This window comes from Equus caballus, chromosome 21 (assembly GCF_041296265.1).
Source record: "Equus caballus isolate H_3958 breed thoroughbred chromosome 21, TB-T2T, whole genome shotgun sequence".
NCBI classification, from domain to species: Eukaryota; Metazoa; Chordata; class Mammalia; order Perissodactyla; family Equidae; genus Equus; species Equus caballus.
The window spans coordinates 66,081,665-66,153,753 of record NC_091704.1 but is presented as its reverse complement, the minus strand read 5'-3'; the positions used below and the strand labels follow the sequence as shown (position 1 = coordinate 66,153,753).

The 72,089-nt window shown below is 40.1% G+C and overlaps 1 long non-coding RNA gene across 1 annotated transcript; it reads left to right on the top strand.

Annotated features, from left to right (window-relative positions):
• The first annotated feature begins 16,808 nt into the window (after positions 1–16,808).
• On the top strand, positions 16,809–58,241 carry LOC106782374 (uncharacterized). Its single transcript, XR_001379393.3, has 3 exons — positions 16,809–16,941; positions 49,313–49,380; positions 52,035–58,241. It is a non-coding gene; the product is annotated as an uncharacterized lncRNA (long non-coding RNA).
• Positions 58,242–72,089: the final 13,848 nt, after the last annotated feature.

Here is a 72,089-nt window from a genome sequence, read left to right as displayed (position 1 = left end):
TTGAATCAGATTTTGCAATTTAGCCACTAACTCAGTCATTTATCATTCATTGGTTCATTTATTTATTGCTTGTATTAAATAAGTTCCTTCTATTTAGTCACTCAAGGCACTGGGCCCAGAGGAGAGAGACAAAATTAGACACATCCCACTTCCACACACACGCTCTTGGGGTTTTAACAGCCCAGGGGGAAGGATGGTTGAAGAAGCATCTGGTACAAGCAGAGTCTGATCAGGGTGAGGCAGGGAGGAGCTTGGGAGGCCAGAAGATAGCAAAGGCACAGTGCTGCACCTCCACCAGGACTCTCGTGGGTGGGCAGAGGGACTTCCCTGGACAAAGCAACTTGTCTATCCGTGTAGCTCTGGCTGTCAGCCTTGCATTCTCCTCTGGAAACTTGTGGCATGAGCTTCAACGGAAGGTTGGGGAGAGTGAGTCATGCTATACATGAACAATCATTACTAGATGCTACGCATTTTTCATCTGCTACATTATTTCTTGGCCCCATAACTATATATTCCAGCCACCAGACAGAATGACAAATCTCTAAGTTCAGAGAGGTCTAAACAGTCTAACACAAATCCCAATTTCCAGTTGATTTGAGGAAATCCCATGAGATGACCATGGGCTTACTCCTATGATCCCAGCTCTGAGTGGTTCTGTCCAAGGCATCATTTAAGTAAAGGACTCTGCAACTCTAATTGCTGTGCATATGGCTATGCATTTCTGACAAAGACACTATTCATTGATATGTGACAAAGCAAACAAGAAATTCAGGTTTTAGACAAATGTGCCAATTATGAACTCTCTCATGTTGATATTGTCTTAATCTCTGTGATTGATGTAACAGAAGTAATGCATGGTTCCAAACAAATCTTTTACTCAGTTTTGCTATTTATCTACCATCCAATATGTTTACAAATAAAAACCTGAAATGTATGCAGGACATCAAAAGATAATACTGCATGCTTCAACTGTCTCTCAGCGCTTCTTTCTCCAGGCTCTTTTCTACTTCTCTTCATCAGTTTTTGCTCTACCTGAAAGAATTGAGAGTGAAAAACATATGTCTTTTCTTTTCCTTCGAATGAAGTCAGCCCGGTGGTGTAGTGGTTAAGTTCGTGCACTCTGCTTCAGTAGCCTTGGGTTTGTGTGTTCAGGTTCTGGGCATGGACCTACACACTGCTTATCAAGCCATGCTGTGGCAGCATCCCATATACAAAGTAGAGGAAGATTGACATGGATGTCAGCTCAGTGACCATCTTCCTCAAGCAAAAAAAAAAAAAAAAAAAAATGAGGAAGATTGGCAACAGATATTAGCTCAGGGCCAAACTTCCTCACAAAAAAAAGAGAAAAATAAGCAAGAATTCTAATTAGCAATTGCCCACAATGATAGACTAACAATTTTTCTTTCTCATTAAAATAAAAAGAATTCAATTCATTTGATATAGACAGACGTCTATGCACACATTCTTTTTTACTGTTTTATTTTTCATTATTTAACGCTATTAAACATCCTAGTTTATTTTTGTGCATAACTAAAAATACTGTCAGAAAGGTTTAATGAAACTTCCTGAATATCACTGTCTATGTTTGAGGACTACAACGAGTTATTTCCCCAAACTGGCAAGATGGAAAACAAAATTGTCTGCAGGTTAAATTATGAAAGGATAAAAAGAAAGGTTTGCAAAATGGATGAAAGCAAGGCTTTGTAGAATCATCCTGCAGAGGTAGAATAGTCAACCAGCCTTTGCTGTAGCTGACTGAAGGAAAGGAGGTAGCTAAATATAATATGCAACCATTAGAAAGGGGTTTTCTAAGAGGATGCATGGCCACTTGAAGCCCTCTTGGTAGGTGTCCTTCTGGGCTGCCCATGGTGTTGATGAAAACATGAGAGAGTCAAGGATTGCCAGAATCTGATGCTGGTCTAGTGCCTGATCCTGCCCGGTCAGGCATTCCCACTGTCTGCTCTCCACCTGCACTGCAGTGAAGTCTACACGTAAGGGACAATGGAGAATGACAATATCATTTAATTGATATCAGGGCAGTGAATAATCCAATGCAGAACAGTGGCTTAAGCTTGCTGATGAGCTAGGGCATTCTGAATCTCCTTCCCCCACATCTAACTTTGGGAATGTACCACTCTCTGGTTGGCCATTGGGTAGAATTGAGGGGGTGGCTAGTCAATGTTCGTAGGGGTCTCTGGGCCCACTTATCCCTCAGAGAGAGCAAAGTGCATGGGACCTGAATGCATACTTTTAACGCTCAGTGATACTCCCATTGGGAATTGTGCCTTATTAAAATTTTGGAATCAAACTAATCAGATTATAGACAATATATCAAAATAAAAATCAGGTTGAAGACTATATGTCATCTGTTTTTGTAAAAATAATACTATCTATGTGGATGTATAACATAGACACAACCATAAGCTATCATATATAACTGCTCTGTACACAGAAAAAATTCTGATGTAAAAGCGTAAAATCTAAACTGTCACGATTTGTTTCCGAACAGAAGACAGTCTTGATGAGAGAATTCCTTTCTTCCTTATACCTCGCTGCATTGTTTGATTACTTTAAGATTTATATCTATTAAATTAAGACAAGATAAATAACAAATTGCAACAAAGATCTATAATTTCAAAAAACTCATTACCTGCATTAAAGTGTTTAGAGTACTCTTTCAATTGGATACGTCTAAGGCCTTGGTGGTGATAGCTTCCTGGGTGTGTACTTATTCCCAAACTCATCGAGCGTATACAGTGAACATGTACAGCTTTTTACATGTCAATTATAACTCAATAAAGTGGTTTTAAAAATGCTCTCCTCATATCCTCTGATGATGGTAGATGTTTATTATATATATTCATTCACTTATTCATTAGAGAACTTTGTCCTCCAAGGTTTTTGGTAGCATAGAATCATAGATTGTTATGTCTGTGGGTTATGAACTGTCTCTTCAAGCCACAGTGAATTGTTCTACACCGGAAAATAAGCCATAAAGTTGAATACAGATTAATTTAACATTTTCAACTTATCTCTTGTTCTAAAGACAATATGGCAGTGAAAATTCAATAATACAAAACTCTGAAAAGTAAAAATTCCAGGACTTTGCATGACTGATTTCCAGGGTGAATGTATAGGAATTAAGTTAAAGTGCTCATAGGCATTTACCACTTTTTCAGGAATGTATTAATATCACAAATTTCCACTCTATCACTGTGGTCATTATTTATAAATTCTGCCTTATTCTCTGAGCTGTGTGGCTCTATGAAGTGTGGTAAACATCAGACAAGGAGACATCGTCTGTCTACTATATGGCATGTTACTAGAACATTCATTTTATAGCACTAAGAACAGTTGGGACCTTCTCAACAATTTGAAGATATGTCAAACCAAAAATAAACGTAAAAAGTGGTGGCATGGTGTATGGTAACACAGTCTGGACTTGGTATTTTTTTCAAGCAACGTTTACTTATTCTGTGACTTTGGTGAATTACCAAAGTTCTTTGAATTTTACTACTGCTCTAAAATTGTATGAGCCAGACAAACCTGTGGTAACGGCGTTTAGGCACATTTCAAATCCTCAAGTGTGGGTCAAAAATCTATTGTTTTATTACTATTTACTTTTAAAATTTGTTATGAGTGTCTCTTCTGCTTTTCTTTTCTGAAAATTAATATTTTAACAACATATAATTATAGAAATATACCTAAAATGTAATATAAGAAGAATTGTTTTATATTTTGCTGCTCCAATGAGGCCATCTTAATCAGAAACAAAAGTCCGGCCTCCCCTCCCTCCCTTCCTTCCTGTATATTTCTGAAATATTTCGTTCTTCCTACCATGTTTCTGAAACCCTGCATTTCCATGAGTCTCTAGCAGTGACACTAATGAATATTTTTCCTACTTTTCACGGGGGTTTCGTGATAATTGGTGAATGTGATATTTTTTCTTTAAATTGTGCACAGGTCGTTGAGCTGTTCTGTGATAGATAAACAGCTTTAGGTGCAGCAATTAAATGGCTGCAATTTGCCATTGCTGACTCTCCAACCCCAACTGGGCATGTAATGTCTTCTGCCATTGGGGTTAGTATTCTTTCAATTTGTCAACTATTTAGCATTTTTCAGTTTACCTGTGCAGTAATGGCCCTAATATAGCTGGTTTTAACAGCAGCACATTTAAATTTTATGAAATATACTAAAAGGGATAACAAGAGACATAGAGTAAAACTATCATATAAAGTCAAACACAACCAAAGAAACATTACTGGGAAATTTGAATGAAATTTTAAATTTCTTTCAATTCCTTTGAAAAGATAAGTGATCTTTACATATGAAATTAATTTACATGAGTGGAAAAGCTTATATTTTAAGATCAACTACATGTTAATTTAAGAATCTCATATCCTTTCCAGAGACACTCTATCAAATGTAGAGCTATTCTATTAAATACTATATTATATCGTAGAGCTATTGTGTTGAATACTATACTGAATTAAATACTCAGAACTCCCTTCAAAACGAAAACAAACGAAATCAAGGGAATTAAAAATAGAGAGAATGTAATCCTGTTATCAATCAGGAGGCAAGATGAAAGAAGAGCCTTAAGCTAGAAAAGAGAAGTTTTAAGAATTTTACCAAGAAATATAAAAAGTTGATGGGAATTACTCTTCCCATTGAAACATCTTTATGTTAGAGCTGAATGACAACTGATTATTTAAATGGAGTAGTATTAAAGTTTCTCTAATGAGTATTTAAATATTAATTGTGATTTTAAAGAAATATTGACTAACTTAATGAACATTAATGATATTTGCAGTGATGGGAAATAAGACCCATAAATCAAAGGATGTGGGCAGCAGACTGATTTTCTCAGCGTATTTTGAGTCTTCATTTCTCACTCTTGCGCTCCCGTGATGGCACTCTCTCATTGTGCTGATAGACCACCTGGACCACTCAAATGAATAACAGGTTTTTCTTGTTTATTTCCAAACAGCTTTAGATTCGGCCATGTTTATGCTATTAACTTGATGAACCACTAATGCCATTTATCCAATAAATCCTTTGTCCTTGTTTTCAATTTTATATATCATTTTCCAATGGTATTATCAGGGGAAGTAATCTTAGTAACACCAGAGTAGTGTTTCAGCTGTTAGATAAAGATCGCTGAATTCATGTTTCCCATCATAGACTAGATGTTATGTTAATTTTAAGTCCTCGTTTAAGAGGAAAAAATTTTAGTACAGTTTTAATTATAAGCATAATTTGAAAAGTTTTTGTCAATTTTCACTAAATATAAGTTTTGGGAACTGACAAGAAATGAGAAGTAGCTGAGTCAGTGAATGTCTTCTCTGAACTGGAAGTCATTTCAGGATTCTCCGTGCTGCTGTTTCTCTTGGCTCTGCCTCCACATAGAAAATTAATATTGAAATATAGTACTCAGCAGATTTATTTTAATTGCATAGGTCATGATTTTTCAGTGAAAATAACTAAAATATATTGCATTGAGCCAAGGAAAAGCTCAGAAAATGAGCTACTCCTCAGTATAACAAAGTAGTAATAGTCAATTTAAATTATAATACCTGTAAGGGATTCATACAGAATTCTAATTCGATGAAAATTCTGACCCAAATAGAATAGGAAAACTGCATCAACTCTTACCCTACCTTCCCACAAGACTATACGCATCAGTTATTTTTTAAACCACAACTTCCAAAAGACGAGAGTATGATAATTTTCTAAGCTTTTCAACTAAATTCTAACGTGTCTACCAGTAATGATGAAAATAAAGAATTCTAATCAATTTTGGAAAACTTCTTCTATGTAAACAAATGTTTTTCAAAAATAACATAGATTTCCTTTAATATCTAATTCAAAGAAATTCTTCAAAACCTCACATGCACATTAAGTGAAATGAGTGCTGTTGGTTCACTGGATGATTCTGAGACTTACAGAAACAGACAGGATCATCACATTCGAAGATTTCTCTCTAGCCCTCTGACACTGGTCTTATAATCATCCTTAGAGGAGTCTCTAAGTTTCTTGGATGCTTCTGAAAGGTTGTATGAATGAAAGATTGCGAACACGAATGGTTGCAGTTTGCCCAAGCAATTAAAGTCAGCTAAAGAAATCAGGCCAAAGGATTCGACTTAAAGCATGCATTCAAGCGTTCAAAACAGTGGTCAAAGTACAAGCTCACACAAAGAATTCTTGTGAGGTTGCCGGACAACAGTAGTTTGTCGATGTTGATGATGACCGTTATAATAATTTGGCATTTACTGGGAGGCTGTTCTACTCCAAGGGCTATGACTTGTGATTTATAAACATTATCTCGTTGAATCCTTACTTTAACTCTTTGCGAACAAAATTGATTTCCACACTGAAGAGCACATATCACTTGCTGGAAAACTGCCAAGTCAGTTGCCAACTTCAGATTCTGTGACTTTGCAGTCCACAGTTCCCACCCTGGGAGATAACTTGCATTGCAGCTCTCCTTCAAGCAGGTCACCTGGGCTGAAGGTTTTCACAAATGACTAATCTGAAAGTCAAAGTTCGTAGAAGCACAGATTTGGCACTGGTTCAATCCACAACTATTTTACTCATTATTTTTGATGGAAAAAAATTATTTTCTTTCATTACTCCCTGTATCACTAGATCAGACTAAGAGAACATACATTTTCTTTCCAAAAGTAAATACTCTCTGAGTTTAACTCTAGTGATTTCTATTAAAAGCATACAAAAATAATGGCAAAATATTTGAAACTACTCAAACTTCCAGTAATAGGGAACTGGCTGAATAAGATACAGTTCAGCCACAAAATAAAGTACTATGTTGCAATAAAAACATATAAAGAATAGCATTTATGTAATACCGTGGAATGATTTCCAGGTTGTATAGTAAAAATATATACAATCTGCTGCTATTTCCCTTTTTCTTAATGTATATTTATCTCATATATATTAATATATATAAACACATACACATATACTTATATACATACATATATAATATATACATATCCACATGCACAAATACATACATGTATACACAGATATCCTTATGTCTTTTTTTTCCCCCTTTCTTTTCTTTTTCTTTAAGGTATGCTTTTTTTGGTAAGGAAGATTGGCCCTGAGCTAACATCTGTTGCCAATCTTCCTTTTTTTTGTCTTCTTCCCAAAGCCCCAATACATAGTTGTATATCCTAGTTGTAAATCATACTAGTTCTTCCATGTGGGACACTGCCACAGCATGGCTTCATGAGTGGTGTGTTGGTCCGCACCCAGGATCTAAACTGGTGAACCCCAGGTTGCCGAAGTGGAGTGCACAAACTTAACCACTTGGCCACAGGGCCAGCCCCCAGACACCCTTATTTCTTTATGTTAGAAAAAACAAAGGAAGTATATGCTGCAAAATTTAAAAAAGAATGGTCACCAATAGAAGGGTGGAGGGAACTACATATTAAATTACATATTAAATTACTTAGATTATACATAAATGTATAATTATATAATAACATCTATTGAGTGCCTAGGAGGGTGTCTGGCTCACAGCAGTCCCTCTATAAATAGAAGTCCCAATTCCCTTATTTATTCCTCCAATGAAGAAGCCAAGCAGCAATGGCCGCACATCTATCCAGTATGCACTTCAGCATGTGAGAAGAACTGGGATGTGCAAACACAAATCACCTTGGACGCATTAGGTCCTGAGGAAGGTCATGGTCTTCTGGGAGAGTACCAGGTCAGTTAAAGTTAATTATGAGATCCCACTTAACGACTCCTAAAATTTCCATTCCAGGAAAAGATCACCTCTCCACGTCAACTTATGTGCTTTAGATTTTATTTATACTACTACCTTACAATGATTGATTATTGTATCTCATTTAATCCTGCCCCAAATTATAAAAGGAATTACTTTATCCATTATGGAGTTGGAAAAATAACCTTTATCTGGTAAGGGATTCGATCAAAATTCATTCCTGTGATCCTGGTCCCATTCCTGGGTCCATGTTTCCCCCGTTGAGTCTGACTCATCCAGGAACGTGGAGTTGGTTCGGCTGAGCGGACATTAAGGCTTGTCTCTCATCCCCAGTGGTCCAGGGGCTGTGTCTCTACTGCCCATGGCTGGACTTTAATTGGTTGTGAGATTACATGATCTAACATATTTCTCAGGCCACTACCCCCTAAATTCAGCGTTCAGCTACATAGTCAATGTATTAGGTATCTTCAAGCGTTCGTCTCCTATTCCTTCTGTTCTTAATTGATTCTTACTGTTTTAAACCCTTTTTGCTCTTTTCTGATATGTTTAATTTCACAGAAATCTCAAATAAATTTTTTTAAGAATTGTGAGTATAAGTCTAAAAAAATCCCCTAGATATTTCTTTTCATATCCTGTATGTGTCCCTTTGAAGTGAGGAGAAATTATGGGATAAAAATGCCTATATTTGAAGAAAAAATAGCAATATAAAATCTTCATATTTATACTATATATATGCATATGTATGTATATATTTTAGTGATATCCTTTTCCATCTTTTCTACTGGCAAGAGTTTATACTCCCAAGTTCTTTAGTGAGAATTTAAATTTAAACTCATTTCAACTACTGAAATAGGGAATATTGGTTAACACCATGGCACTAATAAAATACGCATTTACCATGGATTCATGCTATTTAATTATAACACATCCTTGTTTTATAATTCCCTAGGTGTAATACAGTGAATGCATTAGTGTCTAGTGCCTAGGCTGGGCTGTAACTCTGGGTACACCAGGAGCCCACAGGATGGAGCATCTGAGAGGTTGTCCAGGCAGGCACAGGCAGAGCGCTGCTGCTGAACTCAGCCCTGGCACAATGCTGGGTGGGCGCCAGCCCTGCCAGGGCCAAGGACAGACTCTCCTCTCAGGTGAACCAGATGGCTGAGGGCTCGGGGACTTCAGAGTGCTAATGTCAATCCAGATCTGAGCTAAACAAATTTTAGATGTGACTGAATATTTATTCCCAGATAAGAGTGTTTTTACATCTGAATGCCTGGAAAAGTTAGTGGATCAGTCTTGTTTTATTACTCAATAAACTTTTGTTTCCCCATTGTGGGGTGGAAATAGAACCCTGTCAGAGAAAAGTATGTGAAGTTCTAACAGTAAAGTGAACCTCGTGATTGATCGTATATGACTGGAGTCTGATAAATTATATCTGGGACATGTGTAACATGAGAAGAAGGCAGACATTAAACATACCTCTTGTTCTTTTTTTTCTTTTTAATCTTTTATCCAGAGGTTACGTGTCTTTCCATAGGGGGGCACTCCTTTCTTTGTAAAGTTTGCATTCCCACTTTCCCACAGTCCTATCTCCTCATATTACGCTGACTGTCACAGACGACTCTGTGGATCAATGCCATGTGACTGAAATTTCCTAGTAAGGGGTCTCCTCAGTTCCCCAGAAATCAAATTTAAAGCAGACAGCATAGTTTAATTCACACTTAATACCTCTTCTAATTGTTCATTTTCACTTTGATTAGCTGTCTTTCAGCATTTCAGGCTAGATGTGTTCTTTATGTTTTAGGAAATTTGAGTGGTTGCAAATAGATTTTTTCAGGTGTGTGACAGATTATCAAATCTCAGCATATAGAATGATATAGCAAAACACAGATTGTGTCATTTTTGAGACACCTCAGAGTTTCCTCAGCACAATTAATTTATATTCAAGCAATTCCACGCTTTATTATAAATACAAGAAGGGAATCTCTGCTTTCAGTAAACATAACTGTTATACTATGGCTCTTAAAAGCATAACAATAATAATATCTGACCACAGATAGAAACTATATGAAAGTTATTAATGGCCTAGCTCATCACTGGTCATCTCTGTCATAGGAGATAATTGACTTGTCACAGTCTTTATTTTGGGGTTGCTTTGTGCTGTGCTTATTTCTTGGAACTGTAAGGTCAATGTTGCTCATCGTATGTAAACACATACTGGAGCAGTGGACACCTTTTGATGCTGGTATTTTGTCATCCTTACAGGAGATAAAAGAATACCTCCAATCTCAAATTCCATTGACAAGCCCAAAGCCTTCGTAATTTCCTCAGACTCCCAGGCTCCTCCATTTCCATGGCCCCCTGGTTTGAGGTTCTGCTCTTGCACCTTTGAGGTCTGGAGGCTGCGCCACAGTGACTCAGACTTGCCTCAACACTCTCTGAGTAGGCCACCAAGAGCCCCCTCAAATAGACAGCTCTGCTAACCAGGTGGACCTCAGCCATGGCTGTGTGGGGAATCTGGAGGAGAGATTTTCCAACAAACTCCACAGAAAATGACCATCGGTCCCACCTGGACATTTCTGTACTGGATAAATCTATCATGAGTGTCCATGTGGAAGCATGTATGTTGAAATGTTATCCTGATGTACATGCATTTAAACCTTAAGATATTGTCATCTCTTCTTGGGAAAAGTGAAAAAATAGACTGGAAAATTCATTCCACCTTACATGTTAATGGTACGATTGCCTTTTCTGATGCTGACTGCACGGTTTAACCTAGAAACGTTTACGCTGATACAGAGTCAGGAGGTGTTCTATTCAGTCCTTGTCAGGCCTTTCAAATTCACTCAGGCCTTTTAATATGGCAAACAAAATGTCAGGCATTTGAAAAATCTGATACTAAAACGGACTGTCCAATTGCTACTTTTTTACTTTTTATGTTATTCTAGAGAAGTTTAAAGAAAGATATTGAAAGAAATAAAGAGCTTACATATATAGTTATCTCAATAAAATATTATTTTTCTAAATACAAGCCTCTTTGGGCATAAGAAATTCATGTAAAATGTTGACTAAAATACGTATGATTTTAAAATAATCTGCCTTAGATACTATATGTTGTATATGGTTTTTGGCTTTTATGTGTTCTTTTAGATTTATTTTCTCTCTTAGCAAATGCAATAAGATGGAAGTTTCTGTGTGATTCCAATATATGAGCAATATATTACTGTTGAAACCCAATTTTGCATTTAAAATTTTTTCTTTAGATCACGTATGTTTTTCATGTTAGAAATCCAAGGGAAAGTACAAATTTGAGCATGAATTTACAGAAAGAAAGCATGTATCCACATTTGATTCACTTCTTGTTTGTTTTCTTTAACTTGCTTGCTCATATCACTGTCTAAGAAACTATAAAATTAGCACAAAACAAAATTCCCTCCAAGAATAGGGGAACAAATGGGCATAAAACACCATATATTTCATATATTATGAAAGGTCATTTTTATGTGGGCAGTGTAGAGAGTGACAGGCTAACTTCAGTAGACGCGTGTCAGAGCCAGTGCTGGAGAAAAGATGTGCCCGGCCAGCCTGGGGAAGCCTTGGGCAGGAGGTGGTAAACATCCGGCAATCTGTGCTGTCTGTGGGATAACGTGGAATGAAGGTGGGGCCTCATTTTAGAAGTTGTTAAATTCCAAGTTTAGGAATTTGAAATTAATCTGCTGATCTGTTGGAAAATTATTAGATATTTGGAGCAGGAAAGTGATATCATTAAGGCGAACTCTTGGAAAGACTAGGCAGAGTGTATGGTGTGTTGCAGCAGGAGCGGAGGTGGAGCAGAGGGCTGGCATGGGGGGATTGCAATGCTTAGTCTAGGCAACAGTTTCCAAGTGAGGTGCATGGGCCAATCCATCAAGGTGGGGAATGTTTTCCAACTTATCTGTACATTTATTTTCAAATCATGCTTTTAAGCGTCATCCTTTGTACCTGTTCCATAATGTACGTAATACATTTCCAGTAGCATTTGTGCATAATTACAGGTAAATCAATATAGATGCATTGTGAGGGGTTCCCAACAACTGTTTACTAGTGAGGAGCATGATCTGAAGGCCCAGATTAGGTCAGTGGTAGAGACAATGCAGAAGAAAGCATAGATGCAAGGATCACTCTCCAGGTGGAGGGAGAAGCTTGCCTAATGATGATTTTGACAACTAGCTGTGGAATGAGATGAGAACAATGAAGTCTGGAATTAATAGCTTCTTAATGTGCAGGTTATTAGGACTCCTTGATCAAGAAATCAGATAGTTTTTCTATTTCCTTCTTTTAACAAATTGTTACCATGAGTCTAGTGAATGAATACAAATGGGCACACCTTTATTTGCACAAGACAATTAGGACACATTAATTAGCTTCATCTAGTGCCTAAAGCTGAATTTAAGTATTTTTCTGGTACATTCCAAAACTAAGTCAGATGCGTTAAACTCTAGGAAAATTCAGTTAGTCTGAACTTGTTCCTTACAGGACAACAAACACCAAAGGTAGTTTAAAAACAGCCAATTCTTCACTTTAAGAAAAGTTTTTACTTTGACTTCATTCACATAGTGAACTTCCCTACTACATTACAATATGATTCAACTTAAAATATTGTAATTTGCATGAAACTCTTCAGAGGCAGATTCTGACAGATCCTTCACTATAGAGTCTCAAGGTATGAATAAATTTAGGATTCTAGTTTAACTGGAATCAGAGGATACCAAAAACTATGCTCACTAGGGACACCAGTTGAAGTCACCTGTTTCTCTTCCAAGGTATGACATACATATATTGCAAAACATGGCTTATAAAAGAAAAGCTAACAGAATATTTAAACTGTCAGTTGAAAGAACTAGGTGGCCATGGTACCAGAAAATAAAGTGCATTAATTCTAGGAACAACATAGAATGTTTTTGACAACAGGAGAAAAAGCCTATGTATGTACAAAGCCTGCTTCAATGGTTTTTCACTGAATATCAGAATAAAATTTAAGAAATCTGCCTTGTTTCTTACTTCCTCCATAATCTGAGTCTGATTCCATCCAAAACATGAAATGTTACGTTAAAATTAACACATAGCCCTAAATATCTGCTTCTTAGTACCTCATACTCCTCACCCCATGCAATTATGGGTTTTCGTCACCAGTGCCTGAGAATACTGCCTTGGGCTCAAACAGTTGCATGGTTTCAGCACATGAAACAGCTTAGACTCTTGGAAGCCTGCACGTGACCTCTTTGCATGGAGACACATCAATTCCCTGCAGCTAACACTGCAAGTCCATCCATAAGATGCTTCATAGGACGCTCCTCCAGAGCTATTTTGAGGATTTTCCAATTAGGCTTTAAAGTCACTGTTGCTCAAGGTACTGGAGTCCACCTCTTCTGTCTTTCTTATCACAACGTCAAAGAAGAGTTTGTAATGTTGTCATATTTTAGAATGACTCTTCTCTCCAGGCTTTTAAAAATCAATTACAAAAGGCTCTAATGAAGTGTCATTGCAAAGGAAAAGTAAGAGATCAAGACACATTCACCCTTAATTTTGTCCAAGAATTATGCCTGTAGCAACAATATTAACATTGTTTTCTACCTGATGTCTTTGACTTTCTTTGAGAAAGCTGGGATCGAAGCTGGGGTTAGTCTACTTTTGAGGCTCAATGGAAAGGGAAGAGTACAAAACAGTGGAAAAAACCTTAATGTGATAGCAATTTGCCCTCTTGTAGTCTATTTATTGAGTTCTCATATGGCTGTGCCGCACCACATCTGAAATGAATCTGGAAAGGGAAAGAGAGGGTATTTCTTATCCCTCCAGACTTTCTTATCCTTGAAACAGGTAGGAAAAGAGGGAATTTTCTTCTGTCTTTCTTAGAGATATAATATCTTGACCACTGGTAAACAAACACAATCTGGTTAACACTCCCTTCTTTTTATTTTAGGAAACAAATAACAAAGCGTAGGAAGAAAAACTAGATGGATCCATTCCAGTACCGCTATTCCTAGAGCACTGAGTAGAAGCCAATCTCCTCTACATGAGAAAAGAGGAAGAAATTTCCCCCTCAATATATTACATGAGCAAAATTATATCAAATCATACATTGAAGAAAATAATATATCATGATTAAACTGGGATAAATTCCAGGAATGTGTGAGTGGGTCAATATGAAGAAATCTATTAATATAACTGATCATATTAATAAAGATAAAGAGAAAACCCTTGATCATCTTCATAGATGCAGAAAATGTATTTGATGATTTTCAACTTTTAACACATATTTATATCAAAACACTCAGCAAAACACATACCAACACACATATAAAGTTAAACAGAAAAAGTAATTAAAGGCATGAGATTTAGAATAAAATAGGTAAAACTATATATATTTGCAGTTAATATGAGTTTACATTTAAAACATTTACAAGAATTAATTGAACATTGCTAAAAATAATAAAATAATTTAGTAAAATAGCAAGTTACATAATCAATAATCAATAACTATACATATACATATGAAGCAAATGGAAAATATAATAGACCTATTTATAATCTCACAAATTAATATAATACATAAGAAAGTAAAACAACTAGGCATAAAATTGAACTTTAAAATCTAAGATCTCTTGAAATATGTGAATTAGACCTAAACACAAATGAAGATATTGCACGTCTATTTTCCCACTAGACTACTTTTGAGAATATGGCCCACTTCTCATACACCTCTACCCACTGGGTCTGGACACAGCCGGCTTGAGAACACCATAAGTGCTTCATAAATGTTGTTGGATAAATGAATGACTGGATGTTTACGTGTAAATACTTCAGCATTGAATTATGTGAAAAATGTCAAGTGATTAAAGTTTTATATACCATAGGAAAGCCTGACCTGTGTCATTGGGTTTTCCTCGAGACACGGAATTAGTTCTTTCCAATCTGCACAAATATATCACACTTGGGAAAAAAAATGGAGTTTTACAAATTATACATATTTTGCATAATTATATATTAATTGAGCATGTTACTCAATAAGTTCTCCCCTTATATAAAGGTTTTACTGTAAATTTCTTTCAAATAGTGAGTAGCTCTAGTAACCCACTCTAGTAACTTTTAAATAGTGAGTACCTCTAGTAAGAATAAAATATTTCTCAATTGAATAATAAAATTAAACCTGGTTTACACCCACCTTTCTGGTTCGATGATAGAAGGATGCACGCTCACTGAGACAGATGCAACTCTAAGACATCGAGACCTAATTTTTCAGGTTGCCCTGGTCAAAACTTCATAAGAGAATTGTGATCTGGCTGTGGTTCATTGTCAATGAATTTCAAGCTTCTTTAGTGGTTATTTAAGGAGGTAATTAAGGTTAAATGAGGTCACAAGGATGGGCCCTAATTAGATAGGCCTGGTGTTCTTAAAAGAAGAGACAGCAGGGATCTCTCCCTGGCATGCACAAAGAAATGTGAGGATACAGCAAGCAGGCAGCACCTGCAAGCCAAGAAGAGGACTCTCACCAGAAACAAACATTGTAGACACCTTGATCTTGGACTTCCAGCCTCCAGAACTGTGAGCTGTTTAAGCCACCCAGTCTGTGGTATTTTGTTATGGCAAGCCAAGCAGAATAATACAGATTTTGTCCCCATATTACCAGAAAACCCCTCTTACTATAAGATTAATTTTGATCTTTTTCATATTTCACAAATATTTGTGATCAAAGCTTTAGTTTCACATTCCAGAAATACAAAGCTGAATGATGTCTCTGCCTTAGAGTGTATACCTAGACCAAAGATAACAGATACAGGGATCTTAGCAGCTTCCACCTGCTCCCATGTCCTAACTGCTATTGATGACAATGATATCTCCCAATGAAACTTAAACATCAGAATCCTACTAAACACAGAATAACTACCAAAGAATCAGCTTTAAGAATGCTCCAGGAGAAACTTGTTAGGTAGCCTTGGTCCAGTGCTGTAAGCAGAGAAGCCTGGAAAGTGAAATGGCTTGCTACACTAACCACACACTCAAACTGAAAGGAAAAAAAATCACGAAAATCATAAAAGAAAATCTGTATGTGCATTTGTGTGCACAGAACAATAAAGAAGCTAGGTAGCTCTTGAGAATAGAATTCTAACTTTTTGTATATTTATAGTTACCATATAATTTCTAAAATTTCAACAGCTGTCAGATTTTACTTTGTTTTCAAACTGTGAGACAGTTTCAGAGGCTTATTTCATGAGCTTGCTGATTTCACAGTCACTCAACATTTACCTTCATTTATCCACGTTTAACTCAACAGGGCAAATTCAAATGTGGCCAGATAACATGCATTAAATTTAACTTTCACCACTCACTCACCCATCTATTCTTTTCTCAGAAAGTTGCTGAAAATCCAAGAGAACAGAAAACATTCAGCCTTATGTTTATTTAACCCAATTCAGAATATTTGTAATTCTTTCACTAATTACTCTTGCTTCTCATTTCTAAGTGGCTAAAAATGGCTTCTTTGTCATTTCTTCTGTGTTTTTCAAAAAGAAATTTCTGGCTTTTTCTCAACGAGAAAAATTTTACCTTATGAAACGTGCATGAGATCAACAAAAGACAATTAAAAATATAAAGACTATTCCCATCTTTTTTACTACTATCAATAGCAATATGTCATAGATCTACCTGAACCCAACAATGGATATAAATTATTACATTTTTCTGGCATCTTGCTTTGAACAATGAAAGCTAATATGAAAATATTATAATAAATTGCTTTATCTGGATTTAGTGTAAACCCTGACAATTTTTTTTTTCTTTTTTGTAATGCAAGTGCCTGACTTAAGCTTTGATTGCAGAGACATCCATTTCAAAGAGGCATTCACTTCAAAGAGGGCTTTCTCAAATGAACACTTCGGCAGCCAAACTGGATAGAGACCCAGGCTGCCTCCCACACTGAGGCTCCTTTGTTTTGGAGATCTTGGTTGACTTCAGTAACTGACCATTCAGGCTACTTTTTTTCCTCTTCCCTCACTTTAAATTCATGCTCTTCTGTTTTAAATTCACCAATAAAGAGTAAGCCCTCAAAATCCTAGGCCCCCACCCCCATAAAAGCAGGACCCAGGCCTGTGCACTCTCTCTCTATCCTCACGGCCTTGCTATGTGGCCCCCGGTGTGCTGTGCAACTTCCAGGTCTGGTGAGTAATAAACTTTTACATCTTCTAAGTTTCCTGATGGTTATTGCTGAAGGGCATCTTGCAATCGTAATAAGAACAGCAAGAGCTGGTCCAACCGCAATATGGGTTATTGATAGGCTGAGACTGGCACAAAACACTGGACAATTAGGAGTTATTTTTCTTTCTCATCAGACTATTATAAATAACTCCACAGGACTGGCTAGGATGCTTCTACAGCAAAAAAGGAATGAAAACAAAATCTTGAATACATTGCTTCACTTTATTTCACAGGTTCATTTTTTTAAATTTTCAATTTATGTTGGCAATTATTGATTTATGTTTACTATTTTATATTGATGAAAATAGTAGAATGACAAAATTCTACATATGCTACGTAAACAAAGGACAAAAATAAAGGATCAACAAGAAGCAAATAAAAAGTGAAAGAAAACAAATCTAGTAATGTTAATATCAGGCAGACTCTAATTCAAAATCTAAAAGAAAAAGCATAACATTTTATATTGATTAAAATAGCAATATTCCAAGAAGTTACAGTAGTCCCTCCTTATCTGGGAGGATGTGGTCCAAGGCCCCCAGTAGATGCCTGAAACCGTGCATAGCACTGAGCCCTATACATACCATGTTTTCTCCTATACATCCATAACTATGATTGTTTAATTTATAGACTATGCTCAATAAGAGATTAACAACAATAACTATTAATAAAAGAGAACAATTATACAATGTGCTGTAATAAAAGTTACCATCTATCTTAGCAACCTCAGGATATGAGTTTTTTTCTTTTCTTATTAAGTCGAGAACTTTCACCTTTTCACTTAAAGGAAGCACTTTATGGTCTCTCTTTGGCACATCCAAATTGCCAGCATCATGACTCTTGCACTTTGGAGCCATGATTAAGTAAAACAAGGATGGCTTGAACACAAGCACTGCGATACCCTGACAGTCCATCTGATAACCTAGTGCCTTACGGGTGGGTAGTGTACACAGTGTGGATCCACAGGACAAAGGGATGATTCATGTACCCAGTGGGATGGAGCAGGATGGCTCTAGATGTCATCGTGCTACTCAGAACAGTATGCACCTTAAAACATATGAATTGTTTATTTCTGTCTTTCTGGAATTTTCCATTTAGTATTTTTGGACCGAAGTTGACTGTGGGTAACTGAAACTGCAGAAAGTGAAACAGTGGTTAAGGGAGGACCACTGCATATTGGTTATAACCTTTAATCAGTTAACAATGTAAGATTAAAATATTGAAGACAAAATTTGAGAGAAATGCAAGGAGAATTTGAAAAAAGCACAACATTCTATCTTGGAAACTTAGGAATAAACTAAGCAAATATGTGTGAGAATATTGAGGATTTGAAAAATGCTTCTACATAGGTAAGTAAATATCACATATATCATTTTATATTCAGTAACTTGAGAACAAAGTCCACTCATATACACACAGATTATTGAGAAAATGATCACTTATCGTTCCTGAAACCCAAAAAAAGCAGAAAATTACACAGGCTGCCATCGCTGGGTCATATGCAATAAAGCTTGAATATAATAAAAAAGCAGGAAAATAATATTCCAAAATTTATAAACACACATTTCTAAATAGCTTTTTTTAACAAATTCAATTGAGATATTAAAAGTTATTTATAAATAAACGAAAAGTAGAACACTACATCTCCAAATCCACAGAATGTTGTCAAAGCAGCGCCTAGTGGAAGCATTATAATTACAGATGCTCTTATTACAAAACAAAAAGAATGAAAGGAACTAAGACAACATAAAAAGCTAGAACATAACATTAATAAACAAAAGAAATAATATTTTTTTGTAGAAATTGATTTTAATTTTATGTGGAAATTCCATGGGCCTGGGAAACCTAAGATGTCTTTGAACAAACAAAAATAAAATTGCAATACTTAGCAAATATCAAGACTTATTAAAAGGCAAGTCCAAATAAAACAATATGGCCTTGATTCAAACATAGACAAATAGTTAACAGAATAGAATAGAAATCAAGATATCGCATACACACACAGGATTTATGACAAAGGTGACACTTGAGTGCAATCAGTGAAGGATGATCTTTTCAATACACCGATCCTTTCCATTGCATGTCCATATGGGTAAGACAAAGAAACAAAAAAGAATCTTGGTCTCTATCCCAAATCATAAAAAAAAATCGATTCCAAGTGAATTACAGATCTGAAAGTGAAACGTAAAACAATGAGTCTTCCAGAAGATAACACAGGAGAATATCTTCGTGATTTGGGGCAGCCAAAACTTCCTTAAAGAGGTCGTGAAAACCAGTAACCATAGAATAAAAAGATGGATAACATTCAAATTAAGAAGGTCTATTATTAAAATACACCATTAAGAGTGTAAAACAGCAAGTACAGGCTAGAGAAGAGATTTGTCATGCGCATGACCGAAAAAGACATAGTACCCAAAATGTATACTGTGGATCTCACACACATCAATTAGGGAATATATTGCAATGCATCTACAACATTTGGAAAACCACTCTTCCATTTCATTTTGCATATTAAGATCACAAAAGCAAATCAAAACTCATAACCAGGAGGTGTGTCCTTGGGTCATCATTGGCTAAAAAGCCAATAGCTCTCCCAGATGCTTTTTTGTAAAAATTTCACATGAGAGCTGTAAGTCACCAGTTGACTTAAAGAAGACATTGTTTGCAAGTTTGCAGATAAAATCTAATTTATGTTCTTTAAAGCTTGCTCTGTCTAGCTGCTCTGTAGGGAGAGGATCTCGGGGGTCAAGGGAAGGAGCAGGGAGAGCAGGTGGGGCCATGCAGTGAGAGATGATGGTTCCCGGAGAGGGAGTAGTGGAGGGGGAGGTGGGGAGCAGTGGTCAGATTTGGTCAATACATTTAGGAAGAGTGGACAGGATTGATGAGATGCTGGATGTCGGGGAAAACAAGGCTATTTAACACAGCACAGGCATTAGGGACACGTTGGCTGTCTCCTCCCTGCATTTTATTTTGAAAATTTTCAAATTGTCATCAAAGTTGAATTAATTTTCCAGTGAATCCCCATAGAATCTAAACCTAGCTTCTGCCATTAACATTTTGCTATATTTGTTTATTAAATACTCATACACATATCCACCTGTATGCTTCCATCAAACCATTTTTATGCATTTCAAAGCAAATTGCAGACGTTAGTACATATCTTACTAAATACTTGTGTATGAATACCATTAACTGGATTTCAATATTTGTTTATAGTTTTATATGCAATCTACATGCAATGAAATGCATAAATTGTAAGTGCATATTTGCTGAATTTTGGCAAATACTTACATCTGGGAAAACATTAATTTTATCCAAAAGGATGTTGAGATGCTGCATTCACTATGAGGGCAACAACTCATATTAAGTCTCAAAGCTTGTATTAACTGCTCAAAGCCATGTTGTCGACACGCCGACAGGGCCAGCTGGAATCAATGTGTGAGGAAAGCGTATCTAAAATTCAGTAGTTTAAACAGCCATCTGACGGCGCTGTTTTTATTAGAACAACAGATGCAATGGCTTTTTTAAAAGTAGGATTCCATATGGAAAAGATAAGTTTGTTAATTTGTTTTACCTATTGTTTCTCAATATGCTTAGCCTGTACAAGTATTATTAAAACACAGGTTAATGAGACATGCCTTAAGACGTTAAAGAAAGTCAGTAGTTTTGGCTAAACTTAATTCCGTAAATCATAATGTTATAATATTTGCACAATAAAATCATTGCCTGCATATAGGTAACATATAACTACACTATGCCAAAAGATATAAATAAATCTCAGAATGCTAACACGGTTAAAGGATTAGTCAATTATATTATACAATATAGGTTTATTTTTTGGGTGCCCCACTTAATTTTGAAAGTATACCTAATTAAAGTAGCACTATAAAAAAAGCCCAATGCAGTTTCTCCTCAATAAGCAAGCACCTTAAAAATTATTTATGTAACTTAAATGCAATCGCTGGTAACTCTCTTTGCAGCAGGCCGCAATACACAGCTCATTGTTTTTACACATGCTAGTAAATAGATATCTAAGAACAAAAGCCTCTTTTAAAAAAATTAAAAATAATTTGGTCTCCATTTGCCATCAAATCACAGAGAAAGAGAGACTTCATGTTAATTCTTGAAAAAATAATTTTTTTGGCCTCAGCTCTAATAGAAGCAGTTTGTTATAAATGGGGTTATTGATTCCAAGTTCAGAGGCTCATCTGAGAAGTTTGTCATCAGCAAGTATTTAAAAACAAACAAACAAACAAACAAAATAAGTTTTTACTTTTCCTCCTGTTTGGTGCAGAGAACTGTTTGATTTGACCCAGCTACCCTTAAAGTTCTCCTTTCTGCATCTGTTCAGGCCTAACGGGCTGAGTCCACCCAGTTACAACTAGATAAAGGGGATCCAGGGGTAATCTGACTGTAATTCACCCGTGCATTACTACTGCTAAATCTTTAGTGTTCTGCTTCCTGTTTCTTTTTGTGGATATTTTTAATCTATTTTACTGTCTAGACTTGAGATTTATAAAAAGCATGGTTTTAAATTTTGTAGGACTGCCGTGGTGTTGTGATCCTGTAATAGAAAGTATTAACTCAATTAGCTGCCACTAGTGGTATTTTTTGGATGGCTAGGTTATTTACTTATTTTTTTAAGATTTTATTTTTTTCCTTTTTCTCCCCAAAGCCCCCCGGTACATAGTTGCATATTCTTCGTTGTGGGTCCTTCCAGTTGTAGCATGTGGGACGCCACCTCAGTGTGGCTCAATGAGCAGCACCATGTCCATGCCCAGGATTCGAACCAATGAAACACTGGGCCGCCTGCAGCGGAGCACGTGAACTCAACCACTCAGCCACCGGCCCAGCCCTGATGGCTAGGCTATTTTTGATTCTATATTTTAGATGTATAAAATGATGTTTAATATTATGGCAAGAAAATCCATATCCTTTTGTTAGGAAAAATGATGCTGGAAATTTTCAGCGGAGACAGCATTCCCTTCCCAAAGCTGAGAAGCAGAGATTGTTACAACTTTCCCACAATGTTTTACTTAAACGTATAAACACACACAACTTGAGTAAAGAACAATTCCAGGAGGCTTGTGGAAAGGAGGTCAAAGTTAAGTTTTTCGTATTTCAACAGCCCAGAACAAACAAAACACCCACATCATCATCTTCATCCTAATCGCTAAAATTCAGAGCCGTTAATTATGTTTGGGATTTGGAGAGAAGTCCTGGGGGTTTTGTCATGAGGTCATTTTAAATGTCATCCTGGAAGAATTAAGAGTCTGTCTTATCAGCATCTGCAAGCATGAGACAATCAGGAAAGGATGAGGAAAGATAAAAGCCAAGAACTGAAGACATACAGACACAGCGTGCAAGCATCTTCTGAAAGAGGAAGGGACATACACGATGTGAAGAAGTACGAACAAGATTCCCACAGACCATCCAGCAATTATATCGTCTAGTTAGATTTCAAGATTGTAATTTAGTTTCCCGCTTTTTTGTTCCCACACTTTTTCCTGCACATTCTTTTCACAGCTTAGAATAGCTATTTTTTTCAACTTTACTGAAGTATAGCTGATAAATAAAACCGTAAGATATTTAAACTGTGCATGATGGTGATACGATCTATGTATACGTTGTGAAGGTGTTCCCCCATCTAGTTCATTAACACATCCATCGCCTCACATATTTACCTTTTTTTTTTGGTGAGAACATTTAAGTAAGTTCTCTTGTCTTAATAAATTTCAATTATATAATACAGTGTTATTAATTATAGTCACCATGTTTTACATGAGATGCTCAGAACTTATTCATCTCATAGCTCAAAATTTGTACCCTTTACCAACCTCTCCTTATTTCCCCTACACCCCAACCCTTGGCAACCACTTTTCTACTCTGTGTTTCTGTGAGATTGCTCTTTTTTTTCTAAGATCCCACATATAAGTGATACCATGCAGTATTTGTCTTTCTCTGTCTGGCTTATCTCCCTCAGCATAATGCTTTCAAGTTCTATCCATGTTGTCGCAAATGGCAGGATTTCCTTCTTTCTCGTGGCTGAATAATATGCCATTGCATCTACATACGACACCTTCTCTATGATTCACCCACTGGCAGACACTCGGGTTGTTTCTCTTTCTTGACTATTGTGAGTAATGCTGCAGTGAATATGGCAGTGCGGGTATCTCTTCCATATCCTGTTTTCATTTCCTTCAGATGTTTACCCAGAAGTGGGATTGCTGGATCATATGGTAGTTCTATCTGTAATCTTTTGAGGAAGCTCCCTACTGTTTTCCATAGTGGCTGCACCAAATCACATTCCCACTGAGAGTAGTTATTTTTTGACATTTTGACTTCAAACAATGGGTCAGCGAAAAATCCCCAGAAAGTCCCCCACGTGGCTTACTTTACTTCTCCAGCTGTGGGGACTCCATTTTGGGTCTCCTCTACCTTTCCAGTCACCTTCACCTGAGTGCCCCTGTCAGTTGCCCCCTCCCTGGCCACGCCCCTCCACGCTCGGTGACCAACTTCTAGGGGAGCAGTGGGTAGACGCCCTGGAGTCCTGGTCTGTTGCCCTCATTAGCTCAGTCTTGTTCTCCTGGCTCCACCTCTTCCCAGCACCTCTTCACTCCCGACGTTACGATCATTAACCGTGCTACCCCTGAAACATTGACTTCATGTCACCCGACTCTGATATCACCTCCTTTCATTCGGGGCCACTTCCTCTTATACTCCTACTTCCAGAATTCCCTGAGCTTAATGAGACCTCTCCCCAAAGTGACCTTTATACTACCTCACTTCCTGATTTATCCGGTTCAGATCCTCAGCACTCGACACCCCTGTGAGGGTCTAATACTGGCCCAATAAATTTGGCATCTCAAGAGAAATCGGTGATCTCACACTCGTGAAAAGCAGGACTTTGCAACTTGGTCTCAGGGTGGGAGAGTGTCAGCATGTCAATGTGACGGGTGACAAAGATGCCAAAGATGCAGACAGGCTGGATGCTTCCCAGCTGAGTGGCCGTCAGGTAGATGTGCCAACACACAGACATTGATGGGAAAGGAATCACACAGAAGACTCCAAAGCCCTGGGTTGATTTAATACTGCCACTTTGTTGTGAATAACGAAGGCATTCATTTGAGAGAGAAAGAACTATTGCCAAATCTTCAAAAGGAAGAAAATGGCTTGAAAAATGAAAGCTATGTTATAGTAGGGTTTAGTTCCCTGGAATCCTGCTTCGGAACCTGTGACAGTTAATGAGTTGGATAATGAGTTTTGTATTCTAATATAAAATAAAAATTGATTGTAACATTTCAACAAAAAACAATAACTGGTTATTTAAAATAACTATTTTCAAAAATTTTGCCAACACTGTTTTCATAAAACAGTCAGTTAAGCTCCCTAAACCACATTTCCCTGGAAACCACTCTTCCCTGAAGGATTTATTGAGAAGATAAACACAATGTTTACCACCTCCATTTTTTAGAACGCTCTTAAATACTGAATTTTTCATTTCCAATGAAAAAAAAATTGTTTGACTTTTAAGTAATACTCCTATCTACTCTTTCCTGTAATATCAGAAGGGAAAAGCTTTTGCTATGATAACACTGACATTAGTAGGCACTGGTTGTGAAGTTTCAATGGAATTATCATGCTCTAGAGCCTTTATTTTTCAAGGTAAACTAGTTTTAAGTGTTGCAAATGCCGTTTACCCTCCACACAAACCCTCCCTGCCCGAACAACGGCAAACACCCATGCACACCAGTGCTTACCTTTCACTGTCCAGCAAAACCGTGTTTAACATACTCTCGGCCATCAGTAGGCATTTTCTCACATGTCCATGAAGAAACAGGTCCTAATTTGTCATTTTTAAGTGTAATTAAGCAAGGGAGAAGCTCTGTAAGACGTATTGCTTTGTCTCCAGGTTCCTGTTAGATCCACTGGGTTTAAAATCCGGGCTCAGCAAGATTAAATGCCCAGACCAAGAGGAGACGGCAGAAGCATGTTTATGCGTTCACTTAACCTTAAATTAAGATGACCTCTTACTTTAGCTGAAACTCCATTCGAATAAAACGGAGAGCGGTATTTTTTCAGGTTAAGATACAAAACTATATGTTGAATGTAATCGTGAATAGATTGTATCAATCTCAGAACCTTAATAAGGATTTTACGCAGAGTACTGACATTTAATGTGAGACACGGCAGATTATCTCAGCAGGAAGAGTCAGAAGTAGATATTAATAGTAGTTAAAGGCTTTCAAAATTTTTTTCTCACAAAATCATCCCTATACTAAAAATAAGCTTGCTTGATGGGTTCATGGAGCTAGTATAGAAACTTAAGAATCTTTTAATGAATAGTTTTTACATACAGTAATACGATGAGACTTTTTCATTCAAGACTCACGGCATTTGGGGAGAATAGTGTAAGACTAGTAAACAGCAGGTGCTCTGGACTTGCATTAATTGTTTTAGCTGTGATATACTTTTTAGGCCAAATAAGTAAAAAAGCTTTGATACCTAGAATTTATTGGAAAAATGAAGGGTACCACCTAATGGTATATTCATGCTGCCTCCTAGTGCCCCTAGAAGCCTTTAGCACATATTTTGTTTTCTGTTAGTCAAAATATCATTCAGGAATCCAAAGCTGGAAGACTCTTGAAGACCAGAGAGCAGAAAAGCTGGTCCTGGAGATTAGGAGGCACAGAGAGGGAAGAGTGATGATGGAGTCCCACCATCTAATTGGAAGGCTAATATTGAAGAGTAATTTCCACAGCAAGAATACCCGCAAGCCCCCTAAATGCGGTCTGACAGATTGCCAACATCCACTCCCGCCTTGAGCACAGAGCTGGACCACTTTTCCCTGCAACTGGGTGTTATCATGTAACTGGGGCCTCCAGATGGGATGTTGACAGTGACGATCTGGGTCTGCCTCTTTTAAGGAAACCTCCGGTGCCAGATTCTCCATCCTATTCCTCTTTCCTGCTGACTGGCACGGTGAGCCCACACCCCCTTGGAAACCCTGTGTTTAAAATGGCAGAGCAGCTGGAAGAGCCTTAGACAGTTGAGGACGCAAGGGATAAACCTCTCTTGTTCTAGCCTTTGCATTTTGGGACCCTTATTGTAACGACAGTTTAGAACACCTTCATGACCGCAGCAGATAACAAAGTTACTTCAAAAACAAACTCTAACAGGTCATATTTGGTTTTGTTTAAAAGTATTTGCTGGGGCTGGCCCCCATGGCCAAGTGGTTAAAGTTCCATGTGCTCCGCTTCAGTGGCCAGGGTTTGCAGGTTAGGATCCTGGGTGCAGACCTACACCACTCATCAGCCATGCTGTGGAGGAGTCCCACATGCAAAATAGAGGAAGATTGGCATAGATGTTAGCTCAGGGCCAATCTTCCTCACCAAAAAAAAAAAAAAAAAAGAAACCTTCTTACATAGGAAAGAAGTGATCTTTCAGCTCTTGAAAGTGCATGCCTAAATTTGGCAAAGTGAAGATGATAACTTCCTAATGGGCATCTTCCAGGCCACTCATGGCTCCACCAGATGCCCCTACAAACAGCATTGTGAGTGAGTCTTCCAAAATGGTTTCCCATTAATATTAAAATCAAGTCCAAAAGTACTTAGCCCAGCAGTGTTGTCCAGGTCTCCAGCTTCTCCTGGTGTCCCTGTTTCCCGTCACATGGATGCTGTTTGACTTGGGTGAACCTGCTAAATTTCTTCCTCTTCCAAGACCTGTTCAGATTGCTTTTTCCTCCCTTTCTCTTTGCCTAGCCACCTCTCACTGATGGTTCCTCTCCTGAATTTCAGTTTCTCTAGGACCCTTTCCTTGTCTCCCAGACTAGCTGGCATCACCCAGATCTCCTCGTTGTACCATCACAGCAGTAACTGGCTCTGTATTTGTGGAATTATTTAATATTGACCTTTTCTCCTTGGGCTTGAAGCTCTGCAAAGGCAATGATTATGTTTACCTTCTAATTCCCTGCACCCCAAATGCTAATAACAGACCCTGGAGGTGATGGGGCCCCCAAAAGTCCTCTTTAAAATGATCAGAGTCCAGGGCCCATGGCCTTGTGAAGATCAGCCTTTTGCTCTCCGGGAAGCCACTGGGATCAACACCCCTCGGGAAGGGTGGAGATCTGGGCTGTAAGCACTCTGTCCTGGTGGCCAGTTCCCCAGCCCCAGAGAGCATGTTTTGACACAACCTGTACAGAGAGCAGACATTACTACTTCCTCCCAGGGAAACTCTTCCTCCAGAGGGTCTTCATGACTCCACGGGCTCCAGGGCAAAGGGGGAACATGGATTCCAAGCTCACACGCTCCCTGCTGGTCTGAGCACTCCAAGAGCTTGCCATTGGGGTTGGACACTTTGCTTTATTCTGCTTAATTCTTTCTCAATATTCCCTTTCTTCCTTGCCCTCATGATAAACTTGCTGTCTACATGAGGCGCTTGACAACAGAAAATGAAGGCAAAAGCAATCTTTTCTGGAATTTTGATTTTCAATATCTTACACTATGGGGGAGGAGGAAAGGACTCCTGGAACAGACTCAATAATGGGAGAAAACACCAGACTAGACTGGAAAACTGTTTCCCATGCTGAGGGCAAGGAGAAGTGAGGTGGAAAATGTGATAAAGGAATGGTCAGTGGGGACCTGGGGCCAGGGTTTGAGTTAGGAAAGGACAACACAAAGAGGAATACTTTTAACAAAGGCAGGTTCCCTTGGTCCCCAACTTAACTAGAGTAAATGCCAGCTCCTGAGCACAACGATTACACTAGCTGTCCTTTCATGGTATCAGAAGAGCTCCTTCTTGTCAGAAGCCAGTGTGATGTCACTTCATGGACCATCATGAGTAAAATCTGAGCCTATGCACAAATTCACCCGGGGGTTGGGTAATGTCCCAAGACACCTGTAACCATGCTGAGAAGGAGAGTAGAACTCTACACAGCTGGCAGGGCTGTAGTGGTGCCAGAGGTGAAGTGTGAACCAGATCAGTACTAGCTTGAGTGAGGGTTCCCTATGCACTTACAAGCATTTCCAACTGGGCCATGGCAGCCAAGGGCTGAGCTTCAGCACAGGGCTCCTCGGTCAAGAATCCAGCCATGCTTCCAACTTCAGCTTCACACACTCCCATAGCTTGTTTAGGTGAAGATTGATGTTCTTTTTCTTCTACATCCATGTCACTATTTGAATTTCCTGTACTATTAGCATGCAAATTTTATAAGCCAAGAAACAGGCAAATTGAAAAGGGAAAGACAACTTCTCGAAAAGGTGATAAAATAGCTCTTGTGTCAGGGAATTTTTATGAATTTTTAAGATGGTTCCTGAAAAACTTCTTCACTGAATATCAAGTTTTATCATTTTACGTCCGCTTGGAGTTCTGAGCTAACTCAGGGGAAAAAAACATTGGAAATCTGTGGGACAGCGTACCCTCCTGCTGTATGTGGTGTGCGCCTCCTACAAGGAAGCCACAGCATATCCCCAGCGTCCAGCAGATACTTAAAAAACTGCTGCTAATTGGGTAAGTCCTATTATTCCCTCAGAATCGCAAACATATGTGGTAAAGAAACACGAAAACTTAAAACTCTGTGTCTTTTGAAATACTATGATCCCTGAGACAAGTCAGATGTTTTAAATTGTCTTCTCTCAACTTGATCCTAAAAAGAGTGAGTTTCTGAAGAGTAAATACAAATGAAAAGCCTCAGAGTTTAAAAAAGTTAAATTTAATGACCTCCAAACTCAAATCGGCACTAAAAACATGTGTTTTTGCTCATGCATAGAATTGCCTGACAGCTTTTCTGAGGAAAATAAAGTGGTTTCTTTTTTTATTCAAAATGTTTTTCTCATTGAAATCCTTAAGATTTAATTTCCATGTGGGGGAAGAGGGAGCTACTGTTAATAGGAGAGAAGACTCATCATTTACTAAGTTTGTGTATTTAGCAGAAATACTCCAAAGACCTAACATTATGGGAAGGCATATGGCCTATTATTCTATGTCTGTATTGTTTTGTTTTGTTCTGTTTTTCCGTCCCAAGGCAACAGTTTATATTTTCTTATCATTTCTTTTTCTCACTTCTCTATAAATTATGCCCAGGACCTATAAATGACCAAATGCAAAATTGCATCCTTGCTGAATACAGGTTTCAAAAGGGAAATATATTCCTTCCTTAAAATGTGATGAAACACCTCGAACGAGACTGCATTATTAGAACTCTTGGGTATTTATTTTGACATGTAATTGTTTGAACCAATTGGAACCTGTAAATTGTTGCCTGAAATAACTAAATAGCTGAAAATGTTTGGATGTTTTGTTTGGTTTCTGACATTATCTCCTAGGTTTTGATGAGGGTTTTTCAGGTTCTCAGGTTATAGGAAGCTTTTAGATCAGAATCCTCCTGGTAGTGGATTCCCCAGTGAAGACAACAGGTCTTTAGAAAGGAGGGCCAGTCCTCAGCTGTGTGCTGAGAATCCACGTAATCCTAAGAGGCGTCGCAGAGCCCATCCTCCCCTTCCGGAAATGGTGTATGAACTCCGGCAGGGAAGACACAGATGGCACAACGAGAAAGCACACAAAATCCTGAAAAAATCGCAAAAGCTATAGTATTGCATTAGGTTGAATGTGTGCACTAGAACAACACTGTACAATAGAGATATGACGCAATTTGAAACCTTCTAGAACAACTAAAAAAAACCAAGTGGAGTTAATTTTAATGATATAATTTATTTAGCCCTATGTATTCAGAATATTATCATTTCAACATGTAATAATTTAAGAAATTATAAATGAGATATTCTACTTTTTTTTCTGACAAAGTCTTTGGAATCCATTGTGTAGTTTACACTTATACCTCATCTTGGTTTGGAGCAGTCGCACTTGAAATGCCCAAGAGCTACCCCTGAATAGTGGATGTTGAATTGGAGAGAGTAGATCCAGACATTCGAAAATAGGGGCGTGGTTGGGGCTGGAACAATGAGAAAAGGCTTTTGGGAGGAGAGTCTATCTCCACTGTTGATTTAGACTAGCAAGAAGGGGCAGAACATTTTCAGGGAACTGGTTTGGGGTATAGCAGTGGCTGAGCAAAGCCCTAGAAGTGATTGCAACCTCAGCATGGAGGTGGGGAGGCAGAGTCACTAGAGGGAGTTGGAAAGGAAAAAGGGGGTCCAGGAAATAAAGCTGCAGGGGATTGTTGCCTAAGGGAGTTACTCAAAATATGTTTCATTTATGTCTACTGGATACTTGTAATGATATCTGCTTCTTAAACAACCTTTTTATTTGAGAATAGTTTATATCGATACAGAAGTTGCAAAGGTGTTAGAGTTCCCAGACACCCCTCCCCTCACAATTGCCCTTTATTAACATTTTATGTTGACTATTTGGGTCAAAAATTATGAACCAATATTGATAAAATGATAAAAACTAAAGCCTATGCTTTATTCAGATTTCCTTAGTTTTTGCTTCATGTCCTCTTCTGGTCCAGGACCCCAAAATGACGTTTAGTTGCATTGTCTCCTATTGAAGGATCTTGGTTGCTTCCAGTTTTGGGCGACTGTGAATAACACTGCTATACACATGCATGTAGAGATTTTATGTAGACATAAGTTTTCAATCAATCCAATTGCTAGATTGTATAATACGACTATGTTTAACTTTGTCAGAAACTCGCAAACTCTCCCAAAATGATTGTATCATTTTGCATTACCACAAGCTGTATCCTTGCAAACAATTGTTATTGTCATTAAAAAAAATATTTTTAGCCATTCTAATAGATGTGCTGTGGTATCTCACTGTTTCAATTTTCACTTTACTGTTAAGAAATGATTTTAAGCATCTTTTCCTCTGCTTATTTGCTGTTTGTTGTTGTTATTTGTTTGGTCGTTGATGAGGTGTCTATTCAGATCTTTTGCCCATTTTTTCATTGGGTTATTTGCTTTCCAATTTTTGAGTTTTGTTTTTTTTGTTTTTAGGAAGATTAGCCCTGAGCTAACATCTGCTGCCAATCCTCCTCTTTATTTTTCGCTGAGGAAGACTGGCCCTGAGCTAACATCATGCCCATCTTCCTCTTCTTTATACGTGGGACACCTACCACAGCCTGGCTTGACAAGTGGTGCGTAGGTCTGCACCTGGGATCGGAACCACTAAACCCCTGGCCACTGAGGCAAAACGTGCACACTTAACCACTGTGCCACTGGGCCGGCCCCCCAATTCTTGAGTTTTAAGAGTTGTTTGTATATTTTGGATATCAGTTGTTATCAGATACGTGTTTTGCAAATATTTTATCCCAGTCTGTGGCTTGTCTTTTCATTCTCTTACCAGTGTCTTTGCAGAGCAGAAGTTTTTAATTTTAATATAGTCCAGCTTACTTTTTTGTTTGTTTCATAAATTTTGCTTTGGTGTGGTATTTAAGAACTGCTAAAAAAATCTAAGATCATGTAGCCTTTCTGCTAGAAATTGTGTATTATTGCATTTTACATTTAGATCTGTGTTCCATTTTGAGTTAATTTTTGTGAAAGGTATAAGGTCTTTATCTAGATTCTTTTTTTTTCGCATATGGATAACCAATTGTTCCAGCACCATTTATTGAAAAAACCATTCTTTGCCAATAGCTTTGCCCTTGTGCATCTAAAAACAATCAGTTGACTGTACATAGGTGGATCTATATCTCATCTCTGCTGTGCTCCATCGGTGCATCCAGTGTTTCTTACACAGCATGCTGTCTTAATTACTGTAGCTTTAAAGTCAGTCTCACTGTGATTCCTCCAACTTTATAGTTGTAATAATGTTTGAAAACAGGAATTTTAGGGCAAGTTTCTTTTAATAAATTAGGAGGATGTAGAAAATGACTCTAAAATTCCTTAAGTTCCTAGTTCCATAATTGTTTTCATAGTGAATTACAGAAAGAAAATGAGAGCACTCATTTTTATAGATGAAAGCAAATTAATCAGGCTTATTTTGTTTGTTTTTTGCATGTCTGAAGTATAAATATCTCCAAAAATATTTAAACTAATTCGTGGAACATGGGTTTATTAACATTTATAGAAGGAAGCAGTGGTATTTGGTCAAAAAGGAAGTACACAGTGGCTGTAAATGCCAACACACTAATCCATAACATTCCAGAAAAAGTAATACAATAAGTAATAGAAATTGAGATGCTATTTGCATTAACAGTAGTCTATAACCTACCCAGGATTAATTAGGGATAGAACTACTTATATATGAATTGTAGAAGTCAACTAAATTACACAAGAGTGTGAATAAATGGGGGACATAACATTGTAATATGTCCATATTCCTCAAATTAATAAAAACTTTAATAAAACCATTAATAACCCAGTGATATTTTGGGGATATTGGACAAAATATTTCTAAAATATATACGAAAATAAGAAGGTCTCCAAATTTCTGAGACAATTCTTAAAAAGATAACAAGAGAGACTCAACCAACCTTGTAGAAAGAAATATTCCATAACTGTAGTAATAGGGACAGAGTGATAGTCTTTAGATTAGTGGCTTTCAACCAGATATGATTTTGTCCTTCAGGGGACATTTGGCAGTTTGAAGTCATTTCTGGTGTCACAATTGAGGGTTGTGCTACTGGCTTAGAGAGGTAGAGACTATGGATGCTGCTAAATACCCTGCAACACACAGGGCAAACCCCACAACAAAGAATTACCCAGCTCAAGTGTCAGTGGTGCTGGGGTCAAGAAATTCTGTCTTAAAAGAATAGCGAGATGGGGCCTGGCCCAGTGGTGCAGCAGTTAAGTGTGCATGTTCTGCTTCAGTGGCCCAGGGTTCACTGGTTCGGATCCCCGGTGGGGACATGGCACTGCTTGGCAAGCCATGCTGTGGCAGGCATCTCATATAGAACGTACAGGAAGATGGGCACGGATGTTAGCTCAGGGCCAGTCTTCCTCAGCAAAAAGAGGATTGACAGCAGATGTTAGCTCAGGGTTAATCTTCCTCAATAAAGAAAAAAAAAAGAATACAGAGATGGACCCAGATCACAAACAGATAATTAAATATTTGGCTCATCCTATAGAGAAAATAAAATTATATCGCCACTCAGATTAAGTTAAAAAATGCTCCTGATGGATTACAGACCTGAACATCTATGGCAGAAATATGACACTATTCTAGAAAAACATAGCAGATATTTTTCTGAAATTCATTCTCAAAATGATGTCAGAACAAGTCCCATAATAATGATTTGATAACAGAAATATTAGTATTTATATGGTGCTTCTTTGATTACAATTGATCAGAAGTATCTCAATGACTACCAGATGGAGTTTAAAACTTCAGCTTATTTTTCCCTCATGAATTATAGTCGCACTTTCTAAATAAGACCCTTTTCTTTGCCTCTCTTGGTCCCTGGGGTGGAGTCAGTTGCTCTGATCCAGGTGTATTTTATACACCCCAAGCTATCACTGCACTTATAATCCCTAATTAACTTTCTTCTAAAGTCTTCCTTTGCTGGTGGACGAAGAGCTTCTCTCGGACTGACTGACTGTGCCCTCCACATTTTACCCCTGCACTGAGCACAACGCCCAAGGCAACACAGCCGGACACTTTTTATTGTTTATTGTAAGTTTTTTTTTTTTAATGCTTTTTTGGTGAGGAAGGTTGGCCCTGAGCTAACATCTGTTGCCAATCTTCCTCGTTTTTTTTTTCTCTCCTCAAATCCCAGTACATAGTTGTATATCCTAGTTGTAGGTCATTACAACTCTTCTGTGTGGGACGCCACCTCAGCATGGCCTGATGTGTGGCGCTAGGTCCGTGCCCAGGATCTGAATCTGAGAACCTCTCATTGCCAAAGTGGAACATGAGAACTTAACCACTCAGCCACCAGACTGGCCCCCAGACTCATGTTTTGATTAACCTCTACTATGGGCAAGTAATCATTGTTCCTCACTCCCAGTCTGCCAAGGATGAACTATGACATTACACAACCATGAACTCAGATGTATTAAATAAAAGTTCATCTCTGCTTCTCTATCAGAGACTACGAAGAGCCTCACTAAAAAGAACAAGCGAAACATTCTTTAATAAATGCAATTTAATAATGCGACTTAGAAACCAATACTCCTATAACAAATGGATCTCATAAGATATATATCATTAAAAATCTTACAAAATAGTTAAAATCATGACACATCCCTACTTGGAAAGCATTTTGGTTTCTTTTGTTCTCACATGGATCGATCACATAGATTTCTTTATCTTGAGTATTGTACCTCAATCCCCACACTCATTTTTACTTTAATCAGAGATGATTTTTCAGACTCTTTCCTACTTTCAAACAAAGTAGATCTTAGTGGTCCTGTTTACACTTTAGATAATATACATAGCAAAATAAGAATGCATTCGAAGTACAAATTAGGAGGTGCAAGTCAGCTTTACATTTAGAATCTTCAGCAGTTCTTACAAACAAAGACAATTTCCAGCGCGAAGAGCCTTAAACAGCTCACCGTCGCCATGCGATAAGGCTCCTCTGATGACCTGCAGGCAATCTTCGGCTCAACATTAAGATTGCAACATTACCTGTACATTGTGCCTACACAATGATTGGTGTCACTGGATAATGAGAAAAACTCAAAGGGAGTTGGGAGTTATCCACCAAGTCTTGTTATTTTCAGAATACCCGGTTTCTTTCCTGTAGCAGCTCACTTAGAGGAGGTGGATGAGAGAAGTCCATTTGTTCAGGGAGCTTCAGAACACATTTTACTGAACTATTGTTCAGTAAAACAACAGTTTTACTGTGAAAAGCAATGTGACAAGTCATAAGAGTAGGCCTTAATGGTGCGGATGGGATGAAAATCACAACCAAGCCTCTAATTCCCTTTCCAGGCCAATTTCCTGTAAAGGTTTTCTTTCCAACTGAGATTCCCAGGAAGTTAACCTCGAGGATTGCATTAGGATTTTCTCAAGGAAGCTTGTCCCGGCCCCTTAACTGGGATGTACTGGACTACAGGGCCAGGCTGATGGGTTGGAAGGTCATTTTAGCTAGTATGAGTCATGGGGGCTTTTCTCAGCAAACTGTGGTCAATAATTCAGCTGTAGCACGTAGAGGAGCTTGTGGAAAGTTACAGCAGATGGGACAGAGAAAGTTAAGAGGACTCAGAATAGATATAAGACTCCCAAAGCTCACATGGAATTTTCCCAGAAAGAAAACCCTCAGGTACCCAGCTGACGGCCTATTGCAGGACTGAAATTACTGCCAATTTCACCAGTGAGTGAGATTAAAGGCAGTACAAATTCCATGTTGCTAGACACCAAAAGGTCAGACTTTACGCTGTGGTTTATGTCAGAAAATGTGCTACGGGATGCCACCTGGGCCAAATTTCACACCCCACTTATTCTCAATTTTAAGGCAAAGTGTTAACCACAACAATGTCTGACATATCCCACCATGCATTTATATTGGAATTAGTTTTTCCTGAGTAAAGCAGGAAACACAAGGCTCTGAGCTCTCATATGCTAAGTTGGATCAACATTACCTTTATATCAGCGGATTATTCCAAACATTAGTTCTCATGTTCCTATTAACTACAATTTATTATTTTTTTACCACAGCTTTGCGCTAAACTGTAATTAAAAATGAAGTCAATTGAATCTCTGTGAAAACAAATTATTCCTGAGATTTAAAAACTAGAAATTTTATCAGCCTTAGAAGATTGCACCTACAGAAGCAACGACAATCCTACAGATCGCACACTAAGAATTAGTTGATTGGTGGATAAATATGATGGAATTTTGATGGCAACTTTCAGTCAGTAGGGTCATTCTGATGTTGTAAGATTGGTGTGCAAGCGAGAATGCAGTTCAGCTACAAAGAACTAAGACTTTTTTAATCTGAGGGTGTGGGGGAGGTGAGTCCTTTCTAACTGCCTTCTGGGGATGGGAAGAAGGAACTAGAGAGAGCTCACCACTCTGTGGCAGTAGACCGCTTGTGCTGGTTAGCAATGAGGTCTCAACCCCTGTCCCAGCCATGAGAAGGATCTGTCACGTCCAGCATCGGAGCAGTGCACACTCAGCCCTCCCCCGGTAACGAAGCCTGTCTGCAAAGTCTGATGTGGACAACTATTCACCTTAAGGACTGCCAACCTAATTGAATATCAAACACCTTTTAGGTGACAATCTCTCTATAAAGTAACTCCCTGCTCAAAAGTTTTTTCCAAAATAAGGAAGACCGTGGACAATCTGCAGGAGGTCAGCCTCACCCCTACTAATCAAGACAGGCAGTCCACAGATGCTGCACTGGGGGCACATCCAGACCCCCATCCTTGACAAAAAGCCACTGGCCCTCTGGTCTCACGTTTGCTTTTCTCTCATTTACAACTCGTCCTGCATCTAGGACCACTTCTTTAAAATCCAAAATGTGCTGAGCTCTTTCAGGCGAGAGAGTCTACACAACACACTTGGCAAAGCTAACCTTATGGATGGTAGACCCCCTCATATCACGTCTAATCTTCATGGGTGAAAGCAAATTTGAGAAAATAACCCACAGGTGTGATTCTTCTCTCCTATGACCGCCTCAATGCAGGTGAGAGACAGACTGACATTCACCCCCTGCCTAGGAGTGAACTCAGCTCAAATTAGTGTCCATCATCCAGTTGGGACAGAAGGATCTGAGAGGGAATCCATGCAGATGGAACAGGACTACTCCTGCTTGAATGGAATTTCAGGTTTAGAGAGAAATAGAGAAGCTTGGAGAAGATAAAAATTAGATCTAAATGAACTTGTCCTCTAGCCCAGCTGCCCTCTGCAGAGGGGCTCTGTGTAGTCTCTGCTCCAGCCCTCACCTCCCAGCTCAGCTCCCCTACAAGAGATTATGTAGAAGACATCTGGGCTGTTACTATGACTCCTCCCCATTCCCAGCAATTCTCAGACTTTCATGTGCACAGGAACCAGCCGAGAACCCCATACAACTCAGAGTGTGACTCAGGCCATTGGGATTTCCATCAAGCCCCTCAGCGATGCCCATGCTGGTCCGAGGGCCACACTGTGAGTGCCACAGTACTCCACCCCTTGGGGCAGGAAGATCGTCTCTCACATCTGGCCTGTGCTGGAGCCTGCAGTGGGAGGCCTCCTGGGACAGCCCACACAGGGTGACCGACAGAGAAAATTCTTCCTCATGTTGAATTGAAAGGTGTACAGTCACTGGCTTTGCAGCCTTGCCAATACAAGTAGTGTGGAGAGACGTCCATGCTTCTCTCAGGCTGTGAGAAGGCCAGCAGCTGGGGATCTGTGTTGTGTTTGAACTTGTTAATTTGATGAGCTGACATGGCAGGTAGTGGAAACTCTTCCCTCAAAGTTGAAGAAGCCCAAGAGTTGTGTTCCCCGTGCTTAGATGGCCTGGGCATCCCTGGGAATGAGGCCTCCCCATGGAATCAAGCTTCCTTGATCTTCTGAAGATTCCATAAGATTCTGTCTGGAAGGAACAGACATGCTACCCTCATGCTTATCAACCCTGGGGAATGTGGGCTGGGGTGAAGCTTCAGGATCATCCCTTCCAATCAGCTCATTTAAAGATGGGGAATGGGAGACTTCGAGAGACTAAGGAGTTTCTCTTGATTGACATGTTGAATTCAGGGGTGCAGTGCTCAGAGATGTGACTCCGTGTCCAGTGCTCTTTTCCTCCATCACACCTGGTCTTGGACCTTAAAGTTGATGTTCCACTCTGGAGTTGGAAAGATGCCTTCAAGTCATCAGAGAGACCGTAAAAACAGAATCATTTTTATAAATTATAATGTAAAGGCAAGATTTATTCTTACAAAAAATAAGTATTGTGTCCACAGGCTTAGGAATTAAAAAACAGACAGATGTGCCAAGAAATGAAATAAGTTACCATAGTCTGACCACAGTATAACAATTGCGGCTGAAAAGGAAGCCAAGCATCATGGTGGCCAAACCCTCCCCTACTCTGAGCCCATGCTCCCCTACAGGGCAGATGGCAATCAACACCCCTCTCCCATCGCACTCCGCACTTACCTGAAGCAAATCAAGTCACCTGATCACATCCAGATGCGGTGGCTCTGAAGAGACTAGTTCTCTCCTTGTGACACTCACCCCACCTGAAGTGTGATGTGAACTCATGAGGCACCATTCCATCCCATAGTACCCACCTGTGTGGATAAGCAGCATCCGCTTACTGATGGGAAAATCCACTGAAAGTGTTCAGGACTTGCCCCCATCTCAGAAGGAATGAGCTCACACCAGTCAAGAAACTTTGAGCCGAGAAGCATCATTTTCTTTATTCCCTGGACCATCTGCTCATTTCTTAGCTGAAACATCCTGTGAGTGGTTGTCAAGAACGAAGATTTGTTAATATTGTTTATTTTTGCTTTCTCTTAACTCAAATTAGAAACATATGTTCATCACCTCCGCATGTGAATGATTCAGCGTGAACTGTTTTCTTCATTTTAGTCACAGGAGATCAGTCAAAACAGTTATCATTTCAAAGCTGACCTGCAAAAAAATGACATGCACGGCTTCTTTTATTAATTGTGTTTCTTTGCAAACTAGCAAATGAACTCAATTAACTGAAACACGGCCGTGCATCTTAGTGCCATAATGAGTGCTGTCTTCAGGTAGGAGGTGCGAGCAGCATCATTAAGCTGAGGAAGCCACACGAAGAGCCTTCAAGTCCCAGAGTTCACGTTTGAAGTAGGGACCGATAATAGGATTGAGGACTTTTCATCTCTAGAGTTCCGTCGTTAATGGGGCCAGGGCTGCAGCTGAGAATAATTACCATCTGAAGCCGGCTCCCAGCATGGGTCCCGGAGGTCTGGAGAAACTGGTGCAAAAATCCCTCATGGGTGAGCGCAGCTGCGTAGGGTCCTTTCTTGCAGGGGCTGTGGATCAGGAGCAGTGAAGGTTGTCAGAACCTCCGACATCGTTTAGGGCTATTTAGGAAGGCAGATGGCTACAACCTGGTCCCAAATTGACACTGTAGGTTGTGAGGAGTCTGTAAAGAAAGCAGGGATTCAGATGACAAGCTGGATAAACATTGGTTCTCTCTGCATTATAGTTCAGGAGCTGAGAAGAAAGGGAGGGCAAATTTATTATCTACCATGTGCAAAGTGCTCTCCCTCTCTGTCTCTCTCTTTGTGTGTGTGTGTGTGTGTATACATACACTCACATATTTTATATATGTGTATATATGATTACTTAGTTCTCAGAGAAACCTTATGAGTTAGGCATTAAATAACTTAATTTTATCCAGAAACTGAGGCTGAGTGTTGTTATAGCTTGTGCAAAATTCTGCAGACGTTAAGTGGCAGAATGAGAATGAAGTCTATCTACGTATTCATCTATCTACCTATCATTATCTATTATTCAGTTGTTATTATCTGTCTCGTTTCCACAATCTAGAACAGCACCTGACACACATTAGGCCCTCCATAAACTGTCTTTACCAAACCATACTTCGACAACCCAATGCCCGCATTCTTTCCACTACATCCATGTGCCTCACCAGGAAGGGCTGCTCTCATCGTTTCTGCCCCAGGTTTCTCATTCTAGCGAGAGAGTTTCCACCTAAAGATGAAAGGTGATGAGTTTGCCATATGCCTGCCCCAAAAAAGGCAGGAATCTGCATAAATAAATTCCTATTTATGACACTGCCGATCTAGACCTTGAAGGGGTGGGACTAGTGAGAAAAATGGGCAACAGGAGAAGAATATAATAGAGAAGTGCGTGATACATTGGTGATTGAAGATATGTGGGCCACAGAAGAAGGTGTGATACAGATGTCAAGGATGGGCATAAATTAACTCCTGTGTGACTACTGCTTTATTTGACCTTGGAGAATCAGGGACGAGTGTGGAAGATGGAGTACAAAAGAATTGAATAATACAGTGACTACTTTCAAAAAACATTTTCTCATTCACTCCATACACTTATTGACTACATACCATGTGGCAGCCATCCTACTGGGTGCTGGTGACAGGAGAGTGAAAAATATCCTCTCTTCCTTTAAGAAGCTTCCATCCTAGTGGCGCCTGTATCCAGCCATTTCAGCGTAGCTGGCTCTCCCATGTGCTACACTTGGGTGACACCAGTAAAAGTCAAATATTTTTGGAACTTTCCTAAGATGTGCCCCAGCTGACTCTTGATCTGCATCTCTTCATTCTGATATTAATATCAGTGAATAATACTGTAGCAGCTTTCCACATGCTGGTGTCTTTACAGGCATTATCTCACAACAATCAGTATCTTGAATATAGTAACTGTGTTGGGTTGAATGGTGGCCCCTCAAAAGATATGTGCAAGTCCTAACCGCTGGAATTTGTGGAGGCGACTTTATTTGGAAAAGGGTCTTTACAGATGTAATTAAGTTAAGGATCTCAAGATAAGATCATCTCGGATTTAGGGTGGGCCCCAGATCTCATCATAGGTGTCCTTGTAAGAAGACAGAGCACACACACAAGGAGAAGGCCATGTGAATATGGAGGTGGAGACTGGAATGATGCAGCTACAAGCTAAGGACCACCGAGGCTTGCCCGGAGGCCTCGAACAGATTCTCCCTCAGAGCCTCCAGAAGGAACCAGCTCTGCTGACATACGGATTGCAGACTTCTGCCTCTAGAACTGTGAGAGAATAAAGTTCTGTTGTTTGAAGTCTCCAAGTTTGTGGTCATTTATTAAGGCACCCCGAAGAATCTAATATGGTAATTAACACACACACTTCTCTTTCGTCAAGTTATATAGCAGGAGAGGCCCGCTGAGGTCTCTGCTTCTGTCATCTAAATTCAAATCCTTAGTCACCTGGCTCTTCGATCCTCACTGACTCCCCAGTTTCTGGTTTTGCAGCCAGCTTTGATCCCTCCTCTTGACCCTTCTTCTTTCTGTATCTGACTGAGCTTGGCTTCCCACTTGGGGTTCCATTTTCTGTGTACCTCTGCTTTGAATTTTCCCCACAAGCTTCAGGGGAAAGACACACCTTTGCCAGACACTTCTCTCACAGAACCTCCCCACTGTGTTGGCTCCTCACAGGAGCAGGAGACTCAGCCATTCAGAGCATGAGTTTCAAGACCTGCACTTAATGCACAATTGCCGAGTAGTTGAAGTGGCTTGTAAGTAGAAGCCAGACTGAATAGAATGTAGGGTGGAGGCAGCATATACAGCATTTGCTGCAGTGATTGCACAGAGCATTAGGAGGAGGAGAACATTACGATGTGCAGGGAAGAGCAAGAACCTAATGAACTCAGGCAACACCCCACAGCCCAAGGCCAGAGGACACATTACAGTGAAGTAACAAGTCATCTAAGACAGATGAGGCTGCGAGGGATTCCCAGGCAGCGAGTCTTCACAAAATATGAGTCAAGTGGGGAGAAAGTCCAATTTCCTGTACTGGTAAAGTTTATGAAACATCTACGTCTAGCATCCTTCCTTTGATCTCCTACTTCAAGCCAACATGTTAAACATAAGGAATAATTTAAAGAAAAAAGTCCTACATATTATTTATATAGAAATCAATGTTTTTAAAGTTTAAACATTTCAGGAAAGCATTTTCCTCTGATTTATCAGCGTGTAAAACACAGAAAGCATTAAAGAGAATTAGTTCCCAAATTCCCACTCATGACAAAGAAGGCAGGCACAAATAATCCTGATGTGACAACTGATCCCTGACTTTCTGGTTTAGTTATTCAATTTACAGAGTAGTTGAGGAGGTGAGAGGAGAGCAAGGCTATGGAGAGCCCTTGCTATTTCCTCTGAGTGTGACAGATAGGGCAAGTGGGGACCCTGGCCCAGTTCACTACAAGAAATGTTATAAGAAAACCTTCTGGCAAAAAAAAAAAAAAAAAGGAAAAGAAAAATGGCATCAGGCAGATGGGTCTACCAAAGGAATGAAGAAAGTTGAAATGGTAAACACATGCATAAATACATAAAACCATTTAAAAATGTTATTTACATCTCTTTAAAAGATAATGAATTGTTAAAACAAAAAGTACCAAAAATTCAGCATGGAGTTTGTAATGTAGATAAAATTAAAGCATATAACAAAAAAGAGATAAAGCCTAGGAGGAAAGAAATAGAAGTATACTGTTGTGAGATTTTATACTATATGAAGGGGTAAAATATCACCTGAAGGGTGTCTGATCTCTACTAAATATCCATTAAAATAACAAACAAAGAGGGTAGTAAAGGAGGGGAAAAAAGAACAATAATAGATTGGACAAATTGAAAACAAAGAGCAAGATGACAGATATAAACTATATCAATAATTACATTAAATGTAAATAGTCTAAACATCCAAGCTAAATGGGAAAGATTATTGGATTGAATGAAAAAGTAAGACCCTACTATATGCTGCCTGCAGTGCATTTAAATAAAATGACCCAAAGAGAGCAAAAGGATAAGAAAAAGGGTATATCAGGCTAACATGAATCAAAGGGTGGCCGGAATGGCTATATTGATTTCAGACCAACTAGGTTTCAGAGAAAATAATATTACGAGGAATAAAGGAAGTCTATCCTCAACAATAGTGGGGTCACTTCATCAAGCAGGCATGATGATGTTAACCATTTATGATAATGTTGTGCTTCAGTGACCATCCCCCCTTGTGTATATTTGGTCAGAGGTCACAGAGTCGATTCCTCCAGTCCCCTTCCCAGGGGGTGCATTTTGTGTGACTGCAGAACTTTGAGGGCTGAATAGAAAAGGGAGACTGATGAACTCAGCATTCAGTTCGTATATTTTAAAATTATTCTCCTGCTTCTAGAAATATACCTTGCCTTCAAACGTTCCTGAAATTCCCCAGTCCACAGTCCCACTATTTTGCCTTTTAAAGAGCATGAACCTCCATTATTTTGCCACGATTAAGAAGGGCTGCCTCACAATGCATGGATTTGGAGACAGGTATCCAGGGATCTATATTCTTCCCAAACAGCTTTCAATTAGTCTTCCTGATTTGAGTCCCGTTATCACAGTCAGTGTTTAACTAGGAGAGTGGAAACACTATGAGTTATGGAATAAGGGGTTTATTATTGAAATCAGCTTTGACACAATTATGACAGAATCTGGAGAAGTGAAGCTTTAACAAAGCATAAGAGAAGGCACCGACCCGTCAATTTGAGAAGCCAAGCTCATCCAGCTGCTGAGACCAGGCTTCTAAGGGGTAATGGTGGAGCAGTTCATGTCAGGAGTCTGTGCATCATTCAGAAAGAGCAAAGCTGGCACTATTAGTCTGCACTTGGTGTTGCTACAAGCTGGTCTGGCACCCACTGCTAGGCCTTGATGTTCTCCTGTTGGACATAAACGACTTCATAGAACATCAACATGTCACAAGGCCACTGTGTGACTGTGATAGATCAAGACAAACAAACAAAAAGACCACTCTGTATGTAATCAGGTCTAAACACAGACAAAACGTGAATATCGTCTGAGCCACAAAATACCAAACATCGCCCCCTCCCAGCTAATATGAGTGCCTGTTCTTTATCAGTTACAGCTTTAGCTTCATTTTAGTCTGACCTCCCTGTAAATAAGTTTTATCGAGATATTAATCATACAATTAATCTCACTTGCTGACTGCTTCCAATACAAAGCAAAGCCTCACATCATTAAACTCTCCCCAAATCACCAACCAAGCCCAACAGCTTCTTTCTAAAACCTTCTCACTGGGACACCCTGAGATTCACTCGTGATGTGTATGCTCTCTCATTGTAACAAGTAACCAAACTCAACCTGTTCAAGTGCAGGTGAGTTCTTGGTGGCCTTTGACTGGAGGACATTGACAGCCCACAGCCAAGCATGTGATGGTAAGTCTAGGGCCACGGTGTTCACTGGGGTCAACAGTCAGTAAGAAGAACTAGATGGGAACAGAAGAAGGTGAGGTACAAGCTAGTGCCTTCTGGCAACGCTGGAAATGTCTGCCCCTCAACCACCTCAGCTTTCAGAGATCAATGGTTGCTGCTTAACTTTTGCCTCCCTAAATCTCAGGAAAGCATCCTTTTGGTCAGTCTTACTCAGAACCATATGGGGAAGTTCCAGCTCAACCAAGTCATATGAGCACTCCCACATACACCCTTTTACCGTACTTCGAGAGGAAGCTGATCCCTGCTTTGTTCGAGGAAAACTCTGTGTTCCTACTACAGGGTTAAAATTTGGTTTCCTCATGTTTTTAGACCAGTTATCATTTAACAAATCTATTCCTCAGCTTCCATATTTTTGTTGGTTTGTTTTGTCTCTCATTTTCACTGTTTTTGTATGTTTACTGTTACAGTCATCTATCTCTTAATGATGATGGTATGTTCTGAGAAATGTGTCATTAAACAATTGTGTCATTGTGAAAAGATCATAGAGTATACTTACACAAACCTAGATGGTACAGCTTACTATGCATCTAGGCTATGTGGTACTAATCTTATGGGACCACCATTGTATATGCAGTCCATCACTGACGGAAATGTCGTTACGTGGAGCGTGACTGTATTATTGTTTTTAATGTCTTAATTGGAGGTTTCAATGGAGTGCTGGGATGGGGTGAAAGCACGTATGTTTTCAATCCAGTATCTTCACTCCAAAGTCTGGCTTTTTGTTTACCAATGCAGACAGTCAAGACCTCTAGATGCCCACCTGATGTTCATGAGCTCCCATCTGTACTGAAGAGCTCCCTCTAGTGGTCCACCCAAGGACTCTATTTACTAGCCCTATCACAGTCAAATGTGGTCAAGTGACTAGTTCTTGTCAATACTATGTGGGAGGAAGGGAAGTGTGTCACTTTTGGATAGGAGTGTTTAAGAAATGACTTTGCCTTTTCTACTCTCTCTTTCCCTTTCTTTCAAAGCAAAGCCTCACATCATTAAACTCTCCCCAAATCACCAACCAAGCCAACTGGTTGTTGAGGACACAGAGACCCTATGGATGGCTATTTCAAAGATAGAAACCTGGGTCCCTGCACCACCAAATGGTCAACCAGAAACACATCCACTGGCTGCTATGTGAGAGAAGAAAATACACTTCTATTGTGTTAACCTACCAAAATTGAGGATTCATTCCAATTGAGTTATTCCAATTATGTTATTAGCATTCCTCTAACTAATAATATGAATATTCCTTTTTGAAAGAAATATTTCAATCAATGACTGACAATGTTAGGATTGTAGATTTTGCTTTGGAATTACCACAAAGGCAATAATTTAATTAGCACATGCTCTGTGGGAAAAGGGTGGGGTCAGAACAAGTGATAAAGCAGGAAATCTAATCCTCTAAGTCAGGGGTCAGGAAATTTTTACTGTAAAAGTTAAGACAGTAAGTATGTTCAGCTTTGTGGGCCACATGGATCTCTGTTGCATATTCTTTTGTTTTTTTAACAACTCTTTAAAAATGTAAAAATCTTTCCTAGCTCATAAGCTACAAGATAACAGACCTTAAACAAGATCTGGCCCATGGGCCCAAGATTAGCAATGTCTACTCTAAGTGACTGGAGGATGTAGGACTTGAATCTCATGCTGATGAGTAAGACCCCTCTAGGGGACATGAATGGATGCATTCCACTTTAAGGCTACGAATTCCTTGAAGATTGTTGGAGAAGGTCATGGAGAAGATGTGACCAATAGTTGACCCAAGAGGTGGACCTGGGCAATTGGAGGTTCCTCCTCTCCTCTTCTGTCTTTGGAATGTACATTCTTCCCACAGTTCCCACAATAGGATCCATTTTCAAGGACACAGCCTTGAGAGAGCAATGCATTATTGAGACTATCTGAGTGGCATATGTAACTGAACCCCTCTACATAAATTTTCAAGATTCTGGTGGGTGGGTGCTGAGATCTACTCATCTTGAGGCTGCCCAAGACAAGCCTCGTGTGCAAGTTCCCTTGATTATTAAAACTGCCACCTACCAATCTGGAGGGGACTGCTTCTTTCTTTGGTCTCTCCTTGCCCTCTGTGTATGCAGACCAGTTCTGGATTTCACTTGAGAAGCTCTCGAGTTCAAGAACCAACAAAGGCAAGAATCATGTTTTATGCTTTCATCTTAACCATTATTCCACTTGATATAGGGCTTTAAATTTCATTCAATTTTGACTCTTCTACTGCCATGTGCAAAGCTCTGTGTTAGGCACTCTAGATTTAAGTATAAAATTTATGCCTCTCTCCAAAATAAAATTAAGTTAAATTGAAATAAAATTTATCTAATTGAATTATACTGGCAGAATTGCAATAATAATTCCAGAACAGAATGCTAAGCATTTTGTAATATACAACTATGTCATATTCCTCTTCCTAGGAGCAATAGCCTTTGCTATTGTGGAATGTCTATGTCGCTTTCAATTGTTAATGTTTATATGTGGAAGCTTCATTGAGAAAAAAAAGTGCTGCTTTTTCCTTTGACCTGATACATAAAGAAACAGAGTAAAATATTTACAAATTTTATATAAGGCTTCTATCTGAATAGAAATAAAAATCATAGAAATTTTGTCTGAGATTTGGTGATTTCACCTAGGGGTTTGATATCATAGGATATTATCTTCTCAAGCTCATTCTAAGACTTATTTGTATATTTAATTATCCTGCACATAGAAATCCCTTCACAAACTTCAGCAGTTGGGCGATTTTGGGTTCCCAGAGAAAGTTGGGGGCTAAGAAGAAGGAGTCCTGGTTTCCTTTGTCCCTTGAGTTCTAATTAAGCTCTTTCCACCTAATATGTGAATATCCCTGCCAGAATGAACACAGTGGAATTACATTCTATGAGCAAAACCAGAGGCGTCTGGTGTGTGCCTGCTGAAATGCGTGACACAAAAAGCCATCTTGAAAATGCAATCAATGCTCATGCCAACATCCTTCAGTTAGATTAGCAACTGGGAACCCAAAATACTCACACGGATTTGTGACACCGTAATGGATTTTGAGTCTGTATTATTAATGAATGAACCCCTAGCAGATATGTTTGCTGAATTAAATGTGCATGTTATTTTTCTGTTTTAATCTATGCATCATCTGTCAGATTTTTTCAGCTCTGGCTCTGGCAATAGCTGTCTTTGAATTGCTACATCCTCCCCTAAGGAGCTTACCTCCCTGTACTAAAGCTCCATGAAACTGAATCCAGATTTTCACTTGAATAAGTGCAATTGGATAGACGCACAGTAAAGAAAAATTATGATCTTGGCAAAGAAACCCAGTGTAAGGAACCAGTGGCAGCTCTGTAACATCTCTGTTGTTCAGGACCCTTAGTGATAACAGAAGAGACCGAGAGCACACAAAGCTCTGCGAGAGTGAGGACCCGCCTCCAGAACTGGACTTCCTTTGCATCTATTGTGTCCATGATGCTCATCTTTTCCTTTGGAATTTTTCTTTCTAGCCTCTATAGCTGATTCTCATAAGACGTAATTTTCATTGAACGCATAGTGGTGGGACAGAATTTTCTTCATCCCACTGAGATACCTGAGGTTATTATCAGTATGTAGAAGAAAACATTCTGAGTTCAAAGACAGACTCTCAGCGATCCTGGCAGCTTCCGCCCAGAGACATCACTATAGACAAACAAAGCATTTCTTTAAGAGAAATCTTGTTTGTTAAGAGCTCCAATAACAGGGTGATAATCACAAGTCTAATTAGCATTAATCATTAGGATGATTCTATAAATACAACTCCACCAAAATCTTGAAGATTCCCTCTATAATGAAAATGTATGCTAAAACATCATGTTTCAAATGGCAACTGAATAGGATAAATTATTGTAGACAAATAGCTAATGTTATTGCTAATCTTTTAAACCTCATTGGTTAAGATGTAATTTAGATGTGTCTATTTTGAGTGAAAAATATGGCCCAGATAGGAGACAAACATACACAAATACATGTAAATATATTAAGTGACTAAGCTCAAATAAATAAGTCTATCCATAGACAACAGCTAAAATTTATTCTCCTCTTGATTAAACCAGATATTCCTTCTGACATTCCTTAGTATGGAGATGCCACACACTTTTCTCAGATACTCACATCCAGGTTCCAAACACTGAATCATCTTTTGGCCCATCTCCAGTCTACTTTATGCAGTTTTGGTAATTCTCTCTTTCCCTCCATTTCACCGCCACTGCTGTGGTTAGATTATTACTATCTTTCACACATACATTATTACCAGAGCCCCTTCAGCAATCTTTACTCTCCAGGCCTACCAGATGTAAATCCAAACAGCGCTCTGCCGTGGATGAAGCTCCTCCGTGCACTGGTCTGATAATGTCGATATCCTACTCCAAACCTTAACATTTATTTTTAAACATTTTTGGAAAGTTGTCTAATTACAAGGCACCATCCTTCTCAGGCACAATAGACGGGCCAGGCAATGTGCTTGCTGTTTATATCTTTCCCTCCTGCGAACCCTGGGAATGCCCAACTTGTCCCTAAACTGTTAAGGGACTCCCAACATAGAGATCTCTGCACTCATCAGTGGCCTCGCTCTCCCTCCAGCCACAGGTCAAACAAAGGTACTTTGTCTTGGAGAAAGGCTGACCATGCCAACCTGGGTGATATCACTTCTGAGGGGATGAAAACCAGTGGGAAGCAAAACCACTCCTTTTATGTATCAGGCACTAATAGATGATAGATAGATAGATAGATAGATAGATAGATAGATAGATAGATAGACAGATGTACATAGAACATGGACAAATATCTGCATATGTAAGGAGATGAGGGACGATTAGAGAAAAAAGTATCTGAAATGTCTTTTTAGGGGGATGATAATGAAAACAGTGTTGAGGAATGTGGCTGTAATGCTCCCTCATTCTGATGAGACTGACAAGCATGGGCTTCCATAACCAGTGGCAGTGAGCATTGCACCATCAGGGCCAGCCACATCCCCTCAGAAGTGAGACACTCATTCCCATTCCCAGCTGCTGACTTCTGGCCCCTGACAGGAGAAATTATATCATCCCATATCACTACATTATACATCAGGATGCCCAACAGTTTCTTTTAAAATTTTTATTGGTAAATAGCTAGAAGGATTGAAAAGCAGTGCTCTCATCAAAATGAGCAATAATTTCAAGTGTCCCGTCTGAGTTCTTCCTTCTTCATATTCCTAATATTAGGAAGTAATATTAATTAATACATAATTAATGGGGTAATTAATAAGTAAAGGAATGATTAACGAGGTAGTATTAAATATAGTTACTGTTTGAACATCAATTATGAATCTGTCATCAGGATGAAATTCTTAATTCCATTTTTCCTTTTGACGTGCAAAATAACATTAGAAGTGTCTAGTATTGTCACCATTTTGCAGTTGAAGAAACTAAAACTTGGAAAGCCCAAGTGATTTATCAACGGTCAAAGAGTTAGTGTGTGAAAGTTAAGATTCAAACCCTGGCCTCTTTGATTCAAAATCTTATAATTTCATCCACTAGAATACCCTAAAGGGAACCCATTAGGACCCACTATAAGCAGAGGACAGGAAGTGATGCTCCATATAAAGGTAAGTGCATCCCTGGACAACTGGAGTTGGGACCACAAGGTAAGGGGCACGGAGGGGTAGCTTCCAAAAGTGGGTGCTGCACATAAGGGCACATCTAGCCTGAACGTCAGAATCATGGGTAGGACACTCTGTTTTCACACAGTCTATCCTTACATTCTAATCCTATAGACAAGCAGAAATTTGTTTTCAGGGGCAAAAATGTACACAAACTACCCAACCATACACATCCGTGGTGCCAAACATTTATGTTGAATCAACAATGTTTTGTTTAACAGATAAAGATTCACGAAGCAAATGCTGTTCGTTAGCTCCTGTTAGCTCAGTGGACACTAAAAAGCCATCACACTTCTACACAGGCTAGTCCTATACAGGCTAGGCTGTGCTCAGGGTGAGTCACCCACGCAACCGCATACAAAGGTGGCCCAGAAGCGCAGGACCCAGGGCAGCTGAAGAGGAGTCACTGTGATCACCTGTCTCCCACCATTTGGTTCAGCTGCATTTATACCATCATAGCCGCCCATTACGCGATGGCACAATGGGGTGTGGGCTAGTTTACTGCACATTTTTACATCGCTTAGTCTGCATGCTGTGCCAGCATATTCTTCCTTAAGAGGTCTACACACAAGGAGGGGCTGGGATGAGTCTTCAGGGTCAGAAATCAAGGTGAAAACACATCTTGAGGAGTTTCTGGATTTCATAGGGGCTCCACCACTAAGCCATTATGATAAATTACTTTACCTCCTCACTTTGACGCTGACTTGAGTTGTGATCCATTCAGAGGGTCGTTATTTAGAAAAATCTACAAATACAACAACACATTTCTGTGTAATGTTCATATACTGTTTAAATTATTTTTTCTCCTCTTTGGAATCAGGAGAGCACACTTTATACTTGTCCTGATTGCTCAGGGATATTTGAAACATACTCAGGACTTTGAATCTAACTACTAGTCTATAGTCCTAACTGAAAATACTATTATTTTAAGGAGTCACAAAGATGGCTAATTAAAAAATATAAAAAATATACTTGGCTGAAAGTCACATGTAGGCTTCTTAGCGAAACAAGAGGGAGGAAGCTGATGTTATTGCTGCAGGAATGTTTATCCACGAGTCTTTCTCTTCCTTCTTGTTCTAATTTCATCTTTCAACATCAATGTCTAGTATTTGATTAAGTGAATGAATGAATGAATTAAATATGAGTAAATGATTACATACCTTTCTTTTTGGTTTTGAGTTTATACAGTATCTCCATTAAAATAAACTAGGCTGATGTTTTAAAGGGTTAAACAAAACTTCTGATAAAATAATCTTAGTGATTAAAATATATACACACGACTGTGAGGATGCTCTTTTATTCTTGAGTCCATTTTTTCACTTTTTTCAAATTAACTTCGGGTAAATTAATTAAGTCTGCGTCCTGCTGGGCCAAGTCTTTTCCTCATTACTCTCTTTCTGGTCCCCTCTCTTCCTATTGACACTGATAGACTTCAAGACTGAAAATAGATACTAATTATTTTCCACCTTTACCCCTCACTGTTCAAAGCAGTGCATGGTGTTTTGACTGTGACATTAACACAGAGCTCATTAAAGCCACACAGAATGAATGAACTCTCAAGAACAAAGATGTTTTTGAATTAAAGGTAAAAATAACACAAGGCACAAACCAGAAAACAAATATTATATAGGAAATGTTACCCACTCTATTTTTAATTATGGAAGAGGGGAAAAAACTTGATGCTGCTCCAAATCGTGCAGAGGGTAATACGTGACCTGGTGGTTACAGGAGTGACTATCCTTTGCTGCCTTTTTGTATAAATCAGCACCATTAGCAATTGCTCAACTCTTGGCCCTCATGCCCACTATTCTGAAAGAAACTAAACTTATTGGAGAAATTACATGAAAAATAGGTGCTAGATTCAATGCGGTCCTGTGTTGATGGAACCTCCTGAGGATTTGAGGCTCCAGAACCATCTACTATCCAAATTGCATTCAAGAACAACCTCCTTCCTCTAAACTAAGAAGTTTAGGAGTATCAATCTATAGTCATTGAGTGAAAAATTAGTTCCTATGGAAATAAATATTCTTCATCCTGTAAAAGAAAGAGAAAATAAGAGCCATCAAAGCAAGCTAATTACCAGCAATATGTAAAAACAGAAATCAGTGACTGACTTGCAGCGAGGAATGTTTCTTGGTCTAAAAACACAACAAAACTATCCTGTGTACACGGCATTAACATGCAGATTGTGAACTTGTTAGCATATGTCTTGAAGGACCAATCTGTCATTATTATTTTTTTTTTAAAGATTGGCACCTGAGCTAACAATTGTTGCCAATCTTCTTTTTTTCCTGCTTTTTCTTTCCAAATCCCTCCAGTACATAGTTGTATATTTTAGTTGTGGGTCCTTCTAGTTGTGGCATGTGGGACGCTGCCTCAGCATGGCCTGATGAGCAGTGCCATGTCCATGCCCAGGATCCGAACCAGTGAAACCCTGGGCTGCTGAAGTGGAGCTCGCGAACTTAACCACTTGACCACAGAGCTGGCCCCCTGTCATTATTTTTATAATAGAATTTTACAAAGAAATTTTGGATTTACCCCCAACTTCTATGTAACGCCCCTACAGAGTAGAAACGACAAATATTTTCTTCTTTTTATAGATGAGGAAACCAAGTCCACTGGCTGATAAATGACAGAACTGGAACCAGACCTCAAGTCTCCTAATGTTTATTTAGTGCCTCTACTGATGCTTGGTGATAAAAATGTATCAATGTATAATGTAGTTAGTATGATGCTTCATTTCATGTTTTAACTTGACTGGGCCGTGGAAAAATCAGATATTTCCTCAAACATTGTGTTGGTGTTTCTGTGAGAGCGTTTTTTGGATGAGATTAGCATTTAAATTGGTAGATTGAATACTGCAGTCTCTGTGTGTGTATATGTATGTACACACACGTGTATGTATACATATATGTATATGTAGATAGGTATATCCTACTGGTTCTGTTTCTTCTCTGGAGAACTCTGGCTAATACAGTTAGCCTCTCTGAATTAGCACAGGTGGCATTAAAGTTTCATTTGGGGTTTTACAAAGCTTAAAACCAGGTGAACAAAGTTAAAGGCACAAATGACTGACTTTAATGCACACAGAAGAATAACGTATAATTTATTGTATGGCCTCTGTCGTTTATAAAGAAATTGTATTATCTTCTAGACTAGAGTCATTCCACGTTTTTGTTGCATAGCCTCTAAACTAATTTTGAAAAACTATTGCCCACTCAAATATTTTTATATAAATATCTAAAACTGGTTAACATACTTTTAAATATTTGCAAAGGATATATATTTGTTGTATCATGTACTGTGTATGAGGATTAAATCTATTTTCATCAAACTGCTGGAGCTGCAGGTTTACCTCATTCCTTAAAGAAAAATGTCCACTGCACAGACAGATCGACATGGAGTCTTCCTTCCTATGTTTACCAAATCAAACTTACGTCCTTTCAGAAAATAGTCTGAATTCATGTTTTATTTCAAATAAACATGATGACAGATATCCACATAATAGTTTTATCACATCTGAATTCTATTTCCAAGACAGATAGATAGATAGATGGATAGATAGATGATAGATAGACAGATGATAGATAGATGGATGATAGATAGGTAGATAGATAGATGATAGATAGATAGATGATAGGTAGGTTGATAGGTAGTAGGTAGGTAGATAGATAAATAGACAGATAGACACATAGAACTTTAGTGTGACTTTTTGCCTGATCAAATAAAGTTTGACACTTCAGTATTTCTTGCTGAATTTTCTCTTTGTTGTTCTCATAGACTCTTCCTCAGAAGTGGAAATTCTAGATCACACCCAGGTTTGGTGCCTGGAGTTTTGCACACTCAAAGCCGTGTACCATAAGAAGATAGGATGAGTGAGAGGTTTGCCTTCCTTCTGTAGACTGGGGGAAGTACCATCATGAAAGGGGAGGAGAGAAAGGAGAAGCAGCTAACCACAGTTTACTCAGACACATCAAGTTTAGGAAAGAGCCCATGTGGGTGGAGGGTCTGGAAATCAACGCCCTTAAAGAGTCAGTCAGTCATAGCTCTGCATGCCCAAGAAATTGTATCAACTGCAGAGGTATGTATACACCCTGGAACAACAGCTCTTCTTACCAGTGTCAGCAACGTTTGTACTCCTGAAATCTGTGAGGTGCTCTACAAAATAAGGGTTCCAGGGCCAATATCAATGGTATGTTGCAAATAAGTAAATGAGTTTCTGTTATATCATGCAGGAAGTACAAAAAGAAGGCTTTTAAGATACTGATGCTAAACCAAAAGAGACAGTGTTAGAAATAAAACCACAGGTCAATCTCTTTTATGTAAATCAATACCCAAATCCTAAGGAAAATATTAACAAACTGAAGTTGGCAAGTTAAAAAGAAAAAGTATAAAGCCTCTTGACCAAATTAAGTTCATGGCAGGAATTCAAGTTTGGTTTAACAATCAAAATTTAAACATATAACTATTAAACAACAGATTAAAGGAGGAATATAATAAGAGTATCTCTTATGCTAGATGCTAGATGAAAAGTTAGCATCTCATACATACTCATCTTCATAAAAGTCTTTGCACATTGGGAATAAAAAGAGAAGTTTCATAGAAAAGTTCATACAATGCAGAGGATATATAATCCTTCTTTTACACACACAATATAAAGAAAAAATAGAGAGCATTACCAAACTCATTCTATGAGGTATTGCTATAATCTTAATAATAAGGATAAAATAAGAAAATATGGGCCAATTTCATGTATAAACAAAGAGGCAAAAATCCTGAATAAAATATTAGTAAATTGAATCTAGAAATGCATATAAAATTAATCATTATGATTAGTTAGGACTTGTTCCAGGAACTGTAGAATGTTTTAACATTAAAAATGCTATTTTTCACATCAACTAATTAAATGAGAAAACGTATGTAATCATCTGAAAATATGTCGAAAAATAAGATTCAGCAACCATTCAACATGGTTGAAAAAATGGTAGTGTTAACCTAGCCTGGGATAAAAGGGTGATTATGCATAGTTAGAGCTGCCCATCTTAGATGAGAATGAATTTTGATCCCTTTTATTGATGGAGATTGAAAAGAATGCACTTGTGTATCAGATATTATTTCTTGCATAACAAGCCAACCCAAAATGTAGTGACTGAAGAGAACTGTGTATTTAACTCATGATTCTGTGGATTAGTGATTTTGGCTGAGGTTCCTTGAAGGATTCTTTTGATCTTTCTGGGGCACGCTCGTGCATCTGTGGTCAGCTGCTGGGTCAGTGGGGGCCTGATGGTCTACAGTGGCCTTGTCTGGACGGCTCATCTCTGCTCCACATTGTGTCTCATCATATTGCGGGCTAGCTCGTGTAGTAGCGGAGAAACCCAGGGCAGAAGACAAGAGATGCACAGGGCAATGCAGACAAGGAGCTGCTAGACCACCAGGTGAGGCAGCAGCCAGGAGAGGGTGGAGCACGAAAGATAACCTGCCCAATGGCTAGAGAGCTGATGGCGCTCCTACAGCTTGAAATAATGCTTCATTTTGAGCTACATCAATAGTCATATTTTCTTTTTTTAAAATTTTTCAGTCTCTAACTGATTTACAGTTTTCATTTGAAAATAAAAATTGACAAAAATTAGACAAGAAACACAGAACATGTATATGCTATCCTTAATAAAAAAATGTCAGGAAGAAGCATTTAAAAATTTACAAATATAAACCCCCAATAATATAGTATGATTACAATCCAGAATGTTTGTGTTACCAGTGGAGGCGCAGTGATGTAATGCACAACTCCCACCTCTCGGGTTTAACACAATAGATTCACTTCTCCCCCGCGGAGTCCCCCACTGTGGTTATTGGGTTGGTGCTCTTCCTCCCTGTGATTCAGGGGCCCAGACCTTCCCCCAAGGCCTCCAGGTCCTCTGTTGGGTCCTCTGCAACTTGGGAGCAGAAGAGGGAGGAGAATGAGTGGAGAAGCACAAGGGAATTATCACGAGGCAAACCTGGCACTGGTTTCCATTGTTTCTGTACGTGAACCGTTGGGCAGCTCTCAGACACCAGACTGACACAAAATGTGTATAAAGTTCGAAAAGAGGCAAAGTTAGAATATGGTCTCAGCAGCCAGCCTGGTGGTTACCTAAGGGAAGAAGAAAGAAGCTACTGGCCTGAGAGGGCGCATGGGGACAATTGGTGCGCTGGTACAGCTCTATTCCTAATCTGGGGAATGGGTGTGATTGCCTCATGGTAATGCATTGAGTGGCACAATTATGAATCATGTAATTTTCTGTATATATGCAACTCTTCAATTTTAAAAGTTTAAAATAATTTAAGGTGTTTAAGAGAATGAAAAGACAGGCCACGGACCAAGAGAAAATATTTGGAAATCACGTGATTGACAAAGGAACTCTAAAGAACTCTAAAAAATCAACAATAAGAAAGCAAATCATCCAAGGAGATAGTGTGCAAAACATCTGAACTGATCCTTCACTGAAGGAAATATGAGGATGGTAAAGAAAAGATGCTCAACATCATTAGTCATTAGAACCACAACGCAATACCACTGCACACTTCTTAGAAGGACTAAAAGCAAACCAGTCAGCCAGACCTGTTCTTACTTTTTAACTTTGAGTTTGATGTTCAGACTTTGCTTTTGGATATAGAGACAGAGACGGTGACAGATTTTCTGGGCCCTTAGGTTTATCCTTGTTTAAATCCTATCATTGTGGAGCTAAGTGTTTATATGGAATTATTTTCATGCCCATAGATTGGCTTCTAAGATCTGTGTTTTTGCATACATTAAAGACCATATTAAGAAAAAGCCAGTAAAATGCATAATTTTATTTGCCATACGGAAGCTATTGGGAACTTTGTCCACTCCACTTCTAAGGGAAAACTTCTCACGGATCTGAGTCTGTGTGTCTTGGGTGGCACCTTTTTTCCTGGGAGCAGAGTGGCTGGGTTAGCCTGAAGACAGAGCCAGAGCAGTGGCAGGGGGTGTCCCCAGGAAGAGCTGTGACATGCTGCATGTCCATAGCTAACAGTCAGAATCCAATTGTATCTTGAGAAGATCCTTTTTCTTTGTGGTGGCATTGCCCCTTTAACTGGGTGCCAACTCGATTTAACCTCATTCCCATTTTGAGACGTGGGGCAGCTGTTGGATGTCAGACTGTGGCCTCTATTATCTTCACGTTTCTCATCTCTCTTCTATGATTTCTGCACAAATAAAATCAAGACAAAATAAAATAAATGCAAAAGGCATTTTCTTCTTCCCTCTTCTCTCCACTAACAGAAAAATACCCCATTCTATTTCAACAATGGGGCTGAAAACAAACAAAAGAATGAATTTGGGAAAAGGGTGGTCCTCAGTCTCACCCAGAGCATCCAGGACCATAGACAAGAGTTCTGTCTCCCTCTCTCTCTGGGTCTCACTCACCCTTGCTCTTTCCTCTTCTTTCAATCTATGTCTCTTTCACGTGTACACATATAAATACATATCCACACATACACATTTATATGAATATTAAAAAGCATATGGGTCAAACAGCTGATTCTACCAGTATAGATTCTAGAAAACATTTGGGTCAACTAATGGCTTATTTATGACATAGATTTAGATACTGCTTAAGGGGAGCTTACATTTCAAATAAAGGTGGTGTAATTACATTCCAAATCTTCCCAGAGATCTGTGCACCCACGTAATGAGGCCAGGAGAGAGACGAGGCATCAGGTATCTTAGTAACTAAACCTCTCTCTTGTCTCCATTCTAATAGCTGAAATTAATAAATGCCAGGCAGTGCTGTGGGATAATTAATGTTCTAGAGATGGAACTGTTTTTATTCAACAGAAAAAGAGCATAGAGAAATGTCCTTAGCTACAGTGAGCAACTCACAAAAAAGGCAGATTCTATGATAATCATCTTACATCTAGTGTACCTTTCTCTAAGGAATAAAGGACTTTGTCTAGTGGATAGCCAAGAAGGGGCAGAGTTTATATCAGTGAAATGAGAGGTATGAAGGACCCAGTGTATATACATATATATATATATATCTGAGTATCTATCTATGTATCTATCTATCTATATATCATCCATCCATCCATCTACCCATCCATCCATCTATCAATCCCTATCATCTCTCTCTTTCTCTCTGTCTCCATAAAGAGAGGAATAACTCTTCTCTTTGGGAATTTAATTACTGACTTTGTAAGGGCTTCATAGGCACTATGTGAACAAAATTTCTCAGGGACCCAGGGATCTAGAAAAGCTAGACCTTGTAGTTATGCACAAAGCCATCACTCAGGAGGTTGTGCCGTACCCTGAGGTGCCCAGGACTTGGGGTCTATCAAAGCTCTTCCTTCTTGTAAGTTCCCTCCATCCCTGACAGAGCAACCAGCAGACTTGCTCCAACATCTCAGCTCTCCTCTGCAGCCCACGAAAAGACAAACCATCTGCAGCAGCAAACCCTTAGTGGAGGGGCTGTGCAAGAAATAAGGGACTTGATCAAGCACTTAGGGAGACAAGAGGTGGGTCAGAGGTCATATTAGAGCTAGGAGCACTGAGAGCCGGCCCTGATGACCTAGTGGTTAAAGTTCGGTCCACTCCACTTTGGTGGCCTGGGTTCAGTTCCTGGGGGCAGAACCACACCACCCATCTGTCAGTTGCCATGCTGTGGTGGTGGCTCACATAGAAGAACTGGAAGGACTTACAACTAGAATATACAACTATGTACTGGGGCTTTGGGAAGGAAAAAAGAAAGAGAGTAAGACTGGCAACAGAAGTTAGCTGAGGGCAAATCTTTCCCCTCTCCCCCCCCCCCCCCCCACCCAAAATGCTATAAAGAGCTGGGAACATTGAGATGAGAGCTGAGGATGAGATGAGGGTGACCAAGAAAGGCAGTCGGGGTCACTTCAAATGAGGGACCCAAGTCCTGTAAAATAAATAAGCAAATAGTCGATGTTAAAATTTTCCTGCATGCTGCCCTTCCCTCTGCCACGAAGTACAGGTGTCCTGGGCCTCTGATCTGCTGTGCTCCTTCTCCTGCCTCAGCGGGCAGCTCAGGTGAGGGTCATTGATGATCATGGCTCCATCACGGTATGGATGCTGCAGACCAGGGGTCTGCAGGGCACAGGCGGCTGGGTCCCTGGACTGTGCATGGGCTGCGGACACAGGCTCTGCAGGAACAGGTCATAGATGATGATGATCCAGCCCAGGTGCGTGACCGCCCAGGGATGGTCAGTTCCAAGCAGACAGCTTCCTAGGGTCTGCACACCTGGAGGGACCATCCCCAAGGGTCTTTCCAGCTGTCCTCCTGAGAGAGACTCCTTGACTACAATCCTGGTCTTGTTGGAAGGTGCAGCACAGTCTCGATTGAGTAATAACAAAAAGCCTATCAGGGGCTTTGGATATCAGATGTCCAAAATTTGAATGTGCTGTGAAGCTAAAATGCTTGTCCTCAGCTGGGGCCAGTGCAAGTGGGAAGCAGAGGTCCCAGCCCTAAGTGTCCACCATCCTCCCACACCTTTCCAACCGCTGTATTCCAGCCCTGTGGGTCAACTCTTTCTTAACTGGTTTCTTCTCACAATTTCTTACTGTGGCTTTAGCCTTCAGTCTGAATAATATTTAAAGCTGGTTTTCATTTTGGAGCTTTTTGTGGTCCTTTTGAGGACATGCACCAGTAGCCTGATCTCACCCATCTGCCATCACCAGGTGTCTCCTCCCGGGGTCCTCTTGTTAGAGGGGGAGCATCCCCTCCTTGCTCTGTCTGCATACTTGGGAGTGATGCACTGGGCTTCTCCCTCTGGGCAACTGCCCACTTTAGACAGAGTCCAAGACCACACCTCTTCTTTCTCTTCTGAGACCCTTGGCTGCTCCTTAGGAAACTCTCAAGCATCCTTTGCTCTGGCCCTGCTTGGGAACACAGCTGATCCCAAGACACAGGGCATAGGCTCCCACTGGGGAGGGGGCATCCAGCCAGCCCATCCCCCAGAGACTTGTGCAGCTGGAGTTGTGCACCAGCTCACTGGTCCCTTCCCTGCAGGGCATGCCCCGCAAGCTCCCCACAGAGATTCACCCCAGCAGACATCTCCAGATGGGTGTCAGGGTGGAGGCATGCCACTCTTCCCAAGTGGGGAGCAACCATCCTTATCAAAATCCCTCTTTATTCTCCACCTCCCAAAGTTGCCCTATAAAAACACCCCCAGTGTGAGTTTAAGTGTCTTCTAAGCAGTTTCCAGTCCTTCACTTTGAAGATGAGCATCTGGGTTTGGTATTTACAACTGATAAATCAGTCTTTAATTCCATTCAGAACACTTTTCCACACTAGGATTCTACAACTGTAGGAAATAGCCTATGAAGAAATTAATTTTGTCTTCTTAATTTCCTCACTGTTGTATCCTTCCACTGAGGTAAATGATACCACGTTTGGGACAAGACCCCTCATTGAACTAAGTCTATTTTTAATTCTAGGCATGCCCTAAAGCAATAACAGAAATAAAATCTACAAAAGAGACAGGGGTGTTGGCAAAATGGAGGCCAATAGAATGTGCTAGAAATGGAAGAGGAAAATCCTAATAAAGCGGTTGACGTCATGCTTTCCTGTGTTCATAGCTCAGCTCTCATTGTCTGGAATGGTATTAGTTGCAAAAGAAAGATGGTCCCAAATACTGAGTAAGTGGAGCCAGTAATTATTCCAAGTAAATGATAAAGACATTTCTTGGGTACCAGGAGCAGGAGTCCAAGCCGCGAGAAGGGAGTATGGGAACCTAATGACAACCAAGGCTGGTGAATCTCCTGCCTTCAGTTTCTTGCTCCCATCAAGGACATGCAGCACAGATGTGAGGAAGGGATCAATCTCCAACAAGGGAAGTAGAAGATCAACTAAGTGTGTCTGAAAACAACACTCTCCCTGTTTGTCATCAACTCAAGCAAATTGGACGCACACGCTTGTCTCCAAACAAACTGAAACAGAAAATGAGCCTGCGGCCAGGCAGAAAGGCCGGGAGAGCCAACGCTGTAGGCACTCTGAACGAAATCTGCTCCAAAAATTGGGACAGCTCTCAGACAACTGGAATCTGTGTCTGCTGCTTCTGCTTTCCTTCCAAAGCTGGAGATTTCGTTGTTTTGTGGGAAACGGCAATGCTGAGGAAACCTCCAGGAGGGTGGGGAGGAGCCAGGGTCCTGGTGGCGGGAAATGGGAGCCTGTGTTCTTGGGTACAGATTGACGCCTCCAGCATCTCAGCAGGCTCTCTGTCCCAGTGGGAAACCTGGCCCTCATGGTGCTAAAAGATAAGAAAAAAGGAAAAATCCTGAGGGATCCTCCTCCCCAAAACCAGAGCGGCATGGGGTGCCCACTCTCAAGTCCTGTTAGGGGCTTCTGGTCATATTGGGGTCTCCGTTTCCACAGAGATCCCCCATCACATGCATGCAAACTTGGGAATTCTCAGGGGAGGATAGAGTCTTTATGTACATTTAAGAGTTTTGTAAATAAAGTCTGTGAACATTTCTGATTGATGGATGGATTGATTAAGAGGGATTTTAACAAATGCTGGTGGCAGAGAAACATCTTTAGGGCGTCCCACGCCCTCTCTTGCTGTTCCCAGCACATCTGCCGTATGTCCCACAGCTGTAAGTGCCAGGGACAGTGCAAATCCACCTCACGCCCTTTCTCTGAATGATAACGTCCAATGATTGAATGTTGCTCTACTCTAGACTCCCAGGAGGTGAAAGAGGCCCTGGCCTTGAATGAGCTGTAGATCCATTTCCTTTTTTCCCCCAGAGCTGAAAGAGGCAGGTCCTGTTTGCTATGGCTATGTCACCAGCCACCAAGTGACTGGTTTTGAATTGTGGGATGAATTTGACTGTTGTAATGCTAGCTTCCTTGTGGTCCTTTGACCCAAGATGATGCTTATACCAGGTAAAGTGTAGAGAAGGACAACTTCCTTTCCTGTATGATCATTTCTTTTTTTTTTTTTTTTTTAAAGATTTTATTTTTTCCTTTTTCTCCCCAAAGCCCCCCAGTACATAGTTGTGTATTCTTCGTTGTGGGTTCTTCTAGTTGTGGCATGTGGGATGCTGCCTCAGCGTGGTCTGATGAGCAGGGCCATGTCCGCGCCCAGGATTCGAACTAACGAAACACTGGGCCGCCTGCAGCGGAGCGCGCGAACGTAACCACTCGGCCACGGGGCCAGCCCCGATCATTTCTAATGTTCACTGTTCACCTCTGACCGATGCCAGGAGACGGGTCTGTGACCTGTGTTTGCAAAGTTGCTGTCACGTTTGGAAAACACTGAACATTCGAGCATGCAAGCTCAATGGCCTTCTTCAGTTCTCCCTGCCAGGATCACTGTCTCTGCAATCGCTTCTCCAAAGTTGGCTTTCTTTCGTCCCCAGCTGGAGAAAGCAGGAACACACCTGAGCTCCAGAGGGAAGCACACTGCCTTGGAAATGTTTTTATAAAATTTGTAGAAAGCAGAAGTTCCATTCATATGCACTGAGACACAGCTGGGATCTCACAGGGGAAAATTTACCATCACAAAGCCATTTATCTTTTACAATCATCAGAGAGTAAGAACCGGAGTAGATTTATTTTCTGTACCACAAAACATATTCTTTGTTTACAAAGGGTGAGATATCTGTTTTTGATCAAAATTAGAGTTATTTCTTTCTCTTCTGTGTAATTTGTGATCATTATTGGTGATCTTTCTGAAATAAAGTACTGTAGTGCTGTGGAATAGTTCAACATGAAAAAATCAACTTCAAAGGAGTCTGGCTAATTTTGTGTTTTGATCTAAGGTTGAAGCCTGGTCTTTTCTCAGTCCTTTCACTCACTGCATCCTTGCAAAGAATGTGTGTGTGTGGTGTGTGTGTGTGTGTGTGTGTATGTGTGTGTCTGTGTGTGTGGCATGTTTGTGTGTGTTGCAGGGGCACTAGCCTACATGCCCTATCTTTGCCATGTGTTCTTCTGGCGCCCTTCTGGGTGGGATGCCAACCATCGGCATTGGAACTGTTTCTTACAAAGAACATCACGTTCTGAGGGAGCGCAGAGCCCTTCCACCTGAGCTTCTGATCTTTGGAATGCTGGCCATGCAGGGACAGTCCCTCTTGGCAAGCATGGAGCCTTTCCATCCCCTGCCTGTATACGCAACCCCCTCCCAGTTCATGGTGGCAAGTGCAGGTGCGCAACTCCATCTAGCCGGCTGCTCCTGAACATTCCCTGTGAGTACGACCCAGAAGCCTTTGTGTCTCCTACACCATCTGCACGTTTTCTTCGGTCTCTCTGCAACCTATGACGCACTGCTTGCACAACTGGGCATGTGGCCAGACAGTGTGTGGTAGGTTTGTGTGTGTGGTGTGTGTATGTGTGGCATGTATGTTTGTAGTGTGGGTATGTGTCATGTGTGGTGTTGGTGGCATGTGTGTGTGTGTGTGTGCAGATGCTCTGCCTTCTAGTCTAGATCAGCGGGCATCAGGAAAATTTTCCCCCGAATCTAAAGGAGAGGCTGCAAAGTCTTCTAGGCCCCAGGGCAGCTCACGCACATTCCTAGGAACTTACAGCAGGCTGTCCCTGCCAGGAGAGTTCAGAAGACCTGTCTCTGAGGCGTGGAAACACGCGAAAACGGGAAACACACAGTGTTTGTTGGTCCAACCGTGTGCCATGCAGTGCAGGCTGGATCGTCGGGCACTGTCTCACTCACATGCTTGTCTGGGGCGCAGAAGGACCAGCTGTAAAGCCCTGGCCGCAGGTGGGCAGCCTTCCCAGCAGAGGGCAGGTGGCTAATTTTGCAGCTCTGTATGCTGCAATGAGAATGAGGTATGTCATTGCTGTTTTCGTTTGTTTGCTTGTTAGTTTTTAAACCTCTTTTGAGAGAAAAGATGCACTGCTGGGGCAGACAAACTGCTGGGGCGGAGACACCCAGAGGAAAGTGAGGACCAGCGGCGTGAGGGGAGGAAATGCTTTTGCCACCAGGAGAAAATTTCCGAAAGTGAATCTGGTTCCGTACAAGCCGACTTCTACTGGCTGTGCAGCCACGCTCGCCTGCCATATCCTGCCTTTTAAAATGGGTTCTCTGACCTTTACCACGTCATCGTCATAAAGTCGGTTAAGAGGCAGGGCACACCATTTTCTACCCTGCACAGGCGGTCAGTCCTGGAAGCAGTGGTGCCTGGAACAGCCGGAGAGCTTTGAAGGTTGGTGAAGGTCACCTTTTCCTAATGCAATACCTTTATTTTATTAGAAAATGGCAGGATCTGTGTATTTTCCAGTAGAGAAGTAATGCTGGTGACATCTCTCATTCTGAAAATGTGTAAAGCCACCTCACGTTAATTGCCATTTTCCATGCTGTTTGTCATATAAGATGCCCCAAACCCTGCTACATTTTGACACTTAACGAGTAACAAAATGCCAGTGTGGTGTCTATATTATTTCTATTTCAAGAAACAAATTCTAATTCACACAGAACTTGGTGCTGTTTCCGCCATAGTCTTCCCAACTTGGAACCGCTCTCTACTCTGCATGGTTTATGAGAGGTGATCACCCAGCTCTGAAGATACAAACAATATCCCTCTCTTAGACTACGCTGTCATATCTCAGAGAAGTTAGTAGTTGGTAAAGTAGGAGACAATATTCCAGAACAGAGGGTTATATAGCCAGGATGGTGGGAAGATCTGATACGACTGCTCACCATATGGTTTGATGGAGACAAAGAAAATTGTACTCATCTCATGACAAAAGCTTCTGCCTGAATTTAGGGGCCTTCTGCTTTCTTCCTGGGTCCTGACCTGGTCTTGTAAGCCTGTCCTATATACCCACTGACTGTGGTAGAAAGGATAACAGCCCCCAGAGGTGCCCAAATCCTGACCCCAAGAACCTGGGACTATGTTATATGACAGGGAGAGGGGAATTAAAGTTACAGATGTAATTATGGCTGTTAGTTATCTGACTTAAGACAGACAGGCTATCCTTGCTTATCTGAGTGGACTTGGAACTGAGGACAAAGAGGTTAAAAAATCTTCCCTGGGGTGCAGCCCCCTGCCCCAGTGGTTAAGTTCAGCTCACTCCACTTTGGAAGCCCAGATTCTGTTCCTGGCCATGGACCTACACCACTTGTTGGCAGCCATGCTGTGGCAGCAACCCACACGCAAAATAGAGGAAGATTGGCACAGATGTTAGCTCATGGTGAATCTTCTTCAGAAAAAAAAAAAAATCTTCCCTGGGCTAAAAGAAGAGGAAAAAGAAATTGAGATAAGCTTTGCTAACTGCAGCTGTGTGTACTCAGCATAATCAACTGTTATTCAAAACTAACCAGGTCTTCCTGTTCCTCTTTAGTATATGAGTGAGCTGTCTTTCCCAGGAGGTTAAGGTCCAAACATCAAGATTCAGCCTCACGAGGCCAAACGCAAGCTGAAGGTGAAAACTAACCAGAAAAGTCAAGACGGTCAAGGGAAAAGTCAGTCTTCAAGACCAAACGCAGGCTGGTGGGAAGGTGCCAACCAGCAAGGTTACATGCTCCCCTTCCCCGAGCAAAACCCCAGATAAAAACCCCTAACATTTTCCTTTCTAGGAGATGGGTCTGAGTTCTATCTTCCCTCTGCTCATCTGGCTGCCTTTCCATAATAAACCGCTTTCCTTGCCATAAGCCTGGTGTTTCCAGTTTTTGGCCGTCCTATGTGACCAGTAAATGAACCTGTCTTTGTGTTTGGTAATAGGGTCAAGTAATTATGAGGGTCAATAAAAGTGGAAGGTGGGGACACAAGAGACTGGAGAAGGTGACTATAGAAGAAAGTCGAAGTAAGATGATACGAAAAGGATTCAACAAGCCATTGCTGGCTTTCAGGATGAAGGAAGGGACCATGAGCCAAGGAATGCAGTGGCCTCTAGAAGCTAGAAAATGCCATGAAATGGATCATATCTGAAATCTACAGAAGGGGTCACAGCCTTGCGGTGCCTTGATTTCAGCCCTGTGAGACTGTGTCAGGCCTCTGACATCCAGAACTGGAAGATACGTTTGTGTTGCTTAAGCCACTAAGCTTGTGGTAATCTGTTATAGCAGCGATAAGAAACGAATACTCTGTTCTTTCTGTCCTGGGAGAGTATGCATGTTTCTTTGCTTTTGCTTTTGCTTTTCACAAGAATGAGCCTGGAGTCCTTTGCCTCCCTTGTCTTCAGTGCCCTGGTCTGCTCTCCTCGCCCCAGCCCCACTCCTCCTGTTGTCACAAGTCTTGAGCTAGCCACACTGTCATCTGCCCCTCTTGAATCCAGGGATTTGCATTTATGGGCGGGTGACTGGAACTCTCACTCTCAGAATAACGGTTACTGTTTGCAGTGGGGGCACATTCTGAGCCGGGAGGTCTCCCTGGCCTCGTGCTCCCCTCAGATGGAAGAAGCAAGTGTGTTTGGCACCTCCCTCCCTACTTGCTGTTCACCTGGCCGGGGAGGAGGTGGTTTCACTCGCTTTCCACTGTGATGGCAGGGGGTATAAACACAAAAAAACACATCAAACTTGCGTTTTATGAAATATACCTTTTGTATGCTCATTTCTTCATTCAGAAGTAGTTATTGCACTTCTGTTATGTTTTGGGCATGTGGAAATAAATAGGAGAGGAAGGCACAGCCCTAATCTCAAAAGGCGACATCCCTAGGGGTTTATGAAGGGCTTGGACTCCCGCGGGCTAGGACCTTTCAGAAACCAATTAATAAAAGCATGTGTTTTTGATTGTTGAAGGTAAAGATTTCCTTAATAAGACTGAATTCTGTGAATAGGGCAGGATTTTCAAATAATTTCAAAGGAGGAAGTTTGCTCGGTGCATCTCAACAGAGAACCAGATTTACTTGGCCTGGGGTAGGGTCTGGGAATCAGTTTTTTAATGTTTTTTTTTTTTTTAAGTTCTCTAGGTGATTCTAATGAGTGACCTGAAGTGGGAAGCATTTGGGCTGATTTAGCAATTTTAGCCTTCGGTCGAAAAAGAGGTCAACTCCACAAAGAAAGAATAGTGAAGTGAATGAATCGATTAGGGAAGTGCTGCAGGGACGCTGAGTCACTGAGAGCGAAAGAAAGGGGGAAGGGTGGGGATCTGATTGACTCTACCGAGCTCATGGCACCTGGAGCCAGAGGACCAACGTGTGCTATCAGGAGACATCGGCTATCAACGAGACATCAGGAGACATGGAGGCGAGAGTCCTCTGCTCAGCGGCTCAGCCTCGGGACCTTGCTGTAGGTCCTAACCATCCCTCATGCCCTGGCTGCCAGGACTGGTCTCTTGTTGCAAGGCCACTGTCTGACCTGTTTTCCTAACTGTGCCACAGAATGCTATACCCCTCCCTTCCTGTGCCCTCCACAGTGTCCATGTACCCCACCACCACCCCACCTAAAACTCTGCCTCATGTCTTGACTTCAGCTCCTCTATGAGGAAGCTCCACTTGACCCAAGATGCTCTCTTCCTAGAGATGGGAGTTGTGACCCTGAGACTTAGTTTGTTTTGGTAGATCTTTCTCCAACTTTTGGTCTGGACTACTGTCCAAGGACCCTAGACACTGCACACACTCTCCTTGTCCCCACTGTTAGACTCAGACACACTTTCTCCTTTGCCAGAGGCATCTCTCTGGCTCCCGAGTAGCCTCCCCCATTGCCTGCTCCCAGGACCTCCCTGGCTGCCCATCTTGCCCCTGACCAGCCTGAGTTTGTGCTAAGTCACAGCCGTCTCTGATCTGACCTCCCCCACCTTGACCAGGCCCCCACTGGGGTGACAAATCTACGTCTTCAATAAGAACGAAATTTATTAAGACAAAGGGGCAGCTCTGTGAACAGGTTGTTGTGCGGGGTAAGGGGGTGTGGGCAGGCAGAAAGTGTAACTAAGAAATATTGATGCTAAGGATAGAAAATATGCCAGTACACACATTGCTTTCCATTCTTTGGAAGAGCAGTAATTCAGCTCTACAATAGAAATCTTCAGGAGGACTGATTTAAACACAATGAAAATCACTGGTACTTATGACATACGCTTTATAAAGCTAACATGGAATAGAAGAAAGAACTTTCTAGAAGGAAAAATGATACAATGATAATTCAGGTCCTCCAGAGCCAATTGTGTGAATCCTATGATTCTAGACCATCAGATGGAGGTTGAACTGGTCCTTCTCTATCTCCCAGCACATAGCCCGTTGTTCTCAGGGGTCACCCAGGCCTGGTGCAAACTAATTCAAGTGTAACTTGTATTTAGCTTCCTAAAAGATGCCAGAGGCCTCTGCTTTGTGTATAATCAGGCAAGTTTAATAATAGGCAGACCTATATTTCCAGTGAGCTAACACGCCAGAGATGTGCTATCTTCGTTTCCAGGGGCTGCTCTAACAAAAGTATCACAAAGCTGATGACTTGAAAAACAGAAACTTCTCATCTCATGGTTCTGGAGACCAGAAGTCCAAGACCAAGGTGTCCACAGTGGTCCTTCCGAGGCTGTGAGAGAGAATCTGGTCCAGGCCCCTCTCCTGGCTTCTGGACGTTTGCTGGCAATCTTTGGGGTTCCTTGGCTTGTAGAAGCATCACCCCAATCTCTGCCTCCATGATCACGTGTCATTTCCCTGTGAGTGTGTCTGTCTCTGTGTCCAAATTTCCCTTTTTCATAAGGACACCAGTCGTATCAGGTTAGGGACAATCCTAATGATTTTATCTTAACTAATTACATCTGCAACGACCCTATCTCCAAACAAGGCCACTTTCTGAGGTACTGGGGATTAGGACTTCAACATGTGCACTTTGAGGGGACACAATTCAACCTATAACATGCACCGTCCTGCCACGCTGATGCCCTAGACAAAGGCCTTCTTCTAGGGAAGCGAGTGAGGAGCTCCTGTCCCATCCTAGTGGCCAGACGTCCACAGTGTTGTGTACAAACTTCAGGACGTTCCCATGTATCTGCTGAAGATGTTCCCAAAGTAGACAAAACCAGGGGTGACTTTGGGTGCCCCAGATTCCCACAGGCATACAAACTCAGGTTTAATGAACATTTCATCTGTGACAGCATGCCATTTAGTATAATAAAACCTTTACTGCTTCTTTATGTTAATACAGACATCTCCCCTAACAAAAGATTCTTAATATTTATTATTCAAAATATGTTCTCAAATGTCTCCTCAACTCAGCCTCAAAGCTTAATTGCCACACCATTATCAAAGGATTCCTTGAAATGAGTTTACCACACCCAGCTGAAGTGATGCTCACAAACGTGTCTGCCTGCGACGATGTAAGTTACTACCTGCCAAGATCTACCCAGCAGATGCTCCACTGTGGAGCTCTCACTTTTATTACTAAAGCCTGCGTGAGGCACGACAGAAGTCTGGGTAAATATGTACAGAAATGTGTCCCGTCTCATAAATACCTGCAATATTGTTTAGCATATTTTGATTCTGCATCTGCTTAACAAAGAATTATGCAGGTGGCAGAAATATCCTGAATGGAATGAAAATTTGGCTAAGTTAATAGAAATATTTACAATAGAGGGCAATTAAAAAAAAATATCCCAAATTTATTGAAATCTAATATTTCCCTTGAAGCCAATTATAGGATACTCTATCCTGGAGAGTTTTTGTTTATGGAGTTATTCAAACAGATACTGGCCTTTAGGCATTATGCTGGGTCCAATTTATGTTCACAACAAAAATACACAATCTATGAAGTGGCTGAAACTGGAAATTCTTTAGACCTGTAATTTAGTACAGACTGGTTACATGTGGTTTTGTAAAAACTAAAAAAAGCTCACACTCTCATAATTACAGAATCTAATCAGTATCTAGAAACAAAAGCATTTTTCCAACCAGAAATTCCTGAGCACGCAGTAGCATTTCAGTGCAACCTGCACCATTGAGGCAGACTGAGCTCACCAGCGTGTCTCCTGGACTGGGATCCTTCTCAGGGGCTCCTCCCCACAGCTCTGTCTCTGATCCCCATGCCCCTTCCTGAGCCACATTACCCTGGGCAAGGAGCCCAATTCTTCAGAATTCCTCCTTCCACGTCTATCACATGGAGATAATGAAACCCCGTAACTTGTGGGATTGTCTTGAAGGACAAATATGAAAACTCGGAGCAAGCTCTTTGTAAACCCAAAAGTTGCCCCCTTGAATTTCACTCCCCGTGTTTGTCCTCTGATTCAGCACCCCCTCTCTGGACCGATTTTAGGTCTCAGCAGCAGGAATATTCACATTTTTACTTATTTTATTTTTTTATTGAGATAACATGGGTTTATAACATTATATAGGTTTCCCGTGTACATCATATTTCAGCTTCTATGTAGACTACATCATGTTCACCACCCAAAGACTAATTACCATCCGTCACCATACACCTGTGCCCAGCCACCTCTTTCGCCCTCCTCCCTCCCCACATCCCCTCTGGTAACCATCAGTCTAATCCTGTATCTATGTCTGTCTTTATTGTTGTTGTTTTCATCTTCTATTTACGAGTGATAGCATACAGTATTTGAGTTTCTCCTTCTGACTTATTTCGCTTAGTATAAGACTCTCAAGGTCCATCCATGTTGTTGCAAATGGCAAGTTTTCATCTTTTTATGGCTGACTAGTACTCCATTGTGTATATATAGCACATCTTCTTTATCTATTCATCCCTTCATGGGCACCCAGTTTGCTTCCAAGTTTTGGCTATTGTGAATAATGCTGCAATGAACATAGGGGTGCATGTATCTTTACAGATTCATGTTTTCACATTTTTTGGATAAATATCCAGCAGTGGAATAGCTGGATGATATGGTAGTTCTGTTCTTAATTTTTTGAGGAATCTCCATAGTGTTTTCCATAGTGGCTGCACCAGTTTGCATTCCCACCAGCAGTGTGTGAGAGGTCCTGTTTCTCCACATCCTCTCCAACACTTGTTATTTCCCGTCTTGTTAATTATAGCCATTCTGACCGGCGTGAGCTGATATATCATTGTAGTTTTTATTTGAGTTTCCCTGATAATTAGTGATGTTGAACATCTTTTCATGTGCCTCATGGCCATCTGTATATCTTCTTTGGAAATATGTCAGTATAGATCTTTTGCCCATTGTTTAATTGGGTTGTTAATTTTTTGTTGTTGTTGTGATGTATGAGTTCTTTATATATTTTGGATATTAACCCCTGATCAGATATATGGTTTGCAAATATCATCTTCAAATTGTTAGGTTGTCTTTTTCTTTTGTTGATGGTTTCCTTTGCTGTAGAGAAGGTTTTCAGTTTGATGTAGTACCATTTGTTTACTTTTTCTATTATTTCCCTTGCCTGATCAGACATGGTATTTGAAAACATGCTGCTAAGACTGACGCTGAAGAGAGTACTGCCTACTTTTTCTTCTAGAAATTTTATGGTTTCAGGTCTTACATTCAAGTCTTGAATCAATTTCGAGTTAACTTTTGTGTCTGGTGTAAGATAATGGTTTAGTTTTATTGTTTTGCCTGTGGCTGCCCAGTTTTCCCAACACCATTTATTGAAGAGATTTTCGTTTCTCCATTGTATGTTCTGGCTCCCTTGTCGCAGATTAGCTCTTCATAGGTGTGTGGGTTTATTTCTGGGCTCTTGATTCTATTCCATTGGTCAGTGTGTCTGTTTTTGTGCCAGTACCATGCTGTTTTGATTGCTATAGCTTTGTAGTATATTTTGAAATCAGGGAGTGTGATACTTCCAGCTTTGTTCTTTTTTCTCAGGAATCCTTTGGCTATTTTGGGTCTTTTCCTGTTCCACATAAATTTTAGGATTCTTTGTTTTATTTCTGTGAAAAATGTTGTTGGAAATTTGATAGGGATTGCACTGAATCTAGATTGCGTTAGGATGTATGGACATTTTAACGATGTTAATTATTCCAATGCAAGAGCATGGAATATCTTTCCATTTCTTTCAATCTTCTTCTATTTCTTTCAACAATATTTTATAGTTTTCAGTGTACAGGTCTTTCATCTTTTTGGTTAAATTTATTCCTAGGTATTTTATTCTTTTTGTTGCAATTGTAAATGGGATTGTATTTTTAATTTCTCTTTCTGCAACTTTGTTGTTAATGTACAGAAACACAACTGATTTTTGTATGTTGATTTTGTATCCTGCAACTTTACTGTATTCATTTATTGTTTCTAAAATTTTTTCATGAACTCTTTAGGGTTTTCTCAATATAAAATCATGTCATCAGCAAATAGTGATAGTTTCATTTCTTCCTTTCCAATTCGGATGCCTTTTTTTTCTATTTCTTGCCTGATTGCTCTGGCTAGGACTTCCAATACTATGTTAAATAAGAGTGGTGAAAGCAGGCATCCTTGTCTGGTTCCTGTTCTTAGAGGGATAGCTTTCAGTTTTTCTCCATTGAGAATGATATTAACTGTGGGTTTGTCATATATGGCCTTTATTATGTTGAGGTACTTTCCTTCTATACCCATTTTATTCAGAGTTTTTATTATAAATGGATGCTGTATCTTGTCAAATGCTTTCTCTGCACCTAATGAGATGATCATGTGATTTTTATTTTTCATTTTGTTAATACAGTGTATCACATTGATTGATTTGTGGATTTTGAACCCTCCCTGCATCTCTGGAATACATCCTACTTGATCAAGGTGGATGATATTTTTAATGTATTGTTGTCTTAGATTTGCTAGTATTTTGTTGAGTATTTTTGCATCAATGTTCATCAGTGATATT